The sequence below is a fragment of the Henckelia pumila genome, chromosome 4, assembly GCF_033568475.1.
Source record: "Henckelia pumila isolate YLH828 chromosome 4, ASM3356847v2, whole genome shotgun sequence".
In the NCBI taxonomy this organism is placed as follows: Eukaryota; Viridiplantae; Streptophyta; class Magnoliopsida; order Lamiales; family Gesneriaceae; genus Henckelia; species Henckelia pumila.
In genome coordinates, this window is record NC_133123.1 from 160960517 (window position 1) to 161032605 (window position 72089).

A 72089-nucleotide genomic window follows, 5' to 3' on the forward strand; every position below is an offset into this window, starting at 1 on the left:
CTCAAACTGTAAAGGTCTGCGCTTGACATTCGCATAACTAGCTTGTCGATCCTGCACAACCTTAATTCTCTTCTTGATCTGTCCAACAATATCAACAGCCTACTGGACTAACTCTGGTCCCTCAACCTGTCGCTCCCCCACTTTCTCCTAGAATAGTGGAGTACGACATCGTCGCCCGTACAACGCCTCAAACGGAGCCATCCCAATACTGCGATGGTAACTGTTGTTGTACGCGAACTCAATCAATGGCAACTGATCTTGCCATGCTAGACCAAAATCCATAGAACATGCTCGCAACATGTCTTCAAGAGTACGAATCGTGCGCTCTAACTGCCCGTCAGTCTTTGGGTGATATGCTGTACTCAAACTAAGAGTAGTACCCATAGCGCACTGAAGACTCCCCCATAACCTGAAAATAAACCTGGGATCTTGATCGCTGACGATGCTCACAGGCACTCCGTGCAATCGAACAATATCCTGGATGTACAATCATGCCATCCTATCAAAACTAAAGTCTCGGTTATAAGGAATGAAATGTGCTGACTTGGTGAGTCGGTGTAACGCCCCGTTTTTATCTTAAATGAGTTTATTTGAGTTAATCGGAGATTGCAGAGTTCACGAGCCGACTTTATTTTGATCAGGGTCCTTTTTGCAAATTTTGGAATTTCAGGGACTAAAACGCAAATTTTGAGTTTTATATATTATCTACACTTATATTTAAGTTGAGAAGTCTCCTCCATCTTCCTCCAAGACGTCTCCCTCCATTGTAGGCGCCCAAATGAGTTTCCAAGCTTTGTGATTTCATTCCAAGCTCGATCCGGCCGTTGGAATTTATTTCTGAAGGCAGATTATCGATCACAGCAGTGAGAGCTCTGTTATATCGTAAGTTTTTCTACGATCGGACGCATTCTAGTTTTTGGATGTTGTTAGAATCGAGTTAGATTCGAGTATGTTGTTCTCTACAGAGTTCTGATCGTTTATTATCTGTCAGTTTTGAAATAGAGCGACGTTTGGAATTGTTATGATTTTTGGAAGTATTATTCAAAAATCTAGCTTTTGAGATTTGTTGGGTTTGTCTTGTTGTTGTTGTATTAGCATTGAATTGAGTTGTTATCAGTATTGAACTGCTGTCTGCGTTGCCGGTTTGTTCAGTTATAGCCGTTATGCCGTCGGTTTGAGTTTTGGAGATTTGAACCGTTTTTGAAGTTGTTGAACTTGGCTTGTAAGTCGATCATGGTAATTGATCTTTGATTGTATCTGAACAGATTCGTTTGGAGTTGTCAAGCCCTGTGTTAGCAGCATTTGGTCGTCGAGAATTGGACGAAGAACGGTAAAGAGATTACCTTGAACCGTTGCCTTTGTTGTTGGATTGTTTAGTTGTTGATTAAACCTTTTGTTGTAGCTTATCCAGAGTTGGAACTACTGCATTGAAAGGTAAAAGCAGTCATCGTAGCGGGATAGCATACTCGGGACTGTTGGTTCTCGAGTTTCCCTTTTTAAATCACATATTGCATTGATACTTGTTCTAGCACGTGGAACTTGTAATTGTTGATTGATTGAGTTTTTGTTATGTGGCTTATGTTTATGTTTCTGTTATGCATTCATCTTGAGCCTACTTTGATTTCAGCGGGCAGAACTGCCCTTTTTGTTAGACGTTTGGGAACTATGATTGAGTGGCCTAGGTTGTAGTATTTCGCCTAGTGCTAGCATACTCATTATGGTTTCTCAAAGTCTAGAGGAGTGGGATACGTGGCACCACCTCGATTGGGAGAGTCGGTGAGTCGTTACGTGATCTCATCATCGGGATCCCAAAAGCAGAGCAATACTCCCGTGTTTATCAGAATCGATATCCTGGTTTTAAAGACATGCATATCATTAACTTCGACTTGAATATGTGGTTTGATAGCATGTTGTATATTCATTACTTGATATGTTGCTTTTACTGGGATTATCATTCTCACCGGTTATCCGGCTGTTGCTTTGTTTTGTATGTGTACTTGGCAACAGGTGGGGCAGGAACAATTCAGAAGAGGCATGGTTAGCTTCGAGGGCAAGTAGTAGAAGTGAGACTCGGTTTAGAAGTCGAATTAGCATGTTTATCTAGTTTAAGATTGAAGCATGTTAAAACTCGAACTTGATATGTTTTGTTATTCGAATTAGTTTGTATTCGGATTGTAATCTGAAATCGAAGTATGTTGTTGTTGTATCGATTTAGACTTCTGGTTGTTTTTAGGCCTTCTGAAAGCATGACTTGTTATGGCATGTTTCCCTACACCCTGTTATTGCATTTGTATTTGAAGGCATGTCGGACCAAGCGCGGAATCCTTTCTTTTTTTTTCTGCAGCCTGAGCAATTTCTGCCCAGGCCTTCCGCGCGCGGGCGAGGCGTTCCTCGCGCGCGCGCGAGGCCTCCGTTGGGCCTCGGAATTGTTTGCCCGCGCGCGCGCGAGCTTGGTTCCTCGCGCGGGCGCGCGGCGTTTTAAAAAAAAAAAAAAAACTTTGACTTGTTTTACTCTTGGATTCTTGTTCGCTTAATTGTTGTTTAATCCGAGATTAGTGGTTTATAATCGAGGTCTCACAGTCGGTCCACCACAACCCAGATAGCATCACAATTCCTCGAGCATACCGATAAATGGGTCACAAAGTCCATCATGATCAACTCCCATTTCCACTCAGGAATGGATAAACTGTGAAGCAATCCTCCAAGTTGTCAGTGTTCTGCCTTGACCTACTGATACACCAAACATATAGAAGCATACTAATACACATTTTTCTTCATTCCTTTCCACCAGAAAGAACCTCAGATGCAAATTTTTCTACACCGAAAGGATTCACATACTTTATGACTAACACTTATCATAACAACTGTGACAACGTCGTTGTCCACAATTCTTGATTTCTTGAACCTCTCAGGTTTTCTTCTTGGAAAACATCAATACAATTATTCTGTTGATTAACAAATCGATTAGTGCAATCTCTAGTGCCAATTTATATTGACACCCATCTCATAACTTCAGATAACACCTGAAAATGAGAATATTGCTTATCCTCTCACGGATAATCATTTCTTGTTGAATCCTGACTTGCACTACTGGATGAACAAAACCGTTTCATCCCTCTTAGGCAAAGTCCTAAAAACAATACAACCTAGCAAAAAACCCTTGAATCGATCTCATCGAATCAAACTTATCAATGCATCCATTAGACATCCTGAAAAATCAGTGACAACAATCTCGCTGGATCTGATAACCTTAGATCTCAGCTGCTGTCCTTTTCCCATGTCTAAACACTTGATGTTATCCTATTAGTATTCATTAAAATTCAAATGCTTGCTAGATCAATTTCTGTCACTGAATTCCGGGAATTACTTAAAATCATTCCTGAGAACTGAATATCTGAGTACTCTACTCATCTTTTCAGTCTATCAAAAAGTGAATAATTCTAATCATTCTTTATGCAAAAGAATATTTAGCTCCCCCATCACGGGTTATAACATCTGTATCAATCTCAGACAAATAATTGCAAATAGTCACTGGGCACCAAACTATATTTTTAACGTAACTGTTGCAATGATCTCTAGACTGAGTAAATTTTTCATCCTTTCCTGAAGTACAAAAGACTTCCAGAATATCAATGGAAATATACTCTCTCATGTCTATCGTTGATCACAGTTCACGTCTCCTAGTATAAGTCATCATAGTGCCCTGATAAAATTCTTCTTTGCTTGACAATCCATCGATTGAATTCCAATTCTTACAAATTTACCTAAGTAAACTCATCACTTAGAATTTCCTGTTCATCTCGTAATCAAGATCCTGATCACTAAAATACCTCTGATAGAATCAGACAATACTGGTAAAACCTCCTGGTTCTCCCCCAGTATCACGTGCGAGAACTACCCATCCAGAATATTCACTTGTCAAGGAATCCTTTCCAAGACTGTTCTGTCCACAGAAACGAAAGTCTGTATCTCTGATGAAGTCAGACGATAACTCAAATCCCTTGGAACTAATCCAGTACCAAGTATAACTCCAGAAGACTCAAATAAATCCTAAATATTCTCCTGATAATTATACATATTTCTATGACTATACAAACAACGAGACTGAGGTAAGTCTTCCTATAATGCCAAACTGGAACAAAAGAATCCTTCCAGAGTACACTGGCATAAAGTCGCACTTACTATACCATCTCGGAACCCGACAGTCAAGAGCACCCTGGCATAACTCATCCCTGAGTCTCTGATATTATGCAATCATTCCTTTCTGGACCAAAATCATTGGTCAAGGAAAATTCTCTGTAGAGGCACAACTCAAATCCCGAGTCTACAAGCATCTGATAATTAAATCCTATTGAATATCAATTCAACTAATCTCCTGGATTAAATCCCGATATCACAAATCAAGATCAAAAACTTATCTACTCAAAACAATTACTTGTCAAGGAAAAATCCATTCCAAGACTGTTCTGACAACGAAACATCTTTATCTCAAATAAACGATAACTAAACCTTGATACCACACCTGGTATCTGTCCTATCCAAATCATACCCTGTTGTGACTGTTGCCAAATTTCTAAACTGAGTAGCCTTCCCTATATAGTCCCTGGAGCACCAAGGCCTCCAAACAATCTCCGAAGTATAGAAACTTCTAGAGGAATAACCGACTAAGGGTGGCGCCCCCTCATGTCTAGTACTGGTCACAATCCACAACTCTTGGTATTAGTTAATCTGTCATCCTGATGAAAATCCATCATCACTAGGTAACAACCTAAAAGGATCAAAGCAGCCAACTGTTCTAAGAAAATACGTCTAGAACAAACATTCATGCGTCTTGATGAGTCACATCATCCCTGGCAAACACTTGGCTTAATAGAATATTCTAGGTAAAACATCTAGAACTATTCATTGAAAACATGCAAAATTCCCAAGTACTCATTTAAAACAATGATCAGTCTTTTATTCAAAATAACCAAGTTAATCTCAAAGATTACAATACTTGAACCACAAATCCAGGTTCTAATACAATCTTTATTACAATCCCATGTAATACATAACTTAATCAAAAGATTACACTGAAAGATGTACAATACAACAATAACTGAGTACATCAAATACTGAAATCTTTAATAAATCTGATTACAACTGAAATACTGTTTACAACCAAATACAGTATTTAAATTCATGCGGAAGTCTTTCAATCCGTCTACTGATCTTGAACGTGAAGTTTCCCGTCTGCTACTCATGTCAGCAGAACTTTTACCTCACAAGATCTCAAAGAATAAAATCTTGCTAATCTACCGGATCCTTTCAATATTGTTGGGTTCCTTATCTGGTAGATGAGACAAGATTTTCCCGTCAATCTCTCCAATTACTAGTGAAGAGTCTTCCGGGGTGGCTTCCTTGGTCGACTTAGAATGGATGACTACATGTCACACATTCCGTTCAACCTGGAGAAGTGCCTGGCGTTGAAAACTGGATCTTCTCTACCAGCTCCATCCTGCTGGGATCCACATAATACGAACTTCTGCTGCCAACCTTGGCAATGAAGATCTTGGAAAAGCCTAGACATCCTGCTATTCCAATTCCTGATACTGCTATCGTTATTGAATCCAACTTGTAATCCTACAAAGGATAACTCAAAATCAATACTATGTCCCAAAGAATCTTATTGCATGCTCTGATACCATAAATGTAGTGACCCGCACCGTGATCACCTACTAATCAGAACTTAAGCATGCAATTAATTAATAAAATAATCTTAATCAGAGAAACTGCAGAATTAAAGTAAGTCAAATACCAGGTAAGCAAAACCTAGTGGTCAACCCCGCTATCCAGCCTTGGTCACCACCTAACCCCCCTGTCTCCAGGAGAACTACCTGCATCTGCCCCATGGAATAGGGCATCCAGCCAACAGAAAATAACCGGAAGTGAGCCTAACATGCTCAGTACGAGAGTATGAGTATACGGTGTTATGTGTGCATGTATGCAAGTGAACCGGGTACCAAGACTCTCAGGTCAAGAAACAAGCTCATAGACCGGGCCCAGGTTATATAGCACGCTGTGCCGTCGCATCAGGAGGTGGCTCATATACCCAGTGGATAATGGTGACCTGATACTAGTACATGTGTCCAACAATAAAGGTGACCTGACACAATACTTACGTGTCCAACCATCCACAAACTCGTAAGGTGAGCGCCCTACTACAGGATACCTCTAAGGTAAAAGCTCAATATGCTCTTGTATGCAACATACAGTCATGACATGCTGTATATAAAGACATATAAAACATGCAATCACATAATCCATGCAAACACATAATACATGCATACTCAATCTGGATATCTCGAATAATACTTCCGTACCTTACTAAGGCAGAACCTAGAAGCTCCCCCTCTAGGTCCAAGCCTACCATGCAGCACTACATCATAAATAACCATGCATTACCTAGCATGCCAAACATCACCTACTAGGCTCTAAAAGCCTTAATTAAACTATAGCCTACTCCTTATTTACTATAGGGAACCAAAGCCATACCTTCGTCCGTGTCAGCCCACTGATGTCGCATGCCCCAGAGCCTGGGCATAGCCTAGCTAGGACTCCTAGATGCCTCGCCAGAGCTCCGCCGCCTGGCTGCTACTGCGGACACTGTCCGCTATAAATAAACTATTTCCTACTCCAACTCTTAAAGAAAGAGTCCCGAAGCCCTTAAATAGAGCGATTACTGGGAGAGGAGAGGGAAAATTGCACTTAAAATGAGAGATTCGGACCCCTATTTATAGGCCACGATCGGAAGCTCCGATCTCCTGATCGGAAGCTCCGATCGGTGCATGTTTGCCACGTTTTGGACGGCCGAGATCGGAAGCTCCGATTGCAGGATCGAAAGCTCCGATCTCCTGCATCTGGCCACGTGTTTCAATCTCCTTGACACCTATTTATGGTTGAGATCGGAAGCTCCGTTCTCGGATCGGAAGCTCCTATCTCGGATCGGAAGCTCCGATCTGCCCGGTAGCTCCGAACTGTTTTTCATGCTTCTGAACTGGTTTTGGTCCTCCGGGACCCCCGGGACCTATCCCACCATTTTCGGACGTTCCGGATCTGAGTTTCCACTTATTTTAACCAAATAAGGACTCCTTAAACATTTTTTGACACTTTTTAAAATTATATGTTATTTTCTAGCATGTTTAAAATCACTTAATCTTGTAAAATGAAATCGGGCTACTACAGTTGATCGCTAGGATAAACTTATTTACTTCGATGTTCAGGATGTGTATGATAATTTTTTTAAACAACCTAACTATGAATACAATGCTTATCTACATGATGTGAAGGGCAAAAATGGATGTCAAGTAGGTACCGTATTGAATTTTGCAATTGAATACGAATTCCTACCTAGCAGCAGCTGTTCGGCTCCTTTCGAGAGGAATCTTTTATCGAAGTTCAACAATAAGGTAAAAATCTCAACGACGAACTTTATTATTTTACATGCACCTAGCATATTTTTTCCATTCGTAGCCAACAAGATACATAATAGGTTATTACGACATCATATCACGAAAGCAAACATTCAAAACGGATGGAACTAATCCTATAGTTGCACAGATGAAATGGTCGCCTTCATTTAAAGAAAACAAAAAGATGTGTGCAGTACTGTTCTACTATACATATTAATTAACCTACATGTAAGATTGCATAACAGTTTTAGTTATTTTATTTTAAAATATTGTGATAATTTTTGTTTAGTAATAAATTTTGACATTTTGTGTGTTTCAATCAAGTATATGTGGTTGAGAATTGGTAAATCAGTTATCCTGTTAATTTATTTATATTGTTTCGGCCTTGGTTGTAGTGTAAAACTTCTGTAAATTTTTGTCAAATTATTTGATCACATTTTCAGATAACGGGTTAGTTCAGTTTATTTTTAAATGCATCATCTTGATTCAAATTAAAATCGGAGTTGATGGAATGCCACAATATCCCATTAAACTTGATGACAGTCTTATTTCTTGATTGCGACATTTTTAAATACATGTAGTACTACGTTGTAAAATTTGCAGTGAGCAGTTAATGTAGATTATTTTTTTGGGATGACTGTTTTTTGTCTTTGATAAATATTGACAACCTTATTTATTGATTGTGGCATGCTTCGTTCATAAATGAGAGATGGGGGAATAGAGCTCGAGCATAGACTCTCCCCTCCTCTCTGTCTTCACCATCATCCATTTCACGTCGCTTCTTATCCATCGCTCCATTTCATCATGAAGAACAAAGACCAATTACAATCTGAATTTCTGAGTGAATTCACTAAGTTTGGATTCACGGTGGCTCGAATTAATTTTCGTCTTTCGAAATATCTTTCTGAAACAACATACCAATGGTTCTTGTACGTTCGTTGCCTGTGTCACTGTCGTAGAGATGCTCTATCGGATGTTCAATAAGGAGGTTGATGACTGGGATAAAACTTTTCATTTCGATGTTCAGGATGTGTATGATAATTTTTTTAAACAACCTAACTATTAAGACAATGCTCATCTGCTTAATGTGAAGGGCAAAAATGGATGTCAAGTAGGTACGGTATTGGATTCTGCAATTGAATACGGATTCTTACCTAACAGCAGATGCTCGGCTCCTTTTCAAAGAAATCTTTTATCGCAGTTCAAAAATAAGGTAAAAATCTTAACTACAAACTTTATTATTTGACATGCGCCTAACACATTTTTTCCATTCGTAGACAACAAGATACATAATAGGTTATTACGACATCATATCACGAAAGCAAACATTCAAAACAGATGGAACTAATCCTATAGTTGCACAGATGAAATGGTCGCCTTCATTTAAAGAAAACAAAAAGATGTGTGCAGTACTGTTCTAATATACATATTAATTAACCTACATGTAAGATTGCATAACAGTTTTAGTTGTTTTATTTTAAAATATTGTGATAATTTTTGTTTAGTAATAAATTTTGACATTTTGTGCGTTTCAATCAAGTATATGTGGTTGAGAATTGGTAAATCAGTTATCCTGTTAATTTATTTATATTGTTTCGGCCTTGGTTGTAGTGTAAAACTTTTGTAAATTTTTGTCAAATTATTTGATCACATTTTCAGATAACGGGTTAGTTCAGTTTATTTTTAAATGCATCATCTTGATTCAAATTAAAATCGGAGTTGATGGAATGCCACAATATCCCATTAAACTTGATGACAGTCTTATTTCTTGATTGCGACATTTTTAAATACATGTAGTACTACGTTGTAAAATTTGCAGTGAGCAGTTAATGTAGATTATTTTTTTGGGATGACTGTTTTTTGTCTTTGATAAATATTGACAACCTTATTTATTGATTGTGGCATGCTTCGTTCATAAATGAGAGATGGGGGAATAGAGCTCGAGCATGGACTCTCCCCTCCTCTCTGTCTTCACCATCATCCATTTCACGTCGCTTCTTATCCATCGCTCCATTTTATCATGAAGAACAAAGACCAATTACAATCTGAATTTCTGAGTGAATTCACTAAGTTTGGATTCACGGTGGCTCGAATGAATTTTTGTCTTTCGAAATATCTTTCTGAAACAACATACCAATGGTTCTTGTACGTTCGTTGCCTATGTCACTGTCGTAGAGATGCTCTATCGGATGTTCAATAAGGAGGTTGATGACTGGGATAAAACTTTTCATTTCGATGTTCAGGATGTGTATGATAATTTTTTTAAACAACCTAACTATTAAGACAATGCTCATCTGCTTAATGTGAAGGGCAAAAATGGATGTCAAGTAGGTACGGTATTGGATTCTGCAATTGAATACGGATTCTTACCTAGCAGCAGATGCTCGGCTCCTTTTCAAAAAAATCTTTTATCGCAGTTCAACAATAAGGTAAAAATCTCAACTACAAACTTTATTATTTGACATGCGCCTAACACATTTTTTCCATTCGTAGACAACAAGATACATAATAGGTTATTACGACATCATATCACGAAAGCAAACATTCAAAACGGCAGGAACCAATCCTATAGTTGCACAGATGAAATGGTTTTCTTAGTTTGAAGAAAACAAAAAGGTGTGTGTAGTATTGTTCTAGTATACATACTAATTAACCTACCTGTAAGATCTCATAATAGTTTTAGTGATTTTATTTTAAAATAGTGTGATAATTTTTGTTTGACAAGAAATTTTGACATTTTGTGCGTTTCAATCAAGTAAATGTAGTTGAAAATTGGTAAATTGGAATTCTGTTAAATTATTTATATTTTTTCGGCCTTGGTTGTAATGTAAAACTTCTATAAATTTTTCTAAATTATTTGATCACATTTTCAGATATTGGGTTAGTTCAGTTTATTTTTAAATGCATGATCTTGATTCAAATTAAAATCGAAGTTGATGGAATGTCACAATATTCCATTAAACTTTATGACAACCTTATTTCTTGATTACGACATTTTTAAATACATGTAGTTCTACGTTGTAAAATTTGCAGTGAGCAGTTAATATAGATTATTTGTTTGGGGTGGCTGTTTTTTGTATTTGATAAACCTTGACAACCTTATTTCTTAATTGTGGCATGCTTCGTCCATAAATAAGAGATGGGGGAATAGAGCTCAATTATAGACTCTCCTCTCGTCTTTGTCTTCACAATCCTCCATTTCACGTCGCTTCTTATCCATCGCTACATTTCATCATGAAGAACAAAGACCAATTACAATCTGAATTTGTAAGTGAATTCTCTAAGCTTGGATTGACGGTGGCTCGAATGAATTTTTGTTTTTTGGAATATCTATCCGAAACAACAGACCAATGGTTCTTGTACGTTCGTTGCCTGTGTCACTGTTGTAGAGATGCTCTATCGGATTTTCAAAAAAGAGGTTGATCCAACTTTATGTTTTGAGTTTTGTCCAAATCATTATGAAAGAAAGTCCAAAATCATCCAGAAGTGTGTTGTGTGTAACGTATTTTTTTGCACTGACACATATTGGTAGAACGAGCATAATATTTCATTGAAATATCAAATTAGAGTGAGGCTAACACTTAATCTAATACATAGAGCTACAAGTCTACAACTTTCATGTTTACCAGTTTTCCTAATTTAGGACGCAAAATAACGTTTAAGGCAGAACAATCCATGTTCGTGCTCGTGCAACTACCACCCCGCGTCTCGGCTGCGCTCGAGCGAGAATTTATTTTCGCTCGAACCCAAATGTTTCTGTCCAAAAAAATTTCACGCATGTTTTTAAGTCCTGAATTTATGTTTATGATATTTTAAGTATTTTTAAGAGTTCATATACAAAAAGTTTCAAGTTTTGATGTCAAGAACGGATGGAACGATATACATAGATTTGTTTAGTTATGTAATGAATTATATGATAATATGTTCTCACGAAAATTATGTTCATTATGAAAGCATGAAATTTTATGAACATAAAGATGATGTGCTCATTTTTATTTAAATAGCACGCATGATTTTCAAGCATGAAAGGATTTTAAAAGCATGACATGTTAAGTTTCAAGTTATTTTCAAGGTTCATGATGACATGATGATTTTAAGATATTGTAAAATATGTTTCATGAACGATAAAAAGTTTTATGATATAAATGTTTTATGATGAGAAAATTTATGACGATTATGTTTATGATGAGAAAACATTATGAAGTTTACAAAGTTATAATGATTAATGATGTTATGTATGCATGAAAACTTTTGATGTCTTGTGTGGACTGTGGTGGCAGTACGAGATTGGTGCCTCGGGATGAGCTCCGAAGATGACCTTTTCAAAAGAATAAAAGTTAATGTGCATATATATCGACGACGATCGGTATGGGACGATACGCATATTGGCACAAGGCTGGTATTAACTGTACCACATTATGTGCTTGTTGTACAATGAACGTGATCACGAGACCCAAAAAATCTAATGATTGCCACATTTACACATAATTTATACCCCAAATGAAGAAGTTGATTTTTATGAGCTATTGCCTGATGTTTATGTTCATGTTTTTCACATCCAAAAACTTATGATTTATTATGTTTAAGTGATGATTTCATATTTTTTATGTTTAAGTTTTTCACATCCAAAGCATGATGATTTTTATTATGTAATTATGTTGTTTATGAGTAATGCTTGTTGAGTCTTTATTAACACTATATTTGATTGGTGCAGTTGGATTTGATACTTAATGAATTAAAATCTTGGTAGAATGGCTGAAGAATCCAAGAGACGAAGACATTGCATGATACGATTGTTCAAACCGCTGGCGTTTTAAAGCGAGAAACTTTGCATATTTATTTTTGTTGTTATATTATTTTTTGTATGACTTTTAAAAGTCAGTTTTGAGAAATGTTTAGATTTAGTATTTTATATGCCAGCCTCGGGGCGATGGATTTTATTACTTTTAAGTTTTTAACATTTATGTTGTTTAGTTCAGTACGATAGTTTTTGTTTTTGGTACCACGAATGCTTTAAAAAGTATTTTCGCATTAAGTTTATTTTATTAAAATTCGTGTTTCGTCTGTTTTTCTAAGATTTCAATTGCGGTTCAGGTTCGCTATATAGGTAGTAGTTTTGGAGTATCTGTATAAAAACTGGCCGTTGTCTGTAGGATTGTATCATTTGTTTCAAATATTTTTATGCATATTAGACTCATTAGATTTTAATTTCAATCTCGAGTCGTTGAACTTTCAAACGCGATGCATGACCTACACTTTATATTTGAAAAATATTCCCCACACTTTTCCGCATCTACGTTCTTGTAAAGATTTAAAAATATGGGACATCACATATTATGTAAAACATTATTTCTATAAATCTTTTAACTAGCTTTACAATCACATACTAATGTTTACTCTCATTATTATTATTATTATTATTATTATTATTATTGTTGTTATATATTTGAGTTTTCAAGTTAATGAGGTAGAACTCATTTTTTTTATCGTCCCGAGCCAAAGGACATGATCTAATTATTGTCTCGATTCCTTCAAACGACAAAAACAACAACAAAAAACATCATATTGCAAAACAAAACAAAAACAACCAATTCCAAGTTAAATAGCTGACATATAAGTGCAATAAATTGCACTAAATCCTCATCAAACATATGGTATGGAGATTTTATTTACTAACTCTAAAAATAAAGGCTAAAATAGGTATTTTGGGAGGATGGATCCCGCAATTAAAAATAATTTGGGAGATGTGGATTTTCTAAAAACCAATCCGATTGAATCGGATATTGGATTGGGTTCGAACTTCGGCTTTGGATAGACTCTTAATCAACCCGACCCATTTTCGACGCTGGATACGGACCATGCTAGATTAGATTCAGTCGTACTCGTACCCAAGGTCGGTTTTAGAATACCGTTGACTGTAATAAAACCATATTTTATTGCACCAAACTCCCAGCCGCCGCTGTTTCCGGCATGAGATCTGAAATTCCAATTATGCCCCCAAGAAACCCAACAATTCAGCGACAAGTCCCCGCAAATTGTAACGTGAACCCCGAAAGACTCTCTCTCTTTCTTCAGATCTCAGTATTCAAGCTCCAGTGTGGCTGTGTGTAACAGTCACAGTTCGCCACAGCAATCGGTGCCGACTTCTGAGTATCAGATTGAATGGCCAGTAGAGGAAAGTTAGTAACTTTACTGAATATTTGTTTGTTTCTTTCGGTTTCTTTTAGTTTTCCCCTGTTTTCTTGGTTAGTTCTTGCATCGGAGTTAGACCCATCTTCAGATTCATTCTCGGTAATCGAAACGGAGAGGGATGATTTAAATACATCGAGGAAAGGTTTTCTGGATCGCGGAAGCGACCCTGATGCTGTTGTGCTGAGAAAACAACAGCTTCAATTGGAAAAGCTCGAGGAATTAGTGAAAAACCTCACGGGGCTTGTTTCTAGATTAGAATCTCGATTGCCAGATGCTTCCGAAGGCGTAAAGGTTTCGCCTTTGTCATCATTACCTCAGGATGAATCAAGGGTTGTTGAAAAACTTGAAGAAGAAGTGGAATTCAAGAGTAAAGAAGGTGTTTTGCCTGAGGAAGTGGCTGGGGCAGGGTCTCGGGACCGGTTGGGGTCGGTGACGAAGTACAGTACATTTTGGTCCGAGAAGTTTCAGTTTGTTTCTGCTGTGAAGTTGGGTTCTAGCCCGACTTGTGTTGATGTGTTACCTTATAGGGATTTTGAGGGTATGAGTAAGTATTTTGCAGTTGGGGATGATAAGGGTAAGGTTTATGTGTTTTTGCGGAGTGGAGATGTGTCAGTGCAGTTTGATACGCACTCGGAGTTGGAGGAATCATCGCCTGTTTCTGCTATGGTGTCGTACTTGTCCGTTAGCAAGAATGAGAGCAAGATTGTTACAGGGCATGAGAATGGGGTCATTGTGATGCATCGTGTTTGGGAGGTGTTGAATAGTGAGGAATTGAGTTTTCTTCGGGTGGAGAGAGTGGGAAGATTCTTGATGCCGGAGGGAGGGGGCTTCCGGATTAATATATTGGAGATGCATCATTTTGGAAGAAATAGGTACATTTTGTCGACGGATGGTGGTGGGAAAATTACCGTGTTTAAGGAGAATGGGATGGTTGCTGGGACCGCTACTCCTAACAGGCGACCGGTTGTATTCTTGAAGCAAAGGCTGTTATTTCTCACTGAGACTGGGGCAGGGTCATTGGATTTGAGGACAATGAGAGTAAAGGAATCCGAGTGTGAAGGGATGAACAATTCTGTTGTGAAGAGGTATGTGTTTGATGCTACAGACAGGTCCAAGGCATATGGGATCACCTCAGAAGGAGAATTGATTAACACGTTGTTGTTGGGCGATACCGTGAACTTTAAGTGTCGAATTAGATCAAAACGAAAAGTGGATCTTGACGAGTCTGTCGCCTTGCAGGCAATCAAAGGTTATTTGTTGATTGCAAATAGGGAGAAGATTTTTGTGTACAATGTATCATCCCAGCATTATGTTAGGTCTGGTGGGCTGAGATTGCTGTTTTCCGCTGGATTTGATGAGATTATAACATCTTTTTTACATCAGCAAGTGGTCAATACAAATGATGATAAAGGAATGCAAATACCACTAATCACCAGTGACCACGAGAAGCTTGTTATACTCGGTCTTGGGAAAGGATACATGGCAATGTATCGTTCCAATCTTCCGGTGTTCAAAAACGAGTTTAATAGCATCTTGTGGTCTAGCCCGGTTTTGGTTTTCATTCTTTTCCTGTTTGGGGCATGGCAGTTTTTTGCCAATAAAAAGGAGGCACTCACTTCCTGGGGACCCGACGATCCATTCAGTTCCACACCCGTCACTGACGGAGCTCCATTGGGATCTGTTACAGGCGACAGGTCTTTTGCTGAATCCTCAAGAAATTCTGAAATCATGGATGTGAGAGGGGGTGGATTAAGAGGCCCTTCAAGAAGGTATGGGTCTCCATCGCGGTATCCAGGTGGAGCAGCTGGTCCTTACCGGCCTGGCACTGATGCAGATTCTAGGCCTGCTTCCGTCGAGCCCCGGTACAGAGCAGCTTCTGAGCTGAACTTTAGAGGCTCCGCTGTGGAAGCTACGGGTGCAGCAAAGCGAAGGGACGGTCTGTTTGTAAATAGTCAAGTTGCAGATGATAGCAATTGACTGTTTTGTTTCCAAGCCATATTCTAATAACATTATTTTCCTTTATGCCATTTGCATTATCAAAGTGAGCTATATATGATTTTGTACATGGGAACACATAATTGCGATGTCTAAATCTGCTTTTCCCAAACACTTTAAAGACTGATTTTACTATAAATTTCAATTTGACTCATGGAGTTGGCCACTTAAAACCAGTGCCGATTGAGGCGAAGTGGCAGCTAAAACTTTTCTTTGCATATCCTTCTTAAAAATTTTGATATCCCTTTTGTGTGGTACTTACAACCTCAACGTGTTTGGTTCATGTTGAAGTTGTGCAACCTTGATATTCCTCTGATGAGCAGATGTCGTTTCCCTAGCACGACATTCGTCATGCTTGTTAGTTTCCATACATCTTTTCTTGGCCATGGTAACTTCTGGCAATGGATCTTGCTAACATTTTTCGATCCGTACAAGTGTTTAAAACGATTTGAGAGTCGTCTAGAATCGTTCCTGGCTTTGTTTCATGGAACTTTAGGAGTGTGAAATTCTAATGCTCATTTGGCCTCAGGTCAACCAGACAACCACAATGTTGCTCCTTGATAAGGTGATTTCCTGTGATATGAATCATTCACTATTGTGTGAAGGATGAATTTTATTAGTGGGTGAGAAAAGTAATTCATTTTAATTTTTTTCAAAAAATAATAATAAAAGATTTTATAATTTGTTAGGATACTTCAGTAAGCATGTATAGAAAATATCTAAAACTATGGTAATTTGAATTTTATTCCCATGGTGCCAGTACTCTCGTAATTCCAGTCGTGTATTAGAAGAATTTGAACTAAAAGTCCGTTTTAATTTTATTGTAGGTAGTTTGTGAGACCAATGATATTTATTATTACAATAAATAGTTATGTTCTTATAGTTCAAATTAGTACTTTATCATGGATAATTAAATTAAAGAATCTATTTCACAAAATTTTCACGTGCACGAGACTGTTTCACAAAATTTTCACGATATATCTTGTCTGATTTTATAGATTACTTCGATTTGGGTGAACGTCCAATTTAGCTCGGCAGGAGCATTTGTCTAACTACATCGTTAAACAATTACCAAAAATAAAAAATAAAAAAAAAATGACACCTTATTCTACTTTTTTTAAAAAAATTTAATAAACACCTTATTCTACTTATAACACCAGTTTATAGTAATATAAATAAATAAATGTAACTCTCTAGTATCATACACGAGATTTTGGAAGCACGAGGCTAACTTTAAATATTTGGATATATATATATATATGGGCAAATTCTCATTAAATCCCCATTAACAAACTCAAATTGTTTCTCAGTCCCTGCGTCAGATTTTATATGTTTCCACTCCCTGACAAAAGCTTGACATGTGTTTGAACTCCCTAATTAAGGCTAAATTACAAAACTGTCCTCAACTTTAAATAAAACCCAATAATACCCATTTGAACAATAAATCTATATTTAATAATAGCTATTTTCTCTCTTCAATCCAACGTTTTCCCAATGTTCTTCCTCCTTGAACCCTTACGGATAAATCAACGACGATCTACACATTTCTGTCAACATTTAGTGCAATAAATTGAGGCGAAATGAGTTTAAAGCCAAGACCATTTCGAATTCTTTGCGAAAAAATAGAATCGAATCAACAAGTTTAAGGTATAATTTTTTTTTGAAAAATTAAGAAATTTTTATATCAAACTACGCCTTGATGATAGTGGTTTTTTTTTTTTTTTCCAATTGAATTATTCTTTGAGGATTGTCTACTTGTATATGTTGTTTTGTGGTTATGTTTAAGTTCCAACCATCGCATGAATTATACAGGTTTGATGGACAATATTTAAGTTTTATGTATATGAGTGAGTCTGTGTTCATTTCAACCAATTGTGGATTGATTATTTAAAATTCATAATTGTTCTCGATTATAACGATTTTATTGTCAATTTTTATATTTTAGAACTAGATTATAAATATTATATGAACGATCCTTATAGTATTCAAATCTGCTACCTAAAAGTGTGATTTTGTGATTTTTGTTATTGTTGTTGTGGAATATATTATGAATAAAGTCATGATCTTCGTTGTTTATCTTATTGTTGTTGTTTTTGTGAAATATGTTTGAGCGATTCTTTGAGATTTGTTATGGTATATGTGATTTTGTACATGGGAACACATAATTGCGATGTCTAAATCTGCTTTTCCCAAACACGTTAAAGACTGATTTTACTAAAAATTTCAATTTGACTCATGGAGTTGGCCACTTTGAACCAGTGCCGATTGAGGCGAAGTGGCAGCTAAAACTTTTCTTGCAGATCCTTCTGTAAAAATCTTGATATCCTTTTTGTGTGGTACTTACAACCTCAACATGTTTGGTTCCTGTTGAAGTTGTGCAACCTTGATATTCCTCTGATGAGCCGATGTCGTTTCCGTAGCACGCCATTCGTCATGCTTGTTAGTTTCCAGACATCTTTTGTTGGCCATGGTAACTTCTGGCATGGCAGTGGATCTTGCTAACATTTTTCGATTAGTATAAGTGTTTGAAACGATTTGAAAGTCGTCTAGAATCGATCCTGGCTTCGTTTCATGCAACTTTAGGAGTGTGAAATTCTAATGCTCACTTGGCCTCGGGTCAACCAGACAACAACAATGTAGCTCCAGTGATTTCCAGTGCGATGAGTCTATTGCGTGAATGATGAATTTTATTAGCGGGTGAGAAAAGTAATTCATTTTTATTTTTTTCAAAAAATAAAATAAAATATTTTAAAATTTGTTAGGATACTTCAGTAAGCATGTATAGAAGAATATCTAAAAATATGGTAATTTGAATTTCCCAAGGTGCCAATACTCTCGTAATTCCAGTCGTGTATTAGAAAAATTTGAACTAAAAGTCTGTTTTAATTTTAGAGTAGGTATTTTGTGCGACTAATGATATTTATATTTACAATAAATAGTTTTATTTTTATAGTTCAAATTAATACTTTATTAAATTAAAAAATATATCATACAAAATTTACACGTGCACGAACTGTTTCATGATATATCTTGTTTAATTTTATAGATTACTTCGATTGGGGTGAACGTGCAATTTAGCTCGGCAGAAGCATTTGTCTAAGGGTGAATTGCTCGAAAATGCCCAAACACAAACTGAATTTTGTGTTCAGTACCTGTGTAAGTAAATTTGTGTTTGAGATCCCTTGTTGAATTTGTAATCATGTGTCAGTCCCCATGAGCTAAAAATGACATCTATACCCATGGGCCCCTCAAGACAAACATCTAATTTTTTATTCCTGCACGAATTTATAGTTTGTTGCTTCTTTTTGTTCTTCGTTGATGAAAGGGCCCGTGTCCTGATTTAATATTTAATGATCAAACAACCAGGATTAACTAATGTAAACAGCGAAAACGAGTTAAAAATTTGCGTTTTGGGCCTACAGAAAATTCGGCATGACCTATTCGTAAATATGACATCCCAAAAACCTGTATAACACAACCAACAATATATAATCGAAAATAGAGTCACAACTCCAATTTACAAACCTATAGCCGCACTGGCCAGGAATAAACACATGCAGAGCCGGCAAGGCTCGATCACACAAATAACAATCCAAAACAAAGTCCAAAACTATCGATACAAATACACAGGGCATCACCCCGGCAAATATAAAACTCGCCAAACTGATATATACATATATCTGGGAACTCGACTCCACGCTCGACTCACTGGGTACCACTAGATGACGCTCCACCAGATGCGTCAAATCCCCCTGGATAACCTGCTATGGAATCACAAACAACCACAGCATAAAAAAAAAAAAACAGGGGTCGGACCCCAGTACGACGAACTAGAAAAATTACGAAAAATATAACTGACATGAATAAAATCAAGTACAATGCAATGAAATGCAATGTAATGCGTGACATGTATCAATGGAATAAGGGATACCAAATGGAGTCCAAATAATCGTATCACAATAATCTCAGTGGCCACCCGTGCTAGGAACGCAGCAGACCTCGAATCATCACTGCTAATCCACACACGTAGCATCGAGGGCGACAGGAGCTATCCGTCCGACCTCATGCTGTCATCAGGAGTGTCGTACGTAGCATCGAGAGCACGGTTGCTACCCGCTCGGTCTCGTGCTAACTCAGGAGTGCACTAAATAATGTCACTCGCTCCATCGATGACTCAATGCATCTCAAGAGATCAATATCAATAGCAATCAAAGGAGTCAAGGCTCAACGTGTTATGAAAAATTGTAAATGAGTGAATGCAATCATATAATCCACATAAGCACATAAAACACGTTATCACTCATTACAAAATACTTAATATCATTACATGCCATTATAGGCGTCGTAATTAAACGGCTCATACATACCTCAACCAACACTTAATTTACCACAGAAATATCTCAAGTATTATTCGAATACTCCAATCCTGTGAAAAACCATTTATGCATATTAATTCATAATCCCTAGTACAAATATGAGAATTATTGAAACTAAATCTAAAAATCAAACTAACATTTCCAAAATTTCATATTTCATTCAAAGCATTCTATCAATGTCCAAATATCGAATATACGACTCTTAAATGTCGAAAAACCAAAATTAGAACAATCTGATTTTTTCCAAAAATTCCTACAAATTTCAAAAATTCGCATTTATATTTTCTAGAGCATCTAAACACTCCATTAATGAATAATCAACACTAAAATTTGAAAATTCCCAATTATAATAATCTGAAAATTCAAAATATTGCCCCAATAATTTCTGAAAAATAGTCAATACCTTCAATCAACTCCGATATAATACCTACAACCAATAATAAATCAAATATCAATTATCAAAAGTCAATTGAATCAAAATTCCCAAAATTTGAAACTCTAATCTAGAAATCTACCTCAAAGCTAAGAAATAAAGCTCCAACTAGCCTGAATAACCTTCCTCTTGCAGCAAGCGGTGATCGGCGACGAAGCAGGCGGCGGCTGTCGGAATTCGAGCTTCGAGCGACGCGATAAAACCTTACAATATTGGTACCAAAAGAAAGCTTACGTCGCGAGGATTCCAGAACTATATTTATTTTCAAAAATCGATTACCGACGGCAAAGATACGGCGATTTGAAGCAACGAGAAAAGTTTGAAATGAAAAGGAAGAAGAAGACGCAGAAGCCGGTGGAAAAGACGAGGAGAGAGAGAGTCGTATATATGTATATCCATATTTAGTTTAATAGATATGTATTAGTTTAATGTGTATCTTGTTTTATTCATTCGGGGTTAGAATTTGACCCGGTTCGAGTTATTTCCACTCTTGTGTGCTCGATAAATAAAATATGCATTTTAATATCGTCTATAAACCGATATTTATTCATACATATTTTTAACACACAAATTAATTAACATAGTAAAATTGGGTCCTTACAGTTCTCCCCCTCTAAAAAGAAGATTTCGTCCTCGAAATTAACACACATCAAACTTATATACAAGTGGTCAAAGATCTACTACTGATAGTACATAGGGAAATCAGAGTACGTGAAATAAGTCACCACATAGTCAAACAAATGAGGTCATTCTTGACGCATTCTAGACTCCAATTCCCATGTAGCTTCTTCTCTCCCATGTCTACTCCATTCCACCATAACCAAAGGATTCGTCTTGTTCCTAAGTTGCTTTTCTTTACGATCAAGGATCTGCACTGGATACTTAACATAGCTAAGGGAACTATCCAACTCCACATCATCAGCCCTCAAGATATGAGAAGGATCTGGTTCATACTTCCGCAGCATAGATATGTGAAATACATCATGTATCGCAGCCAAACTCTGTGGCAAGTTCAAACGATACGCCAAAACCAATCTTCTCAACAATCTTGTACGGACCGATATAACGAGGAGCTAATTTACCTTTACGCCCAAATCTCATAGCACCACGAAATGGTGATACTTTCAAGAAAACAAAATCGCCAACCTGAAATTCTAAAGGTCTACGCCTGTTATTAGCATAGCTGGTGTGAGACCTCGATTCTAAACCACTAATCTCGGATTAAACAACAATTAAGCGAACAAGAATCCAAGAGTAAAACAAGTCAAATTTTTTTTTTTTTTTTTAAAAAAAACGCCGCGCGCCCGCGCGAGGAACCAAGCTCGCGCGCGCGGGGGCAAACAATTCCGAGGTCCAACGGAGGCCTCGCGCGCGCGCGAGGAACGCCTCGCCCGCGCGCGGAAGGCCTGGGCAGAAAATGCTCAGGCTGCAGAAAAAAAAAAGAAAGGATTCCGCGCTTGGTCCGACATGCCTTCAAATACAAATGCAATAACAGGGTGTAGGGAAACATACCATAACAAGTCATGCTTTCAGAAGGCCTAAAACAACCAGAAGTCTAAATCGATACAACAACAACATACTTCGATTTCAGATTACAATCCGAATACAAACTAATTCGAATAAAAAAACATATCAAGTTCGAGTTGTAACATGCTTCAATCTTAAACTAGATAAACATGCTAATTCGACTTCTAAACCGAGTCTCACTTCTACTACTTGCCCTCGAAGCTAACCATGCCTCTTCTGACTTGTTCCTGCCCCACCTGTTGCCAAGTACACATACAAAACAAAGCAACAGCCGGATAACCGGTGAGAATGATAATCCCAGTAAAAGCAACATATCAAGTAATGAATATACAACATGCTATCAAACCACATATTCAAGTCGAAGTTAATGATATGCATGTCTTTAAAACCAGGATATCGATTCTGATAAACACGGGAGTATTGCTCTGCTTTTGGGATCCCGAGGATGAGATCACGTAACGACTCACCGACTCTCCCAATCGAGGTGGTGCCACGTATCCCACTCCTCTAGACTTTGAGCAACCATAATGAGTATGCTAGCACTAGGCGAAATACTACAACCTAGGCCACTCAATCATAGTTCCCAAACGTCTAACAAAAAGGGCGGTTCTGCCCGCTGAAATCAAAGTAGGCTCAAGATGAATGCATAACAGAAACATAAACATAAGCCACATAACAAAAACTCAATCAATCAACAATTACAAGTTCCACGTGCTAGAACAAGTATCAATGCAATATGTGATTTAAAAAGGAAAACTCGAGAACCAACAGTCCCGAGTATGCTATCCCGCTACGATGACTGCTTTTACCTTGCAATGTAGTAGCTCCAACTCTGGATAAGCTACAAAAGAGATTGTATAAACAACTACACAATCTAACAACAACAAGGCAACGGTTCAAGGAAAACTCTTTATACCGTTCTTCGTCCAATTCTCTGAAACGATCAAACAGCTGCTAACTCTGGGCTTGACAACTCCGAACGAATCTGTTCAGATACAAGAGATGATTGATCAATGACCACGATCAACTTACAAGCCAAGTTCAAACTCAAAAACGGTTCAAAATCTCCAAAAACTCAAACCGACGGCATAACGGCTATAACTGAACAACCGGCAACGCAGACAGCAGTTCAATACTGATAATGACTCAATTCAATGCTAATAAAACAACAACAAGACAAACCCAACAAATCTCAAAACCATGATTTTCGAAAATGGCTTCCAAAAATTATAACAAATCCGAACGTCGCTCTATTTCAAAACTGACAGATAATAAACGATCAGAACTCTGAAGAGAACAACATACTCGAATCTAGAATGATTCTAACAACATCCAAAAACTAGAATGTATCGGATCGAAGAAGAACTTACGATATAACAGAGCTCTCACTGCAGTGATCACTAATCTGCCTTCAGAAATAAATTCCAACGGCCGGATCGAGCTCGGACTGAAATCAGAAAGCTTGAAAGCTCAATGAATCGACTTCAATGGAGGGAGGCGATGCAATGGAGGTGATGGAGAAGAGAATGGGTCCAAAAGCCTTATAAATATCTATAAAAACCGATAATTGCATTTTAGTCCCTGAAAAATCCAATTTTTGCAAAAAGGACCCTGATCAAAATCAAACCGGCTCGAGAACTCTGCAATCTCCGATTAAATCAAATAAATTCATTTAAGATAAAAACGGGGCGTCACAATTCTCCCCCACTAAGAAGAGATTTCGTCCTCGAAATCAACGAGAACCACAACTCAAAGATAGAATAAAGAACTAAAGACAGTAAGAAGAACTCACGTCATCCGAATAGCTCTGGAAAACGCTGTCTCATGTCAGATTCTGTCTCCCAAGTCACTTCCTCAACACCGTGACGGCTCCACTGCACCTTCACTAACGGAATCAACTTGGTCCTGAGTTGCTTTTCTTTCCGATCAAGGATCTGAATCGGTCGCTCAAAATAGCTCAGAGTCTCGTCTAACTCGGCTTCGTCAGGCTGAAGGATATGAGAAATATCTGGTTGATACTTTCGCAGCATAGAGACGTGAAAAACGTCGTGAATACCAGATAAAGACGGAGGAAGTGCAAGTCTGTAGGCAAGATCGCCTATCTTCTCGAGAATCTCGTACGGACCGATGAATCTCGGAGATAACTTTCCTCTCTTACCGAATCTGACGGTGCCTCTGAACGGAGAAATCTTAAGGAATACACGGTCTCCCTGTTCAAAACTCAGAGGTCGACGCCTGACATTCGCATACTTCGCCTGTCTATCTTGAGCTGACTTCATTCTGGTCTGAATGATCTTAACCTGCTCTGCCATATCTCTAAGCATCTCCGGTCCCAAATCTGGTGACTCGGACAATTCATCCCAAAAAAACGGAGATCGGCACTTTCTACCATACAAAGCCTCAAAAGGCGCCATACCGATACTCGCTTGGAAGCTGCTGTTGTAAGAAAACTCGACAAGAGGCAAAGAATTCTGCCAACTAGTGCCAAAGTCTAGCACCACCGCTCGCAGCATATCCTCCAACGTCTGGATAGTCCGCTCTGACTGTCCATCTGTCTGAGGATGATAAGCTGTACTCAGATGCAATCGAGTACCAAGTGCCCCCTGAAGACCGTGCCAGAAGTGAGAAGTGAATCTAGGATCTCTGTCTGAAACGATCGACTTCGGCACACCATGCAATCTCACAACATTGCTAACATACAACTCAGCCATCTGATCATGACGATACGTCATCCTGTACGGAATAAAACACGCAGACTTCGTCAATCGGTCGATCACTACCCAAATAGCATCGCATCCTCGAACGGATCGTGGTAGTTTCGTGACAAAATCCATAGAAATGTGATCCCATTTCCATTCAGGAACAGATAGGCTGTGCAAAAGACCACCTGGTCGCTTCCGCTCTGCTTTCACTTGCTGACAATTCAAACACCGAGATACAAATCTCGCAACATCGTCCTTCATTCTCTTCCACCAGAACTGACTCTTCAGATCGTTGTACATCTTACGACCTCCAGGATGAACGCTAAACCGACTGCAATGAGCCTCTCGGAGAATACGCTGTCTCAACTCCGAAATATCAGGCACAACAATACGGTTATTCACAAACAAAACGTCATCTCTAACCTGGAATTCTGACTGATGCCCAGTTCTGACTTTCTCTACCGAAACCTGAATGCTCGGCTCAGACTTCTGTGCTTCTCTGATTGCAACAAACAACTCCGGCTCGGCTTGAATAGCAAACACTCTGATAGTCTCCCTATCTGTTTCAAACTCTAAACCAGAAGTGCAACAATCATCGACCAACTGAGAAACACCGATAGTTGAAAGAGATAGAGAACAAAGCTTTCGGCTCAAGGCATCTGCAACTGCATTCGACTTCCCTGGATAATACTTGATCTCACAGTCGAAATCCTTCAACAGATCTAACCATCTTCTCTGTCTCATATTCAGCTCTGCCTGTGAAAACAAGTACTTAAGACTCTTATGATCAGAAAAGATCTCGAAAGACTCACCATAAAGATAGTGACGCCAGATCTTCAAAGCAAATACAATTGCTGCAAGTTCAAGATCATGAACAGGATAACGAGTCTCGTGCGGTTTTAGCTGCCTCGATGCATACGCTATCACATGCTTATGCTGCATAAGAACACAACCCAAACCTCGGTTAGAAGCATCACAATACACTGTGAAACCTCCAGTACCCTTCGGAATAGAAAGAATTGGAGCACTGGTCAGTCTCCTCTTCAGATCAACAAAGCTAGCCTCACAATCTGAAGTCCAGACAAAAGGCGCATTCTTCTGAGTCAGCTGGGTAATAGGCTTGGCAATAGACGAGAAACCCTCGATGAAACGACGGTAATAACCAGCTAAACCCATGAAGCTTCGGATCTCAGGTACTGATGTCGGTCTAGGCCAATTCATAACCGCTTCGATTTTGCTGGGATCGACAGAAATCCCATCTTTAGAAATAATATGACCGAGAAAGACAACTCGATCTAACCAGAATTCGCATTTCGATATCTTGGCAAACAACTGCTCAACTCGTAAAATCTGCAAGACGATTCTCAAGTGCTCTGCATGGTCAGTACGGTTCTTCGAGTAGATAAGAATATCATCGATGAAGATAATGACGAACTCATCTAAATAACGCTGAAAGATACGGTTCATCAAACCCATAAAAACAGCTGGAGCATTAGTCAAACCGAACGGCATGACTATAAACTCAAAGTGACCATACCTCGTTCTGAATGCGGTCTTAGGAACATCTTCCTCTCGCACTCTCAGCTGATGGTAGCCTGACCTCAGATCAATCTTAGAGTAGACAGAAGAACCCTGCAGTTGATCGAACAAGTCATCTATTCGGGGTAAAAGATACCTGTTCTTAACTGTAGCCTGATTCAATTGACGGTAGTCGATACAGAGCCGCATAGAACCATCCTTCTTCCGAACGAATAGAACAGGAGCACCCCAAGGTGATACACTAGGTCTGATGTATCCCTTGGCAATCAAATCCTCAAGCTGCTCCTTCAACTCTCTCAATTCAACAAGTGCCATACGATAAGGAGCTTTTGAAATAGGTTGAGTACCTGGTACTAAGTCAATGCTGAATTCAACCTCTCGAATGGGTGGCAATCCAGGAACATCTTCCGGAAACACATCAGCAAAATCTCTAACCACTGGTAAGTCAACCAAAGCTAGGCTAGATTTCAGTACATCAACCGCATAAACCAAAAATCCTTCTGCACCTCTCTGTAACAAACGAGTCATAGATAACACTGAAATCAAAGGAATTCTAGATCGAGAACCCTTACCAAAGAATTTCCACTCGTCTACCATTTCAGGTCTGAACCTGACAACTTTCAGAAAACAATCAACTGTTGCCCTGTACTTGGTCAAAGCATCTATACCGACAATACAATCAAAATCTGACAACCCAAGCACAATACAGTCGAATTCTAACAAATTCCCCTCGAAACAAAATTCACAGTTCCTGACTAGTCGGACAGAAACAATTCCTCCACCCAAAGGTGAAGTAACAGCTACTACTGTAGGCAACAATTCAGTTGGCAAAGCATGCAATAACACATATTTCTCAGAGATAAAGGAATGAGAAGCACCTGTATCTATCAAGACATGAGCAGAATGACCGAAAATCGAACAGTTACCTGCTATGACATCGTCAGGTGCTGCCTGAGCCTGATCCTCTGTCAATGCAAAGACTCGTGCTTGCTGTCTCGAAGGCTGATTTGCACTAGAGCTACCTCCCTGTCTGTTCTGCTGTTGCTGGGGTTGGAAAGAGTGCACTGCAGATGACTGCCTCTCTGGCTGAGCTGCAGGTCTAGAAGAACTCCCACTCTGAGCTCTATCTCTATTACGTTGAGGGCACACTTTAGAGAAGTGTCCCGGTTGCTGACATGTGTTACAATTGCCGAAGACTCCCACACACTGATCCGGTGAGTGTCTTCCTCCACACTTGCTGCAGTACAAGGATGATGACCCAGAACTCGGTCCTGAACCGAATTGCTTCAAACCACTGGAACTGGACGAACTGTTCCCCTGTCTCTTGAACTGTTTACCTCTTGCCTTGTACTGATCCTTTCTGTTTCCCCCACTGTTTCCACCTTCATACCTCTGCTGCTGGTTCTGATGTTGAGGTGGCTGATTCTGGTACTGAGATGGTTGGTTCTGATACTGCCTCTGCTGCTGAGGTGCCCCCTGATTACCTCTTTGCCTCCACAAGCCTGCTTCTGCTCCCTTTGCGTAATTCATGGCATCCGCAAAGTTGCTAGGCCTGTTGGTGTTAACCAACGTGAAGACATCGGGGTTCAACCCGTTGATGAACTGATCTGCCTTAGCTTCTTCATCTCCGGCAATTAGCGGTGCAAAACGCAACAGACTATCGAACTTAGCCACGTACTCTTCAATGTTCAGATTCCCTTGCCTCAGATTTGCAAACTCTGCTCCCTTATCCTTACGATACGAGATAGGGAAAAACCGCTTATAAAACTCAGATTTAAAAAGAGTCCAAGTAACCTCTGTACCTCTACTCTCAAATGCTTTCTTTGTCATGATCCACCAGCTCTTAGCACCACCACGCAGCTGATGAATTACTAACCTGATTCGGCGGTCATCTGTGTAGTCAATGGAATCAAACAACTGATCCATATCATCCAACCAACTCTCACAGTCAACTGGATTTTCTGAACCCATCAACAATGGCGGATTGAACGACTGAAACCTCTTCAGCAAGGTTTCCCTAGGAGTCGCTGAAGCATCTAACTGATCAACCTCAGTGCTAGCTTGCTCAGTCGCAGGGATAACTGGTGGTGTGTTTCTGTTTATCACTCGACGAGGACCCATCTGATAATCAAAGGTTAGGACACGAGATATCTCAATCGCTACCATCAGTGCCCTTACAACCGCTTGGAATACCGAATACCAGTCGAGAACAGAAACAGTTATATCTCAAGTAGATCATGCTTTATTAATTTAAATCACACAACCATGTAATTCAAATAATGCTCAAACAATAAAGCATGCTCGCATGGAATTAAGTACACAATTAAATAATTCAAACACATGCGAGGAGTCATTGCACACAGACTCGATCTACCCCGCTCACTCTAGTTCGACCAAGAATCTTAACGCTTTGATACCACTTAATGTGAGACCTCGATTCTAAACCACTAATCTCGGATTAAACAACAATTAAGCGAACAAGAATCCAAGAGTAAAACATGTCAAATTTTTTTTTTTTTTTTTTTTAAAAAACGCCGCGCGCCCGCGAGAGGAACCAAGCTCGCGCGCGCGCAGGCAAACAATTCCGAGGCCCAACGGAGGCCTCGCGCGCGCGCGAGGAACGCCTCGCCCGCGCGCGGAAGGCCTGGGCAGAAAATGCTCAGGCTGCAGAAAAAAAAAAGAAAGGATTCCGCGCTTGGTCCGACATGCCTTCAAATACAAATGCAATAACAGGGTGTAGGGAAACATGCCATAACAAGTCATGCTTTCAGAAGGCCTAAAACAACCAGAAGTCTAAATCGATACAACAACAACATACTTCGATTTCAGATTACAATCCGAATACAAACTAATTCGAATAACAAAACATATCAAGTTCGAGTTGTAACATGCTTCAATCTTAAACTAGATAAACATGCTAATTCGACTTCTAAACCGAGTCTCACTTCTACTACTTGCCCTCGAAGCTAACCATGCCTCTTCTGACTTGTTCCTGCCCCACCTGTTGCCAAGTACACATACAAAACAAAGCAACAGCCGGATAACCGGTGAGAATGATAATCCCAGTAAAAGCAACATATCAAGTAATGAATATACAACATGCTATCAAACCACATATTCAAGTCGAAGTTAATGATATGCATGTCTTTAAAACCAGGATATCGATTCTGATAAACACGGGAGTATTGCTCTGCTTTTGGGATCCCGAGGATGAGATCACGTAACGACTCACCGACTCTCCCAATCGAGGTGGTGCCACGTATCCCACTCCTCTAGACTTTGAGCAACCATAATGAGTATGCTAGCACTAGGCGAAATACTACAACCTAGGCCACTCAATCATAGTTCCCAAACGTCTAACAAAAAGGGCGGTTCTGCCCGCTGAAATCAAAGTAGGCTCAAGATGAATGCATAACAGAAACATAAACATAAGCCACATAACAAAAACTCAATCAATCAACAATTACAAGTTCCACGTGCTAGAACAAGTATCAATGCAATATGTGATTTAAAAAGGGAAACTCGAGAACCAACAGTCCCGAGTATGCTATCCCGCTACGATGACTGCTTTTACCTTGCAATGTAGTAGCTCCAACTCTGGATAAGCTACAAAAGAGATTGTATAAACAACTACACAATCTAACAACAACAAGGCAACGGTTCAAGGAAAACTCTTTATACCGTTCTTCGTCCAATTCTCTGAAACGATCAAACAGCTGCTAACTCTGGGCTTGACAACTCCGAACGAATCTGTTCAGATACAAGAGATGATTGATCAATGACCACGATCAACTTACAAGCCAAGTTCAAACTCAAAAATGGTTCAAAATCTCCAAAAACTCAAACCGACGGCATAACGGCTATAACTGAACAACCGGCAACGCAGACATCAGTTCAATACTGATAACGACTCAATTCAATGCTAATACAACAACAACAAGACAAACCCAACAAATCTCAAAACCATGATTTTCGAAAATGGCTTCCAAAAATCATAACAAATCCGAACGTCGCTCTATTTCAAAACTGACAGATAATAAACGATCAGAACTCTAAAGAGAACAACATACTCGAATCTAGAACGATTCTAACAACATCCAAAAACTAGAATGTATCGGATCGAAGAAGAACTTACGATATAACAGAGCTCTCACTGCAGTGATCACTAATCTGCCTTCAGAAATAAATTCCAACGGCCGGATCGAGCTCGGACTGAAATCAGAAAGCTTGAAAGCTCAATGAATCGACTTCAATGGAGGGAGGCGATGCAATGGAGGTGATGGAGAAGAGAATGGGTCCAAAAGCCTTATAAATATCTATAAAAACCAATAATTGCATTTTAGTCCCTGAAAAATCCAATTTTTGCAAAAAGGACCCTGATCAAAATCAAACCGGCTCGAGAACTCTGCAATCTCCGATTAACTCAAATAAATTCATTTAAGATAAAAACGGGGCGTCACAGCTGGCTTGACGATCCTGGGCTGCTTTCATTCTTTTCCTGATCAGTTCAATTTTTTCTTTCATCTCTTGAATAAACTCTGGTCCCGACAACTGTCGTTTTCCTACTTCTTCCCAACATATCGGAGATCTACATTTTCTGTCATACAAGGCTTCAAATGGTGCCATCCCGATAGATACTTGATAACTATTATTGTAAGAGAATTCCACCAAAGCTAAAGATTCTTGCCAACCACCACTGAAATCCATCACAACAGCTCGTAATAAATCTTCGAGTGTCTGAATAGTTTTTTCAGATTGACCATCTGTCTGCGGATGATAGGCAGTACTCATGGCCAATTTAGAACCCAAAGCTGATTGCAAACTAGACCAAAACTTAGAAGTAAATCTGGGATCACGGTCTGATACTATAGTAACTGGCACACCATGCAATCGCACTCTCTGATCAATGTACATTTTCGCCATTTTCGTATATGTCCAAGTACGATCATATGGAATAAAATGGGCAGATTTAGACAATCTATCCACAATAACCCAAATGGCATCACAACCACGATTAGATCGAGGTAGGTGTGTCATGAAATCCATAGTAATGTGTTCCCAATTCCACTGTGGTACTTCAAGACTAAGTAACATACCACCTGGTCTAATTCTTTCAGCCTTAACTTGTTGACATGTCAAACACTTAGCCACAAAGTCAGAAATATCTTTCTTCATACCTTCCCACCAGTAATGGGCTTTCAAGATATGATACATCTTTCGAATTTCAGGATGTATACTATGTCGACTACAATGAGCTTCTCGTAGTATATCTTCTTTCAAATCTATCAAATTCGGAACCACAAGTCTACCATTATAACGCAAACATCCATCAGAAGCAACAAGGAATTTCCCTGACTGACCAGCTAGAGTTAATTCTTTCAAGTGATGGATATATGGATCAGTCTTTTGTGCTGCTTTGATTTTCGAAATTATTCGTGGTTCAACTTGAATAGATGAAACTATGAAATGATTACCTTTAGCTCGATAAGTCCATCCTGAAATTCCCAAATGCTCATGAACTTTAGAAATAGTTAAAGATGCTAACATCTTAGTATGAACTTTTTTGCTCAAAGCATCTGCAACTTGATTCACATTTCCTGGCTGGTATTGAATATCACAGTCAAAATCCTTAAGTAATTCCAACCATCGACATTGTCTCATATTCAAATCAGACTGTGTGAATAAATATTTCAGACTCTTATGATCGGAATAAATCACAAACTGTTCACCGTACAGATAATGACGCCATATTTTCAATGCATGCACAATGGCAGCCAATCATGAACTGGATAACAAGTCTCATGTGGTTTCAATTGACGAGATGCATACGCAATCACGCGTCCATTTTGCATCAAAACACAACTCAGTCCATTCAAAGAAGCATCTGTACAAACAACAAAGCCACCTGAGCCTGAAGGTAATGCTAGTACTGGAGCCGTAGTTAGTTTTTCTTTCAAAGTATGGAAACTAGCTTCACATTCCTCAGTCCACACAAAACGTCGATCTTTTTGAGTCAATATAGTCATAGGCCTAGCTATTTCGAAAAATCCCTTGATGAAACGCCTGTAATAGCCAGCCAAACCCAAAAAGCTACGAATCTTAGAGACATTGGTTGGTCGAGACCAATTAAGAACAGATTCAATTTTACTAGGATCGACAGATACCCCTTGAGCTGATATCACATGTCCTAGAAATAATACTCTGTCCAACCAAAATTCACACTTCGAAAACTTAGCATATAATTGTGATGTTCTGAGTTTCTGAAGTACTAATGTCAAATGTTCTTTATGCTCCTTCCTTGACTTAGAATAAATCAAAATGTCATCAATAAACACGATAACAAATCGATCTATGAATTCTCGAAACACACGATTCATTAAATCCATGAAAATCGCTGGAGTATTAGTCAACCCGAAAGGCACAACTAAAAATTCATAATGTCCGTAACGTGTTCGAAATGCTGTCTTGGAAACATCTTCCTCTCGAACTCGAAGTTGATAATATCCGAAACGAAGATCAATTTTAGAATATACAGATGTACCCTGCAACTGATCAAACAAGTCATCAATTCGTGGCAAAAGATATTTATTCTTCATAGTAGCCTGATTCAATTGCCGATAATCGATGCACATTCTCATCGTTTCATCTTTCTTCTTCACAAACAAGACTGGAGCACCCCAAGGCGACACACTTGGTCTAATATAACCTTTTTCCAGCAAATCTTGCAATTGTGCCTTGAGTTCTTTCAATTCTGCTGGAGCTAATCGATATGGAGCTCGAAAAATCGGACTTGTCCCTGGCATCAACTCAATGCTAAGATCTATTTCCCTCTGAGGCGGAAAACCCGGAATCTCATCAGGAAATACATCAGGAAAATCCTTGACGACAGGAATATCTGAAACTTTCAATTTCTCCTCCTTCGTCACATCAAGAGCATAAATCATAAATCCTTCATTTCCTATCGACAATAATCTAAACATTTCCATTGCCGATACTAATGGAATGCGAGATTGTGAATCAGTACCATAAAAATTCTATTTATTGCCATAATACGGTCTAAATCTCACAATTCCATGGAAACAATCAACAGTAGCTCTATAATTCATCAGTGTATCCATACCCAAGATACAGTCAAAATCAGACATAGCTAGTTTGATTAGATTGGTTATCATGATCTTATCCTCAAATCTAATCACACAATTCAAAACTATCTCATCAGACATCAAGAAAACACCAGCAGGAGTAGCAACAGACACAGTATCCAATAACGGAGTAAAAGCAATCTCATGCTCATCAGCAAATGTAACAGATAAAAATGAATGAGATGCTCCTGTGTCTATCAAGATACGTGCAGGATAATCAAAAATATAACAAATTGTTACTCCTTAAATGCATACAAATCTCGTGTTATGAGATTAATGTTCTTAATGCATTAACAAGTCTCATAATATTATGTTTTGATGATTACAAAACTTGGTTAATTGTTACTAACCATTTAAAGTGAGATTTTACAAATTAGATTTATTGAAAAATAAATTATTGGAAGTTATTTTGAAGCTATACATGTATTTATAAAGTCTTGTATTGCTCATTGAATGGATGGAACATTGTTAAGAGATATGAAGAAAAAGACAAGAAGAAGCCAAAGTATGGAGCAGCAACTTCCGAAAATTACTGGAAATTTTCTATGACTCAAAATCGGATCTCCACCGGTCATAATCTAGATAAAGAAGTGTTACAAGTACTGTCCAACTATGAGAGCAATCCAACCGCTAGAATGAGAGATATGAATTTTTCCATATATGCTGCACAGTACCCACTTCTGCAAGGAACGAAACCATGAAGATTCGACTTCAGAAAATAACTGGGAATTTTTGAGAAATCCAAATCAAATCTCCACCATTCAGATTCAGTATTATGATGTTATAAAGCTTCTGTCCAAATTTCAGGTCAATCCAACGGATGGATTAAGCGATATGAATTTTTCAAATTTGTTGCACAGAACAGGTTCGAAAACATGATGATGCGACTTCAGAAAATTACTGGAAATGTTTAAATCGTTAAAATCAAATCTCTACCGTTCAGAATGAATATCTGGATGTTTTAAAGCTTTATTTTAAATTTCAGATCAATCCAACAGTTAGATAGGACGATATGATTTTTCCACAAAATCTGCTCAGTGCTGGGAAAAATAAGGCAGCAGTGCCGAACACTTTTTGTCTCTCCTTGACTTCTTAACACACACTCCAAGTACTCAAATCAGATTCAAATCTTTGCCAACTATAAATAGAGGTCATCCAAGTTCATTTGGAGACATCCCAACTCATCTCTTCTCTCCTTTGCAAGCAATTTCTCACTATCAAAGTGTTTAGGTGATATATTTGAGAGTGTTTGTAAAAATAGTTTGTGAGTTGGTTGTGCTATTGTTGTAAACACTTGAGTGTGAAGCCAAGTGTATTGTGCTATTGTTGTAAGCACTTGAGTGTGAAGCCAAGTGGTGTTGAGGCTATCCTTGGAGCCCTTAAGGCCAAGTGTTCGAGTTGTATCGGCGCGGTGATCGTGTTGAGTTGTACGGCTATCCTTGGAGCCATCAAGGCCAAGAGTTGAAGTGCTAGTGGATCTTTGGTTAATCAATCTTAACCAAGAAGGGGAGACGTAGACGATTTATCGTCGAACTTCCATAAACATATCATATCTCATTTATCGCTTTATTTCTTTTACGCATTTATTTACCGCATTTATTTTTGATTGCTTTAAGTCTTCCGCTTTCATACTTGCATAATCGCTTTAAATTGCTAAAGTTGCCAATAGAACCTAAATCCCCCCCCCCCCCAATTAGGTTCTAACACAAATACCTGCAATAACTCCCCCAGGTGCATCTTGTGCCTGATCCTGAGTCATAGCATGGACTTGAGCCTGCTGTGGCCCTGGAAAACGTTGCTGACTCTGAGGAGATGAGTACCTAGGCTGCTGAGGTGGTTGTACCGGAACATAAGGCTGTGTAGGAGAAAATTGCGGTACAGGAGCATATGGCTTGAACGATGGTCTACCAGGAAACTGACCAAACTGTTGTGGTTGAGACTGTTGTCTTCTCGCATTTGGACACGCTCTGGCCAAATGTATAACCTGAACACAGATAAAACAATTCCTTGAAAATCCTGTACAATGTGCACTCAAATGGTTACCACCACATCTTTCACAGTACACTCTACTAGTCGATCCAACTGAACTTCCACCACGACTACCACTGGAACTCGATGAACTGGACTGCTGTTTCTTTTTAAATTGTTTTCCTCGCAGTTTAAACCAAGGCTTCTTCGCTTGCTGAGAAGACTGAGTAGGCTGGTATGGAAGTAAACCCATTGGTGTCTGTGAACTGCTTCCAGCTCCTTGAGGAACAGATGCTGGAATTGATTGTGGTTCACCCCTGAGTAGACTTGCTTCAATTTTTTTTGCCTTTTCTACGGCTTTCATATAAGTGGATGGAGTTTCAGTAGTTACCAACGTGTGGATCGTTCGTGTCAGCCCCTTCAGAAAATGTGAAAGCTTTGACCGATCATTCTTTACAACGTGTGGGACATAAGGCAAAAGAGCCAAAAACTGAGAAGCATATTCAGCAACAGATTTATTGCCTTGAACCAACAGATTAAATTCATCTTCTTTAGCAGAATAATAGGATGGTGGTGCATATTCTTGTGCAAATTGAATACGAAATACTTCCCATGTAATCTTTTCACTAGAAGCAGAAAGTGTTTTTGCTGTCGTTTCTCACCAAAGTTGCGCTCGGTCTTTAAGTTGAAAAGGAACTAACTTCAATCGAATTTCATCAGGATACTCTAGTCCATTAAACTTATTATTGAGACTTTTCAACCAACTAGCAGCTTTCTCACTTCTTTCATTGCCAAAGAACTTTTGAGGACGCAACTCCTGAAATTGAGAAATTATTAATCGTATTCCTCCCATTTTCTCAGTCAATTGGGCTACTGGATCAGCCTCAGCCTGGACAGCTTTTCCCTTGTCAGGATTTACCCGTGGCTGTTGTTCCACCTCTAATTCCAAATCTTTCGGAGGCTGAACAGCTGGTCGACCACGTCTTCTCCTGACAATATCATCAAGATTTCTAACATTCTCTGCTGCAGACTCTTCTACAACTTCCTTTCCTTTTCTACCTATTCCTCCCGGTGCCATTCTACAAGACACAAGGATTTAAATATAGGCAGAAAGATCTTAACGAATACAGAACTATTATACGAACTCAGAGTTCTAATAAAAATTCATAAACTAAGTTCTAAAGCCAAGAACTACTGGTTCTATCAGATAAATTCAAATAATAAACACAACAAGCAAGTCACGTAAGAACAAGTAATCACACACATACGCAACCATTTTGTTAGTGTCTAAACTGTGTCCTAGACTCTAATTCGAGCATATCCCAGTTTATGCTCTGATACCAAATTAAAGGGCCCGTGTCCTGATTTAATATTTAATGATAAAACAACTAGGATTAACTAATGTAAACAGCGAAAACGAGTTAAAAATTTGCGTTTTGGGCCTACAGAAAATTCGGCATGACCTATTCGTAAATAGGACATCCCAAAAACCTATATAACACAACCAACAATATATACTCGAAAATAGAGTCACAACTCCAATTTACAAACCTATAGCCGCATTGGCCAGGACTAAACACATGCAGAGCCGGCAAGGCTCGATCACACAAATAACAATCCAAAACAAAGTCCAAAACTATCGATACAAATACACAGGGCATCACCCCGGCAAATATAAAACTCGCCAAACTGATATATACATATATCTGGGAACTCGACTCCACGCTCGACTCACTGGGTACCACTAGATGACGCTCCACCAGATGCGTCAAATCCCCCTGGATAACCTGCTATGGAATCACAAACAACCACAACATAAAAAGAAAACAGGGGTCGGACCCCAGTACGACGAACTAGAAAAATTACGACAAATATAACTGACATGAATAAAATCAAGTACAATGCAATGAAATGCAATGTAATGCGTGACATGTATCAATGGAATAAGGGATACCAAATGGAGTCCAAATAATCATATCACAATAATCTCAGTGGCCACCCATGCTAGGAACGCAACAGACCTTGAATCATCACTGCTAATCCACACACGTAGCATCGAGGGCGACAGGAGCTACCCGTCCGGCCTCATGCTGTCATCAGGAATGTCGTACGTAGCATCGAGAGCACAGTTGCTACCCGCTCGGTCTCGTGCTAACTCAGGAGTGCACTAAATAATGTCACTCGCTCCATCGATGACTCAATACATCTCAAGATATCAATATCAATAGCAATCAAAGGAGTCAAGGCTCAACGTGCTATGAAAAATTGTAAATGAGTGAATGCAATCATATAATCCACATAAGCACATAAAACACGTTATCACTCATTACAAAATACTTAATATCATTACATGCCATTATAGGCGTCGTAATTAAACGGCTCATACGTACCTCAACCAACACTTAATTTACCACAGAAATATCTCAAGTATTATTCGAATACTCCAATCCTGTGAAAAACTATTTATGCATATTAATTCCTAATCCCTAGTACAAATCTGAGAATTATTGAAACTAAATCTAAAAATCAAACTAACATTTCCAAAATTTCATATTTCATTCAAAGCATTCTATCAATGTCCAAATATCGAATATACGACTCTTAAACGTCGAAATACCGAAATTAGAACAATCTGAATTTTTCCAAAAATTCCTACAAATTTCGAAAATTCGCATTTATATTTTATAGAGCATCTAAACACTCCATTAATGAATAATCAACACTAAAATTCAAAAATCCCCAATTATAATAATCTAAAAATTCGAAATATTGCCCCAATAATTTCTGAAAAATAGTCAATACCTTCAATCAACTCCGATATAATACCTACAACCAATAATAAATCAAATATCAATTATCGAAATTCAATTGAATCAAAATTCCCAAAATTTGAAACTCTAATCTCGAAATCTACCGTAAAGCTAAGAAATAAAGCTCCAACTAGCCTGAATAACCTTCCTCCTGCAGCAAGCGGCGATCGGCGGCGGCTGTCGGAATTCCAGCTTCGAGCGACACGATAAAACCTTAAAATATTGGTACCAAAAGAAAGCTTACGTCGCGAGGATTCCAGAACTATATTTATTTTCAAAAATCGATTACCGACGGCAAAGATACGGCGATTTGAAGCAACGAGAAAAGTTTGAAATGAAAAGGAAGAAGAAGACGCAGAAGCCGGTGGAAAAGACGAGAAGAGAGAGAGTCGTATATATGTATATCCACTTTTTATTTTATGAATGTAAAATAAATTCATTCAATATTGAGTATCATATTTACTTTTTGACAAAAAAATAATCGAAAGTGAGTAATTTGGAAATCAAATAAAGTACTATATGTATAAGACTTAGAAAAATAACTTCATATCATTATTTGTATATTTAGGAACAAAATACTACCAACTTAATTATTGTCACAAAATTGTTTATTTCAGGTACTAATTAATCTGAAATTCGGTATAAATAGCACTTAATTAAGTACAAAACACAGGGAAACAGACATATAATCTTTTGAAAACGTTTTCTTCTTTTGAAATATTTAACTAATTAATGCATAAAACTTAGAAAACAGCACATCGGGTGACCACTTTAAATAGAAATCAACAATATTCCAGCCATGAGTGGTGCATGTTGATATGTGTTTGATAAGTCAACAATAAATATCTCCAATAGTTTTTTTTGTACTCAATCATATTCAAGTTCGGTAGGGACCACGATCTTTCAATCGAATACTCAAATTTGATAACAATGTACTCTGTTAACTTCTATATATGCCCTATTTTTATTTGGATGTACTTGATTTACCTGCATATGTAACTTATTTAGCTATTGGATTATATGTTTGTCAAATAAATTAATATAAGTTTTTTGTATAAATACTGAAATGTGATAAATATGTGTCATATTAACCTCTTTATGTACTTTATTTTAAAATTATTGTACCTTATTTACTTAAATATGTACTTTCTTAGAGTAAGTAATTAAATCTTACATTATACTTGTCAATTGTTATAAGTCAAAATTGTTTGAGTAATTATTTCATGGTTTTAGTATCTCAAACATATATTAACATGCACCCAATAATAGTTGGAATATTGGTGATCTCTATTTAAAGTCATCTTATGTAAATATTTCATGGACATTCATGAATTACTTACAAAGAAGTTGATCACATGTTTGCTAACTTGAATCTATGTGTCAGTGCAAACATCTCACTAGTAATTCAATATTTAAAATAACTATCTTCAATGGTTTTTTTTGTACTCAATCACATTCATGTTCGGCAAGGACCACAATCTTCCCACCGAATACTCAAATAATAATGTGCCCTGTTGACTCCTATCTATGCTCTATTTTTATTTGAATGTATCTGGTTTACTTATATGTGTACCTTATTTAACTATTTCATTATCTACTTGTTAGATGACATTAGTATAGTTTTTTTTGTATAAATACTAAAATGTGATAAATATGTGCCATATTAACCTCTTTATGTACCTTATTTGAAAATTATTGTACTTTGTTTACTTAAATATGTACCTTCTTTAAGTTAGTAATTAAATATTAAATTGTACTTGTCAAATGATATAAATCAAACTTGTTTGAGTAACTATTCCACGGTTTTAGTATCTTAAACATATATTATCATGCACCCCTAATGATTGTGATATTGATGATCTCTATTTGATGTCATATCATGCAAACATTCCATAGACATTCATGAACTACGTACTTTTAAGAAAGTTGATCACATGTTTGCTAATATAAATCAACGTGTGAGTGACTACTTCCTATTATAATATATTTTTTACTTGGATGTACCTTATTTAATTACATATGTACCTTGTTTAACTATTTTATTATTTACTTATCAATTGACATTAGTGTACTTTGTTTGTGTAAATACTCAAATTGGAGAAATATGTGCTATATTGACCTCGTTCTATACCTTATTTTAATACTATTATACCTTATTTACTTGGATCCGTACTTGATTTCAGCGTTCTAGAAAACATACACGCACATCCACGTCCGCGTGGGTTGGAAAGAAAAATTCTTAAAACTCACATGTGACCCACGTAATACCACGTCCACGCGGGTTGAGCAAAAAGTTCGCGGAACTCGTATTTGTTACGCGTGTACTTTATTGTCCCAAACATATACCTTATTTTAACATGTTTGTATATAATATACTTAAATTTGCACGTGATTTCAAGTAATTGATTTATTTCTCAATTTCTCAATTAGAATTAGTATAGATCGTGTGAGTGAGTCTACTCCTCATTATAATATATTTTTTTACTTGGATGTACCTTGTTTAATTATATATGTACCTTGTTTAACTATTTTATTATTTAATTATCAATTGACATTAGTGTACTTTGTTTGTGTAAATACTCAAATTGGAGAAATATGTGCTATATTGACCTCGTTACATACCTTATTTTAATACTATTGTACCTTATTTACTTGGATCCGTACTTGATTTCAGCGTGCTAAAAAACATACACGCTGATCCACGTCTGCGTAGATTGGGAATAAAATTTCTTAAAACTCACATGTGATCCACATACATACCATGTCCGCGTGGCTTGAGCAAAAAAATTGCTGAACTCATATTTGTTACACATGTACTTTATTGTCCCTAAGATATATCTTATTTTAACATGTTTTTACCTTATATCTACAATTCATCCTTTATGCTACATACATATACGTATTTTAAACATTCAATAATTTATAGAAACAAATGTTATTGCTTAAATTACAATTTATGAAAAAATTTCCGAAATTAGGAGCCGTAATCTTACCATCGCCCGCACACATTACTCTTAACATACACGATATTACTTCCATGAAGTAAAATGTACAAATGCTCTAAAAACATCACTAATACATGCTCAAAATGATCCCTGAATTTTATTTTTTTCCAATAAATATAATATGCACAATGGAAATTTTCACGATGCCATGATACTTGAACAAACATTGCCTTCTCCAAGACCTATTCAACAATCAATCAAATGTTTATACTAGTAGCTGACAAAAGATCAAACATATTGTGATCATCATCATCAATAAAAATAAGAGATCAGTAAATTAATTATTTATATATTCCAAATAGAATGGAACCAATTAAAAACGTTACAATAGGGAGAGGAAGTATTATTTATGTTAATCTTTCTTTAATAATCAAATAAGATATGAAAATTAGTGATACAACCAGGTGCTTCCCAATGCTTTGATCCACAACTGTCGTAAAAATTATCGTAATACCTTCGCTATCAGTGAAGGTGACACAGAAAAAAAAAGATGAAAGCGACAAGAATTTGGTGAATTGGCCGACACATGTATATACTTCGATTTGGGTATTTCTCTTTAGCAACGACACCTAGATCCATCATTCTTTTCTCCTTTACAAATCAGCGAAGAACTTACGTCCATGAAAATTTCTTGGACTTTATCATTGAAAGATTTCCTAGCCTTTACACCAAAATTTTGGTAGGTTTTTTGTTTCCGAGACTTGGACTCTATTTTTTGATGGTTTTTTTCCCCTAATATATTGTTGAGAACGAAATGCGAGGAAGAAAGGAAAATTAAACTACAATTGGGTCATTTTTAAATTTACATATTATAGCAAGGGCATTTGGGTACATTTAATGGGTTTGGGGACTGAGACCACATGAATCTTTTTGTCAGGGAGCCCTAACATATTTGATCTGACATGGGGATTGATGGAAGAATTAAGTTTGTATTTGGGGATTTTTGAGGAATTTGACGTTTGTCTAATTATATATATATTTTTTTAAAGAAGCATTTGTTTAATTACATAGTTAAACAATTACCACAATTTTTTTTTTAAAAAATTGACAGCTTATTCTACCTTTTTTTTTTTTTTTTTTTTTTGGAATAAACACCTTATTCTACTTATAACACCAGTTTATAGTAATATAAATAAATGTAATTGAAAGATCTCACTCCATGTCTAAATATGCAATATGTTTAAAATATATATATATATAATAAAAAATATTATAATGATCATATGTTTAAATAAAATTAATTATTTAAATAATATGATATATTATATGATTATTAATTATCTAATTAATTAAATTTTAATAAAAAAATTAAAAATAATTATTTGACCACTTGACATAATATTTAATATTTGGTTCTCCCAACTATAAATAACCACAAAATTCATCACACATTATTCACAAAAAATAAAAATAAAAAAAGAGAGAAAAAAGGGGAGAAAATGAGAAAAAAATGAAAAAAAAATGAAGGAAAAATAACAAGAGTGATTTAAAAACCGACAAATAAATATCAAACTCGCTCACAACCTAGTCTAAACGTTTGAAATCAATCACCAAAAGTTATTCAAAAAAATCAAAAACCCAGCAAGAAACATGCTTTTGAAAGAAAAAAAAATTCAGTATCAGGTACTGAGGTTAGATATTTTAGTCCTATTTTTTATGCTATTTGATCTTTTTTTTAACTCAGATATAGTGTAAAAGATGTTTATCTAGTTACAACGATCATGTACATGTTGACCATCGGTCAGAAACAAGGCCGAAAGAACCTTTTTTAGCATTCAAAATCCACCGATTATCATATCACTAAATTCAAATATGGTATTAATCGGTTCAAAATATGAAAAAATGTTCAACATAAAAGCTGTAAATCTTCAAAAGTTATATATATTAGAAAAAGTTCGGCCGCGTCTTGCCATTTTGTAGTGACGCAACTCAGATCAACTACTAATCAAAAATTGATTAATTTAACTTAAACAAACCATAATCAGAAATTAACAGTGGAACATAAAATCCAAAATATGCAACAGTTAGCGGAATACAACCAAATATCTTATTTAGATGATCATGGGATTCGAATCTTATGACCATCGGAATCCAAAGCTATAAATAACTCATGCAGATCAATTGAGAAAAAATGATGATTATTGAAAAACTTTCTTATACTCTGAAACACTCATAAAATACAACCGTCGCGTTTTCATTTTTGGAGATGGTGGAGACCGATACTGCTATTGAGAAATCTCCCAAGTTAAACGTTAATTATTGATATGTTGATTTAATTGTTAAGTTTGTGAGTAAAATATTTTTAAAAATTTATTTATTAAATGATATTTTTGTAATTTAGCATATGAAGGTTATTTTTTAAAAATGGTAGTGTGGCAAAGTTATATTTCTAAATTTCAGAATATATATAAAACTAGACTTTGAAACATAAGTAACATGCAATCGATTAAAATTCATTTTAATCCTAACTTTTGAATCATACATATACGATACAAATATACAATGAGTTTAGGGTTATGATCAGTTAAGTTAATGCGCTGGGTTGGGCCCTTTTTCTTATTTGGGCTATAAATTTTTTATACTCAAAGATCCCTTAAGACTTTTGGACTCGGACCCTACACTTGGACCAAAAAGCATTGTTTCCAGTATCCATTAATGGAACAGGCCCGGCCCGCCTTTCAATTGTATTAAATGTTGAAAACCTAAAACTTTTTTCTCGAGAACGCCGCCACCTCTTTCCTTTCTCCCGCACAAGGAAAATGAACTAGTAACTTCTCCCTTATTCGTTTACTTAATTGATTTTTTTGCTTCTTATTTTGTTTGGAATTCACCGATTTGGGCATACGCTAACTGAAGTTTTTGAATTTAGAAAGGATTTCTTTATTGTGTGTGATTCGTTTTGTCTTAAAGCATTGGTTTAGGATTTGGTTTGTTAGCTTTTTCTTTGATGTGTTGGATTTTTTTTTTCTGCAGTTCTCATGCTCGGTACCGTGAGGTATGTGATATGTTCCTTACTTATTGTGTCATTATAGATTAACATTGGACTGGTGAATCGGATCTTAAACTTGTTTACAGATGTGTGATAAATGTCAGGATCCGAAACCAGTCGAACCAGGTCAACCTCTCCGCGGTGGAGGAATGAGAACGATTGGGACTTCCTTGTTGCCTAGTTTCAAACCTCAGGCCAAACGAGCCTTGAAAGTTTACAACAAGTCCAATGTTAGACAAGTTATATATATCTGACTGCTCTTATTATTTAATGTTCATAATTTTTTTCCCCTGGTTTAACCAGTCAAAGAGGTTCAAGGTAAAGAAGATTTACAAGATCAATGTTCACGGATCTGGATATCAATGTATGACTTTTAGCGCAAAGGAAGATGGAAGCGAGGGACGAACACTTTTTCGGGCTGTTGTTCGCCTTAAAGATATGGTGTTGTTTTGTGAGGTCAAGGTACCGATTTCTTCTACTAATTTTTATTTTTATTATTATTATTTATGATCGTTGTCCCGAATTCGGACTAGATTCTTAATGTCTCATGGATCACCAAGTGGTCTCTGTTCTTATTTTTTAGAAGGACGATGATGGTCCCCCGCCTCCGCGCACGGTATGAATAATTTTCTGTTTTTAAGTTTACTCCCTAATTGTGTGTGCTTCGAAATTGTCTTAGTTGTAAATAAAATGGGCTACCGTCTTATGTGATTATTGGAGTTCAGCAGGAGGATGCTGCTTGTTATGTACTTATGTTAGTTAGTATGTACTTTAGTGATCCCTTACTTCAATAACACAAGGTTATAGATGGTTCATTAAGCATCTCTTTCTATCATGTATTCCATTCATCCTTTGTTATTTTCGCAAAGTCCACGTATATCGATTTGTTGAACTCCCTGTTTTCTCCGAGATGGAAATTTTTTTTTTGAGAGTGCTTCATGTTTGAGAATAATTTTTCTCAATGGATCTTTATTTCTTAACGCATGTGAATGCAGTAAAAAACTGTTTTGGAGATGGCTACAAGGCAGATTTTGATGTTCCATAGTGGAAGTTTGTGCAAATTCATCTGCCATTCATGTTTGATGATATGCTATTAATGTTAAGTTTGACCTTATTAAGGTATTGTTTGGAAGAGCTATTAGAAAACACTTGTCATCTTTTTCTTAACAAAAATTCACATGCGTCGTCTCATTTTGATGTTATGACTTTTAGGTTCCTTATGTGTTGGGCAGTTATGTTATGATAGATGTCACTATAAGTTTCTTATGTGTTGGCAGTTATGTTATGATCCATCCACTTTGCACAAATATGATGCTTGCTTGGTTTCATATTTTTTTAATTTTGGGCTTTATTTACTCCCGACACCAAGATATGTAAAAGAACCACATAACAATGGCACATTATCACAATTAGAAATCTTGAGAAAAACCTGTCACCAGTATCACGTTTAGAAATCTTGAGGAATTTATTTTGATATCGAGCAGGTGCATTAGTTTGTAAATACTATCAGTATGTATGAATTCCTAAAAAAAAATGGAATTAGATTTGAATTTTAAATTAATGGAACTCAAATTTCATTTTGGTATTTGGAAAAAAATTAAAGTATATATTGAAATTTAATAGTATAAATTTAAGAAAAGTGATATTTTGTATACAAAAAAATGTTAGGCTTTTAAATGAAATTTCTTGAAATGCGATCAATTTTTATAAGGATTTTTATTGAAATTTTATCAAATACCAATTTTATTTTGTAGAACACTAAAGTATTATTTGCAAATCTGCTTCAAATTCGATGCACCAAACGCAGTATAAAGAAGTCATTGCTGCACCGTGAAATACAAAATCGTAAAGAAAAAAGTCACATGTTAATTTGTCACCTGATATGCAAGGGAATTTAATGTTTTTATTATTTTATACATTAATATTAATAATACATATTTTTTTTTAAGGGAGTGACATTACAAAAAGTTCGAAAAACTGCAGCGATTTAACCCGAATCCACCATCTAATCTGAGTTTAAAACATAATTAAACATGCAATTGAAAATACTTTGCGAAAAATTTAAATAAATGCTGACCGACAGAATACAACCAGTTAAATAAATTCAATATACAACTCAATCGAAATAATAATCCTCAAGACAATAAAACCTACCGCTAAGTCTGTTGTCTTCACTGGTTGCTGGCTTTTCCAATCTACTGGGCGCACTACCTGCACATATCCCTATCTCGTCGAATGGGGTATCCAGACATAAAAAAAACACTGGACGTGAGCGACTACGCTCAAAACGGAAACAATGATATATAAACAAATATGAGCATGCAAATGACTTTAAAATCTCGGGTAAAACAGTCTGCTCAGGACGCCGTAAATACACAACACCGTGTTAAGAGAGCGACTCCGTGGGGTACTCGTATATTCACCTATCAACTATAGCGTTTATTTCACCGCCGTGGTCGCTCCTAGTGATAGCAAAACCGGGGGCTGAGCCTCCCCAAACACGAATCCATAAGGAGTAACTCATCACCGATGGAAACTGTCATGACTCACATCGGACTGGATGCAGTCTCATATAAAATCATGCATGTGCTAAAGCGATAAAATACGGAATATATAGCACACACAAATGCAATATATTAGCATATATATCATGCCGCTTATCTCGGTCAGTACTTACGTACCTCACTAAAGGCAGTCCTAGCAGCCTCACACCAAGTTTCAAGCCTATCATCCGCTCTACAATGCAAATACACATGCATCATTATTAAAGCTTTAAAAGCCTTAACTAAGATATTGCATACTCCCAAATAATTTTAGGAAGCCAAAGCTATAGCTGCATCCATCGTTAGCCCGCTGATGGTGTGTAATGCCCCGATTTTATTATAATTGAGTTTAATCGAGATAATCAGAGTTTTTAGTAATTGAGGATCGTGTTGATATTCGCAGGGGGGTCATTTTGCAAACTTTGAAAAAATAAAAGACTGAAATGCAAAATTGGATTTTATATATTATCCCATGCAAGTTGCCTTAATCAACCCATCACTTCATCATTCCCTCTCCCCTTACCTCCTCCATTCGTACGTACTGAGCGAGAAGCCATGGAAGGCGTTTCTCCAAGCTTTTCTTCCACATGATTCGCTCGATCCGACCGTTAGAATTTCATTCCGAGTTGAGATTCACGATCACCGCAACGAAGGCTTCGTTTTGACGTAAGTTTTGCTACGATCCTCGAACTTTAAAAATGTTGTTGGGTTGTCAGAATTCGATAATCTTGGAGCATATTGTTCTTGAGCTAGCTTAGATCGTGTATTCGAAATCGGTTTGAAAATAGAACGAAGTTTGGATTTTATATGAATTTTGGAGCCTATTTTCGAAAATGGGGTTGTTGGATTTTGTTGAAATTTGGTTGATTTTGGATTGTTTTGTTGATTGAGAAGTTGATATGGATGGTTTGGGATTGTTTGTTGTTATTGGAGATTTTTGGTTTGACCGGTTATAGCCGTTATGCCGTCGAAATCGAGTTTTGGATTATCGTTTGTTGTTCGGTTCATTTCCGGGTTTGTTTGAGTTGTTGGATTGACACCGAATCCGTATATTCTTCATTTTCAGATTTGGATTGGAGTTTCGGGTTTGGATCGAACTTGGAAGTTGAATCGAATCGAGAGTTGAAGACGGTATATGGATTGAGTTTCTTTGTTTTGAATTGTTGTGATTCGATTGATTATTTATTTGAGTTTGTTGTTATTTTCAGATTTGAATCCTCGACGGACTCGAAAGGTAAAAGATGATATTGATTCGAATGGGGTTGAATTCTCGAGTTCGATTGATTCTCGAGCCCCGAAAATCACATACTGCATGTTTATTTTCTTGTGTGAATTTGATTGATATTTCATTTACACTTGCATTTATATTGAGCCGATTATTCGATTCGTTTTGATTTTAGACGATTTAGGGAGCTATATTGAAGTGGTCTTGGATTGCGAGATTTTTCAAGTGCCAGAATACTTCTTATAGTTGCTCTGAAGTCTAGGGGTTGAGTTGAGCGACATCCACCTCAAATGGGTGTGTCGGTGAGTTGTCGTGAAGACTTGGCCCCGGGATCCCAACCGAGTATCGACTGATATTTCGATTATCTGATTTGATAGTCCCGAGTTTTGAAGTCATGTATACATCCTTTCTCTTTGGAATTATTGATGTTTGTTGCATTTCGATATGAGATGCTTATTTGATTTGTATGCCTGTCTCTTTTACTTAGAAATTATATTTCTAACCGGTTTATCCGGCTGTTGTCTTTGTTTGTATGTGTACTTGGCAACAAGAGGATCAGGAGTTGAACCAAGTCGTCTGGGTTAGCTCGGGGTGAGAAATGATAGTAGTGAGACTCCGCGTAGTAGGGTCGAGTCTATTGAAATTGTATTAGTTTTGTTGAGTCGTTTGAACTCTACTTTAGAACTCGACTTGTTATTGTTTTCTGGGCAGGACTTAGAACTTGTTGTATGTTCTAATTATTGTGTTGTATGTATGTTGGAGCTTGGAATTGATTTGATTTGTGTTTGGATTGAATTTCCAGGTTCCTCCAGCTTTCTGCCCGTTTGGCCTGCGCGCGGGCGAGGCATAACCCCGCGCGCGCGCAAGCTTTCCAGGAGGCTCGGGAATTTTGGCCCGCGAGGGCGTGAGCGTTTCCGCGAGCCTCTGCTCGCGTAGCCTGCGCGCGCGTGAGGTGATGACCTTGCGCGGGCGCGAGGCTCTTTTATAAAAAAAAAATTTGATTCGTTTTCGCGGCTTATCGTGTTCGATTATGATTAATTATTCGAGTTTAGAGGATTAGAAACGGGGTCTCACATTAAGTGGTATCAAAGCGATAAGATTCTTGGAGTTGAACTAGAGTGAGCGGGGTAGATCGAGTCCACATGAATTGAATTCTCGCATGTGATTGATTTATTTAATTGATTATTTTTAAATACGTGCGAGCATGCTTTATTGATTCTTGAATTAATTAAATTACATGAGTTGTGATTTAATTTATAAAGCATGAATTACGTGATATATATATTTGTCCTTTTGCTATTATCTGTTCTCGTATATCATTGAGATTCATGAGTACTCAGAGCAGAGTTTTGGACACCGAGGTTATGAGATTGAGATTATGATTGAGATATTGTGTCCTAACCCTTGATATCAGATGGCACCTCGACGATCTTTGAGAAGGAATCAACCACCTTTGACTCCTCCTTCTATTGAGAATCCGCCGCCAGTGATAACTCCTCAGAATGATCAGGGTAGTACTGGAGTGGATCATTTTGATGCAACCGCGACCCCGATGGAGACTCTATTGAAGAGATTTCAATCTTTTCGACCGCCTAATTTGACGGATACTGAGAACTCCGTTGATTGTGAAAGTCGGCTAGATGACATTGATGAACTCTTCGATTCCCTCGACTATACCGATGACCGCATAATCAGGCTAGTCAGTCATCAGTTGCAGGGCGTTGCTAAGAATTGGTGGACCACAACCAGAAGAAAGAATGAGAATCGAGGCACCGCTATCACTTGGAGTTTGTTTAAGACTGAGTTCTTCAAGTGTTTCTTTCCTGTCGCGTACCAAAAGGAAAAGGGTGCCGAATTTGCAAATTTGAAGCAAGAGAACTTGAGCATTGAGGATTATATGAGCAAGTTCGACAGTCTCTTGAGGTTCGCACCTCACGTCGCAGACAACGAAGAAGCCAAGGCCGACCATTTCATCAATGGCTTGAACCCGAAGATTTTCACCTTGGTCAATACCGGGAGACCCAACAACTTCGCAGATGTCATGGATCAGGCAAAAGGAGCCGAAGATGGGATTTTGATGCAACGAGGAAATCAGATAGCTCCTCAGCAGCAGCAGAGATCTTTTCAGAACAAGCCTGTTCAGTTTCAGCCTCAACAGTCTCAGTATCAATACCAACCTTCTCAGCAGTCGAGTCAGTTTCAGAGGGTTGAGGGAGGCAACAGTGGCAGAAACAGGCGAGATCAATATAGGCCGAAGGGGAAGCAATTCAAGAAGTCTGGGAACAATTCATCGAGTTTCAGTGGATCTAGACAGTTCAGCTCTGGACAGAATTCTGGATTTTCTGGAGCTTCGTGCAGCAAATGTAGAGGCCGTCACCCAAGTGATCAGTGTCGAGGCGTGTTTGGTAGTTGCAACATCTGCCATCAGCCGGGTCACTTTGCTAGAGTCTATCCTCAGCGAGGATCCGATAGAGCTCAGAGCGGCAGTTCTTCTCGACCACCAGCTCAGTCCGAGAGATCAGCTTCTGCAGTTCATTCCTTTCAGCCCCAGCAGCAGACTCGTCAGGGAGGTAATCAGAATCAGAACCAACCTCCTCGACAGCAGACGAGGGTGTTTGCCTTAACAGAGGATCAAGCTAATGCAGCCCCGAATGACGTGATAGCAGGTAACTGTTCGATCTTTGGTTATCCTGCGTATGTGTTGATTGATACGGGTGCTTCTCACTGTTTTATTTCTGAGAGATTTGTCGTGATGCATGATTTAATTGCTGAGCCTTTATCTGATGTTGTTTCGATTACTTCACCGTTGGGTGGGGAAACTGTTTCGGTGAGATTGGTCCGTAACTGTGTATTAGAATCCGAGGGGAATTCGATTGAGATTGACTGCATTGTACTTGGATTATCTGATTTTGACTGTATTGTCGGGATTGATGCTCTGACCAAGTATAGGGCGACAGTAGATTGCTTTCAGAAAGTGGTTCGATTCAGACCGGATATGGCAGACGATTGGAAGTTTTTCGGTAAGGGTTCTCGATCTAGAATTCCTTTGATCTCTGTGTTATCCATGTCTCGTTTGCTACAGAGAGGAGCAGAAGGATTCTTGATTTATGCAATGGATGTTCAGAGGTCTAGCCCTGAGTTGACTGAGATACCTGTGGTTAGCAAGTTTCCTGATGTTTTTCCAGACGAGATACCTGGTTTTCCGCCTATTCGAGACATCGAATTTAGCATTGAGCTAGCATCAGGTACTCAGCCTATTTTCAAAGCGCCTTACCGGATGGCTCCATTAGAATTGAAGGAATTGAAGGGGCAGTTAGAAGATTTGATTGCCAAGGGATAAATCCGACCTAGCGTATCGCTTTGGGGTGCTCCAGTGCTTTTCGTGAGGAAGAAAGACGGTTCTATGCAACTTTGCATCGACTACCGCCAGTTGAATCAAGCGACGATCAAGAACAAGTATTCTCTACCGAGAATTGATGACCTTTTTGATCAACTGCAAGGTTCTTCAGTGTATTCGAAGATAGATTTGCGATCAAGGTATCATCAGCTGAGAGTTTGCGATGAGGATGTGCCTAAGACAACTTTCAGAACAAGATATGGGCATTTCGAGTTCATAGTCATGCCGTTTGGTTTGACCAATGCTCCAGCAGTTTTTATGGATCTGATGAATCGTATCTTTCAGCGGTATCTAGATGAGTTCGTCATCATCTTCATTGACAACATTCTGATCTATTCGAAGAACCGTTCTGACCATGCCGAGCATTTGAGGATTGTGTTATAGACTTTGCGAGCCGAACAGTTGTATGCTAAGCTATCGAAGTGCGAGTTCTGGTTGGACCGAGTTGTTTTTCTAGGCCACATTGTATCAGAAGATAGAATATCTGTGGACCCCAATAAGATCGAGGTAGTTATGAATTGGCCGAGACCGACATCAGTACCAGAAATCCGAAGCTTCATGGGTTTAGCGGGGTATTATCGCCGATTTATAGAGGGCTTCTCTTCCATTGCAAAACCGATTACTCAGTTGACCCAGAAGAATGCACCGTTTGTTTGGTCCGAGGAGTGTGAGGCCAGTTTCTTTGAGCTGAAGAAGAGATTTACCAGCGCTCCGATCTTGTCTATTCCATCAGGTACGGGAGGTTTCTCCGTGTACTGCGATGCTTCTCATCGTGGGCTTGGATGCATTCTCATGCAGAGGAATCACATCATAGCTTATGCTTCGAGGCAGCTGAAGCCGCACGAGACTCGTTATCCGATCCATGATCACGAGCTAGCTGCAATCGTTTTTGCTTTGAAGGCTTGGCGCCATTACCTGTATGGTGAGTCGTTTGAGATATTTTCTGACCACAAGAGCCTGAAATACTTGTTTTCCCAGTCCGAGTTGAACATGAGACAGAGGAGATGGATGGATTTGCTTAAGGACTTCGACTGTGAGATCAAGTATTATCCTGGAAAGTCAAATGCAGCTGCAGACGCTCTTAGTCGGAAGCTTTGTTCATTGTCTCTTACTACGAGGGGTGTCTCTTATTTTATTGAAGACTGTTATACTTATGGTTTGGAGTTTGAGACCGATAGGAGATCCATCAGAGTTTTTGCGATTCAGGTCGAGCCGGAGTTGTTTCAGTTGATCAGATTGGCACAGAGATCAGATCCGAGCATTCAGAGTTCGATATAGAGAGTCCGATCAGGTCACCAGTCAGAGTTTCAAGTCAGGGATGACGTTTTGTTCGTGAATAGCCGTATTGTTGTGCCCGATGTTTCTGAGTTGAGATAGCATATTCTATGAGAGGCGCATTTCAGTGTTCATCCTAGAGGCCGGAAGATGTATAATGACTTAAAGACTCAGTTCTGGTGGAAGCAGCTGAAGGGAGATGTCGCGAGGTTTGTGTCCCATTTTTTGAATTGTCAACAGGTGAAAGCCGAGAGGAAGAAGCCCGGTGGTTTATTGCACAGTTTACCTGTTCCAGAATGGAAGTGGGATCATATCTATATGGACTTCGTCACCAAACTACCGCGTTCAGTCAGAGGTTGTGATGCGATTTGGGTAGTGATTGACCGGTTGAAGAAATCTTCTTGTTTCATTCCTTACCATATGACATACCGTCACGATCAGATGACTGAGTTGTATGTTAGAGAGGTTGTGAGATTGCACGGCGTGCCGAAGTCGATAGTATCAGACAGAGATCCGAGATTCACTTCTCAATTTGGCACAGTTTACAGGAGGCATTAGGTACTCGTTTGGACTTGAGCACAGCATATCACCCTCAGACCGATGGTCAGTCCGAGCGTACGATCCAGACTTTGGAGGATATGCTTCGGGCTGTAGTGCTTGACTTTGGCTCAGGTTGGCAAGATTCTTTCCCTCTAGTGGAATTTTCGTACAATAACAGCTTCCAGGCGAGTATTGGAATGGCACCTTTCGAAGCTTTGTACGTGAAGAAGTGCAGATCTCCGTTGTTTTGGGATGAGATTTCAGAATCACCTGAGTTGGGTCCAAATATGATTCGTGATATGGCAGAGCAGGTGAAGTTGATTAGAGTCAGAATGAAGACCGCCCAGGATCGACAGGACAAGTATGCGAATATCATACGCAGACCACTGTGTTTTGATGAGGGAGATCGAGTTTTTCTGAAGATTTCTCCGTTTAGAGATACTGTCAGATTCGAGAAAAGAGGAAATTGTCTCCAAGGTTCATTGGTCCGTATGAAATTTTGGAAAAGATAGGCGATCTTGCCTATAGGATTGCTCTTCCTCTGTCCCTTTCAGGCATCCACGACGTGTTTCATGTTTTGATGCTACGAAAATACCATCCGAATCCGTCCCACGTTCTTCAGCCAGACGAGGCCGAACTCGATGAGACTTTGAGTTACTTCGAACGACCGATTCAGATTCTCGATATGAAAGAGAAGAAGCTCAGAAACAAGTCTATTCCGTTGGTGAAGATTCAGTGGAGTCATCACGGAGTTGAAGAAGCAACCTGGGAGACCGAATCCGATATGAGGCAGCGATTTCTAGAGTTGTTCGATTGAGATGAGTCCGTCTTCAGTATGATTCTTTCTCGTTTAGTCTGTGATCTGTCAGATTTCGAGGACAAAATCGAATCTTAGAGGGGGAGAATTGTAATGCCCAGATTTTATTATAATTGAGTTTAATCGAGATAATCAGAGTTTTCAGTAATTGAGGATCGTGTTGATATTCGCAGGGGGTCATTTTGCAAATTTTGAAGAAATAAAGGACTGAAATGCAAAATTGGATTTTATATATTATCCCATGAAATTTGCCTTAATCAACCCATAACTTCATCATTCCCTCTCCCCTTACCTCCTCCATTCATACGTACTGAGCGAGAAGCCATGGAAGGCATTTCTCCAAGCTTTTCTTCCACCTGATTCGCTCGATCCGACCGTTAGAATTTTATTCCGAGTTGAGATTCACAATCACCGCAACGAAGGCTTCGTTTTGACGTAATTTTTGCTACGATCCTCGAACTTTGAATTTTTTTGGGTTGTCAGAATTCGATAATCTTGGAGTATATTGTTCTTGAGCTAGCTTAGATCGTGTATTCGAAGTCGGTTTGGAAAAAGAACGATGTTTGGATTTTATATGAATTTTGGAGCCTATTTTCGAAAATGGGGTTGTTGGATTTTGTTGAAGTTTGGTTGATTTTGGATTGTTTTTTTGATTGATAAGTTGATATGGATGGTTTGGGATTGTTTGTTGTTATTGGAGATTTTTGGTTTGACCGGTTATAGCCGTTATGCCGTTGAAATCGAGTTTTGGATTATCGTTTGTTGTTCGGTTCATTTCCGGGTTTGTTTGAGTTGTTGGATTGACACCGAATCCGTATATTATTCATTTTCAGATTTGGATTGGAGTTTCAGGTTTGGATCGAACTTGGAAGTTGAATCGAATCGAGAGTTGAAGACGGTATATGGATTGAGTTTCTTTGTTTTGAATTGTTGTGATTCGATTGATTATTTATTTGAGTTTGTTGTTATTTTCAGATTTGAATCCTCGACGGACTCGAAAGGTAAAAGATGATATTGATTCGAATGTGGTTGAATTCTCGAGTTCGATTGATTCTCGAGCCCCGAAAATCACATACTGCATGTTTATTTGCTTGTGTGAATTTGATTGATATTTCATTTACACTTGCATTCATATTGAGCCGATTATTCGATTCGTTTTGAATTTAGACGATTTAGGGAGCTATATTGAAGTGGTCTTGGATTGCGAGATTTTTCAAATGCCAGAATACTTCTTATAGTTGCTTTGAAGTCTAGGGGTTGAGTTGAGCGACATCCACCTCGAATGGGTGTGTCGGTCAGTTCTCGTGAAGACTTGGCCCCGGGATCCCAACCGAGTACCGACTGATATTTCGATTATCTGATTTGATAGTCCCGAGTTTTGAAGTCATGCATACATCTTTTCTCTTTGGAATTATTGATGTTTGTTGCATTTCGATATGAGATGCTTATTTGATTTGTATGTCTGTCTCTTTTACTTAGAAATTATATTTCTAACTGGTTTATTCGGCTGTTGTCTTTGTTTATATGTGTACTTGGCAACAGGAGGATCAGGAGCTGGACCAAGTCGTCTGGGTTAGCTCGGGGTGAGAAATGATAGTAGTGAGAATTCGCGTAGTAGGGTCGAGTCTATTGAACTTGTATTAGTTTTGTTGAGTCGTTGGAACTCTATTTTAGAACTCGACTTGTTATTGTTTTCTGGGCAGGACTTAGAACTTGTTGTATGTTCTAATTATTGTGTTGTATATATGTTGGAGCTTGGAATTGATTTGATTTGTGTTTGGATTGAATTTCTAGGTTCCTCCAGCTTTCTGCCCGTTTGGCCTGCGCGCGGGCAAGGCATAACCCCGCGCGTGTGCGAGCTTTCCAGGAGGCTAGGGAATTTTGGCCCGCGCGCGCGAGCCTTTCACTCGCGCGGGCGCGAGCGTTTCCGCGAGCCTCTGCTCGCGCGCGCGAGGTTTTTATATATAAAAAAAAAAATTTTGATTCGTTTTCGCGGCTTATCGTGTTCGATTATGATTAATTATTCGATTTTAGAGGATTAGAAACAGGGTCTCACATGGTGAGAGTTCCAAAACTTAGGCACAGCTCCGCTACTAGCTCTGTAGCACCTAAACATTTTCGGCTCGCCAATAGAACGCCTAGAAAATCTAAAACTAACTAGAAAAAGAGAGGAGAAGGGAACTTGGTGCACTTTGAAATGAGCCTCGGCACCCCCTTATATAAGATGACGATCGGAAGCTCCGATCGTTTGATCGGACGCTCCGATCCTTGATCCTTGATCGGTGGTTCCGATCTTTTGCATGCACGACACGTGTCCTGCCAGCGCATCGGAAGCTCGATCCGGCCTTCGGAAGTTCCGATGTCCCATCACCATCGTCATTCTTTACATCATCACGCTGACGTCACTCGGACAACTGGCTGGAGCAGATCGAAAGCTCCGATCCCAGATCGGACGTTTCGATCATCCTACTTCCGAACCCAAACGTTGCTTCCGATTCTGCACTAATCGGATGCTCCAATCCTTGTTCGGAAGTTCCGATCTCACTCGGGACTCAGGACTCTCCAGACGATTTTCGAGTGTTTTGGATTCATTTTTGAACTCCTTAGATCTTTTTGGAAATATTTTAATCATGTTTATTTAATTTAAACATGATCACTCCATTAATTATCAATTAATCCTTAATTCCGAATACGGAACACTCCATCTCATATATAATCAATTGTTAGGAAAACCTATCTTTGTATATATATATTTTTAAAATTATGAAATCTTCATTATCTAAAAAATCTAAATATAAAATATTTATATATTAACAACTAAAAAATTTATTTAAAAACTAAACTTTAATATTCTAAGAAATTTCCATATTATTTTATAACATACAAATAATACATTTTTATTATATAAAAAAATTATACCGATATACATGAAATTTTAATTACTTTTTTATTTAAAATATATAAAATTATGAGAGCAAGGTTTAAAATTTTGATCTATCAAAAGTTTACTAATCTAATATGACAATAAAATATATATTTACATCATATTATTTTAAATCCTAGAATTCATTTTGAAAATATAAAATATGGGTTGTTTTTCACCTAAAAATAATTTATTCATGTTCAAACAACTTTGTAGAATAATTGTTGCAAAATATTCCAATAATTAAAATAGGAAAATTGAATATTTAAAACATTGATGTTGGAGATGGGTGCATAAGAGGGGAGGGGTGGTGTATACATTTTAAAAATATTTTGAGTTATAATAGATAGTTTTTGAAATATTCAAAAATCAATGTAACACCGAAAAATTATATCAAGTTTAGTTAGAAAATAAAGCAAAAATACTCGAATAATACATCTAACAACTAATTAAGTATTTTGGAAATCACTTGAACAAATTTTATGTTGAGATGATAAAAATATTTTGGTTGAAGCATGTTATTTTGTATGCAAGATTTTGATATTTTTATAGAATATATATAATACTTCAACAAATCATCCAAAATAATAACGATAAGTAAATGTAATAAAGTAAAGAGATATCAATTTGTTTATGCATGTTTGGAGATTCAACTTGAAACGATCCTGACTTACTACTATTTTTTTTTTCAATAAGATATTTCTTTAAAATACATTTTATTTAAAGATATTGATTATACATAAATATATATTACAATTTAAAATAATCTTCCATGAAATATTACTCTTAATAATGTAATTGCAGGCACATAACCTAAAAACTCAACAACACTTAAAACTTCATGTATGCAAGCTTCATTACGTAAATCATATTCAAAATCCTGCAAATCATGTAAAACAATGAAAATCTTCTAAACATATGCGAAAAATAAAAATGTTTATAAATTCTATAAATAAATAGGCTCATAAATTTTACGGAAAAGAATAATAATTTTGATTGTAAATATGAGAATGTTGATCCATAATTTCATATCCCAAATATCATCTCACAAAACTCCATGTCTTTATTTTAATGATAGTTTTTATTTCGAATAAATGACGAATGAAAAGTTTAAATATTCTCAATCTCTCTTACAATATTAATCGATACAAAAAATATCCCAAAACTTTGGGTCGAGAAGATGTCAGATCAAAATTTTTTCGTGACAAAAATGAAATAGAATTCCAATGTTAATTAATATCGTAGTATGAAAATCAATATTTTAATATTTGCTGGTTATTAGGTGATAGAAAATGCTAAAGATGCAAGAGAATTTAGACTCCCAAAAAAGGTCTGTAAAATGGGCTCTTTCTATTTTAACAAATGGTCACTGTCTTTATGTTGCATCCAATGGTCCATGTTTTTTTGCGGTTATAAGATTATCTCAAATGCAAAAAAATAAAATAAAATTAAATATCAAATGTAAAAAAACATGGGTCATTGGATCCCCATTCGAGCAATACCCGAATGAGATAGAATAGACAAAACCTATAAAATGAATTCCATGTATATCAAAGAAATTGACATAGATAGGGGTGGGCAGATCAAAAGCAGCCACCCCAAACAAATCTCCTATGTTAATTACACACTACAAATTGTACAACAGTCAACAGTATGTAGTACTCCATGCATTTAAGCATATCACAGTCAAGAAATAAGGCAGTCAAGTTTTATCGAATATTGTGACATTCGATCAACGCCGATTCTTGAATCAATATGAAGGATTAAAACATAAAACTGAATTAACCCAATATCTGAAAATGTGATCAAATAATGAGGCAAAGTTTATAGAAGCTTTACATCACAACTCCGATCCGTGACTACAACACAAGGCCGAATCGATGATTTCGAATTAGAATGAGTGAGTAGAGCTGATATTAGATAATATTTAAATCTGTTTGAATAACATCATTTTTTAGAGTACGTATATATATTATATATTCACTTATCTCAAGAAGATATCTTTCCACATATCAACTATCTCTTTGTTGATATTCTAACATAGAACTTTGGTTGAATACTCAACAAAATATTTTAATCATGTAACTTGTAAAAGTTTGTTATTAATCTATAAACTTCAAATAATTTTTTGCGGTCTTGTTTTGTCCTAAACCATCGATTCATCGAATATTGCTTAGCTGATATTGATCGATGCTATCCTATGTGACTGATGTGACAAAAATTGAGTCTATATAAAACACATTACAATTATACCTAAACAAATTAAAATAAATGAGAAAACGCCTTATTCTTTACACTACAAGAAAATCATCAATCCACAACAGGCAATAGACAACATTTTTAATGCAAAATTGTTGTCTTCTACCTTTCGACAACAGTTTTATTAAAAAATATTGTTGTTAAGCGTTTTTCATTTTCAAAGACAACAATTTTTTAAAAAATGATGCTTTTTTACCTTTTTTAAGCTACAACAACAGTTTTTTTTACAACCGACAATAGTTTTTATATATTGTTGTTAATGAGAGTGTTTTTTTTGGAATCAAAGAGTACAACATTTTTTAAAAATTGTTGTATATAATTGATGTCTTTTAATTAAATTTTTTTTATTAAAAAAATTCAATAATAAATTTTTTTTGAGCCAAAATAATAATTCTTTTAAATAAACTACGATAAGGGATCCCAACACGACATATATTTTGCAAGTATTGACCTAATCCCCAATTTCTTGGCTCTCTTCCACGTTATTCTTAATTCGTTTCCATTGCACGTACGTCATCGGAGAGGTCCGACGACCTTCTTCCAGCCCGCCCAAGAAGATTTCTCTGTCCTAAATTGCAAGAAAAAAGCTATTTATTAACCCCTCTTTTGCGAATGAAGCTCTGGATCTTCTTCCTCACGATTTCGTCCACTTGTTTGTTGTTTTTGGTCGATTGAAGGTTTTATTTTAACCCTAGACTATTTCGAACCTAGCCTAGCTGTAAGGCTCGAAAAATATTTAATTTGAGAATTTACGGATATTGAGATTTAAATTCCGGGATTCTTAAATTAAAAGATTAAAATATTCGTATTTAATATTTATGGAATTTGAGATTTAAATTCCGAATTTGAGAAAATATTAATTTGAGTATTTTTGGAGTTTTAGATTTAAATTCCAATATAAATATAAAGCCGGGATTATTTAATTTTAATCCGAGAATATTTAATTTGGGAATATTTAAAATTTAGAATTAAATTCTAATGTTATTAAAGATTGAAATTGAATTAAAAAGATTGGCCGAGGGCTAATTTCCAAATAGCACATGGACTGATTTGCAATTAAGACAAAGTTCAGGGACTAAACTGCAAATAGGCCAATATATATGTAATTACACAATTCCCTACCTCTTATTCACGTGCAATCAGTAGCAAAACCGTGAGAGAAGGTAGAAGAAGCTGAAAATCATTCCAAGCCATTTTTTATCCTTTCAAGCTCCGGTAAAAATTGATCCGCCCGGTAGAATTCAAATGGAATTTAATTATGATTGGATATATATGTGCTTGAGCTAGCATAGATTACATATCCAAGACAGATCGGAAAAAAGAACGGCGTTTAGAATTTTTAGGAATTGTTAAAGCATTTTTCAAAAATCTGAATTTTAAGGCTTCCATTTTCGTGAATGAGTTGCTGAATGGTTGCTATTATAGTGTTGAGATGATTGATAATATGATGTTTATGCTTTTGGAATTACCAGTTTCGATCCGTTACGCCACCGGTTTGAGATTTTGAATTGATATTACTTCTCCATGTGTAGAGTTGATCTTGACATGTATTGATGAAGAATTTAATATGAGATTGAGTTTTAAATGTAGAAATGATAATGTTCGAATTGTTAGATTTATCGGACTCGAATAGTTGCGACCTCGGTTTAAATTCCGATTGTATTATCAAGATATGAATTGTATTAGCATTAAAGAGACATCGATTCAGATTGGAAATGGATGTTTAGATATGTTAGAACATATTGCAGATTTGAAGTAAAAGAGATCGAATTCGAATTGATGAGTCCGAGTTCGAATGAATTGAAGTGTTTGAACCTTCAATGTGCAACAATGGATCAAGTAGAATTTGATGACAGATTTGACTAGCCTTGTGTTGATCAGCATTTGCAAGAGTTTGCAAAAAATTCAAGATGTTTGAATCAAGATCAAACGTATGAATAGACATTAAATAAGATGGGAAGAACAACTCGAGATCGTTTTGATTATTGAGTTTCCTAAAATCACATACTTATCTGTTTAAGTGCTCTTATGTGATTTACTTGTTATTGTTGCCTTGATTGATTATTGATTTATGTGTTCAAGATGTTTTACAGTATTTGTATGATTTAATGCATCAAGATTATGTTGCATTCATCTTGAACCCTACTTCGAAAAGCATAGAGGGCTGATTGGCCTAGATTGCAAAATGACGTTTGGAGGACTATAGGTGAGTGGCACGAAATGTAGATTTACTTTCAGAGCTAGAAGACTTACTATAGTTGCACCAAAGCCAAAGGAATTGAGATATTTAACGCCACCTCGATTGGGTAAGTTGGTGGTCGGTTAAAGATTTTATTTCCCGGGATCCCAAGAACTAAGATTTATTGATATTAGATTTGATAGCCTATTCTTTGAAACATGCATTGCATTTATGCATTAACCTAGAGATTTCTATGGTTTAAAATATGTATTTATAAATGCTAGCATGTGATTATATGTCATTCAAGATATGAATGTATTTATACGAGTGATTTGATATTGCTGTAAATGAATAGTTATGTTATACGAATGAAAATGCGATTATGCTTCTATGATTGACATGTTCTTACATGTTTGAGATTTAAGATTATTATAGCATATATATTTATTATGCTTATATTATGTATATGCATGTCGTTCATACTGAGATTTATTCTCACCAGAGTTATCCGGCTGTTGCTTTGTTTGTATGTATGCATTGCATCAGGTTGGGGTATGATCAAGTTAAACATGACTTGAATAACACGAGATTGAAAGATTAGAAGTTGTGACTCGGGTTTTAAGCAGATGACATGTAGTCTATAATTTGATAAACATGTTAGAACAATATGCACCTTTGTATATGTTGTTGTCAAGTATTGATTTATACTTGAGAAGTCATGTAATATAGATATGTAGATTGATGTATGTCAAGTATATAGAATCATGTTGAGAAGCTTAGATGATAGATTGTATCATTTTTCAGATTTGAAAGCTTCATTGTTGAATTTTAGTACAGGGCACGGACCCCGTGCCATGGTCCGTGCAAGGTCCAGACCAAGGTTTGTGTGTGAGCGATCTATTCATTCTATTAAAAAAAGGACAAATTATTTAAAACTCCCCATTACCAAACTTCTCTTTAACTTAACTCCCTACCCACCATTTTCTTTGTTTCCACTCCCTAATGGTCCCCATTTTTGAATATTTTTGAATTAACAATTAATTAAAACTAATCCTTTGTACGTGGCTTTGTTATACCTATCAAACCAGTCCCGGCCATGCAAAACTATCGGTTATGCAAGGTTTCCAGCCGATATAATCTAGATTAGGGTCCAACATGCTTCCGTAAGATAAATTAAATTCAAATACCTCTTTGACCATAATGTCGTCGGGTCATACCTGCCGAGTTTTACGAAGTGCTCCTCACACTCCAATCACGCAGTCGCAACAGATGGTTTCTGCACAAGCTCCTTCAATGACACCCAGCACAGCCTTAATTCATTTTCTACCTTAAGGCGTATGATATATAAATTTAATTATAAAATATGAGCATGAAAGAACAAGAGGCTTTAAAGAAATTATTCAGACATAATATTATTACATAAATCAACTCCTTTGAAGAGGAGAAGACAACTTGTTTAGCTACTCATAGTAGCCTTGTTCTTGAAATACATAAAGAAAACTTAATACAATAGAAAGAGAAATATTACAACAATTTATTTGTAAGAAAACTGAAGGGAATGATCGATGTCTTCAGCTTCCTCAAATGCCTGTATTTATAGCTGTAGTTCCACTCGTTTCACCGAGAAACTTCAGGGAATCTTACAGCTATCTTGTATTTCTTTATGCCATTATTGATGGCATCTTTTACTAGTGGAGGAGGCAGCTGTCTTGAATTTTTTATGCCATTATTGATGACATCTTTTACTTGTGGAGGAATCACATGCCTGCCACTTTCTTTTGGCTTTATTCTCCTCACATGCCTGCTTTATTGTTGTCGGGGCATCTTTTGCTTTTGAAGTAGACCCCTGTGAAAACGCATCTTTGGTGGTCCTTGTCCACCTTTGCTTGTCTCGGAAAAATCCTTTCGATCCGTTCGGGGTCTAAAGGTTTTTTCAAATTCTGGCTCCTTCTGATTTGGGCATTCTGGGCAGATATTCTCTGACCATCGTCCAATATGAGCCATGTTACAAAATTTTCGGCGAGTTTCTTTACTCCCCGGCAGCTTGTTGTTCCACAAAAGATTTCTCTTCTTTTCGAAGAGTTCTTCCGCAAATGCTGTAGTTTTTTCTGTCATTGTGTTCAACAGGAACGATCCGTTCACAGAATTCTGATAAAATTTGAATGGAAACTTGACTTTGTCCATCTCAGTAAGACAGACCCAAATACCCCATGCCCTTCTGGTTGAGATCTCATTTTCCCCGAAAGTGGACACCAAGGGTATTTCTTCAGTTTTATGATCCTTGATAAATTTATGACTGTTTATATCAGGTCTCCTCAGCTTGATAAAATGAAAGGGTTCGTGTGATCCTTTCACTGTTGGTTCTGGAGCTGCACTGAAAAAATATAACTCAAGCACATCTCCTATGGACAAATGATCATTATTTGCCCATGTTTCTTGGACTGCTTCCTGAATCCATTTTGGTAACTGTGATATCTCCAGAAATCTTGGTGACATTGTATAAACTGAGGCCAAAACCCCAAATTCATACCAGAGTTTTACATCTTTAGGATTGACATTGTTTTTTAGCCAAACCCTTGGATATATTCCTGCAACATCAACCCTGCAAGTGTTCGGGTTGATTTCATTCCTTGTATTCAATTTCTCCCACTTCTGTTGATAAACTTGGAATGGAGAAATAATAGATGGATTAGTATCAATCTTAGATTTGCCCTTGTCAGTGTTGGGCCTAAGATTGATCTCTTCCTCTTTTACCCCAGAGGCGGAGGGTTGACTTGATGAGTTATCCTCATCAATTGTTGCTTCATCTAGATCATCAAAGGCTGATGATAGATTAGCGCTTGTTTCTTGAGTTTTAGATTCCTCAACATCTTGTTTCACAACCGGTGGTTGTATTTCTTGTTCTTGTAAAACCAATGGTTTTAGTATATCTTGTTTATGAGAAACCAATGGTTTCTCTATAGCCTTCACAATTGGCCCTTGAATAGCAGCTCATAGTTGTGTTTGAGCTTGCATACATCCTGTAATTCGATTAGATACTTTGATCTGATCAGCTTGTTGTAACCTGCCGGCCTTTTCAGCATTAATGGCTAACTGGTTGAACTCGTTTTGAAGCAACCCAAGGTGTTCCCTGAGATGCCTCTGCATTTTCAGGATGGAATCCACGTCACTGACTTCCATCTCTTTTTAAAAAATCTGCAAGAATATTTTCATGAGATTTAATAATAACAATATCAAAAATATAATTTTGACATAATGTTTGCCATCTTAATAACCTAGCTTTCTCAGGTTTAGATTCAATCTTATTCTTTAGGAAAACTTTTACCTGGGTGTTATCAACCTTCAGAGTGAATTTTTTAGCAAGTAAAAATAATGGCAATTTTTCAAAAGCCATTTTAACCGCATAAAATTCCTTCTCGTTGATATGCCATCTAATGGCCTCAGATTCTGAAAAAAGACCGCTACAGTATCTGCATAGTATTTCCCCATCTGGAGTGATTTTGGTAAGGACTGCCGCCCACCAATCGTCGCTGGCATCCGTAAATAATACCAGATCATCTTCATCTACGGGTATAGCCATTTTTGGGAGATTCTTACATATCTCTTTTAATTGGTTTACCCCTTTAGTATGGTCATCGGTCCATATAAACCTAGCATCCTTTTTTAACAAAGGACTGAACACCTTTCTGTACATTGCTAGATTGTTAATAAACATCCCTGCAAAATTAACTACTCCAAAAAAACTCTGGAGTTGTTTTACATCTTTGAGTTTATCTGGAAAATTATTTACCTTTTTCACAATATGGGGTTGTAGAATTATTCCAGTTTCATCAATCTCAATACCGAGGAATTCAATTTTCCTTGTTGCTATGACTGCTTTCTTTTCAGATAACACCAGTCCTTCTTGTTTACAAATTTTAGAAAAAATCTCTAAGTGTTTAACGTGTTCGTCTATATTTTTTGATGCTATAAGAATATCATCAATATAAACAAACATAAAGTTGAAATAATCTTTAAAAAGATTATCCATCTTTCTTTGAAATATCTGGGGTGCATTAGCCAATCCCATAGGCATAACTTCCCAAATATAGTGTCCTTGTGGAGTAGAAAAGGCTGTGAATTTTTTACTTTCTTCTTTCATTCGAATCTGGTAAAATCCAGAATTACAATCAAATTTTGAGATTACTTTAGCATTTCGTACACAACTAATTAGGTGTTCTCTACTTGGTATGAAGTACCCATCAAACTCCAAGATTTTATTAATACCTTGGTAGTTGATAACTAACCTGGGTTTCCCTCTTTTTATTTCACCATGATTTCTGACCAGAAATCCTGGGCTGCTATTTGGTAAAACTCCTTCTTTGATTAGACCAAGGTCCAAATGTTCCTTGATAATTATTCTCATATCCCTTTGATCTGTTATGTTCATCGGGATAGGCTTATATCTGACGAATTCATACTCTTTGCCTTCCTTTAGAGTAAGGCTGACTTTGAGTTGATTTCTATCCCACCATGCCAAAAGGATGCTCATTGTAACTTTCCTTGAGCCTCTTTTTGACATCTTCAAGGGATACCTTATTCTCTAACTCTATATCTCTGTGATTTAGAGTTACCTTAAGAAGCTCCATATCATCCGTTTGGAGTTCTTGTTCTGTTGTTATTTTCAACATGGTTTCTCCAAACCTTCTTGGATCTTTCATTTTTTGGTGAAAAAGTTGTCCTTTATCACCATGCTTGCTGCGAAATATTATCGGTAATTGTCGATAAAAAGCAACCTTGAGTCTTTGAATGATAATTTTATGATCACAAATTGTAGTGAACATAAGTCTTCTTGACTCATTGTCTTGTGTGTACTTCTTAAACATTTGTAAGAAGTTATTTTCTAACAGGATATCAGCTCCTGTATCATGGAAATAAATTGGTGGTGTCTTTACCTTGTACCAATGTGTCTGACCTGCTCCTCCCATAAGGATCTCTGCTTGTTTTATTCCTTTGCAAAGAATTAAAATTCTTCGAGAGAAATCTCGTCCAGCAATTTTTGGCAATTCTTCTTCACATTCTTCAGGGAAGACTCCTCTTTTTGCTGTACAAATTCCTGCTCCTGAATCAATATAAGCTGCAAAGTATTTAGCCTTATATTGTTCATACAACATTCCTATCGGAATGTATATGGAGAAAGGACTTGTTGTCATTTTTTAAAGGGATTACTAAATGGCCCTGCCATTTTTAACAGACTGTGTTGTAACTCAGTAATCCGATTAAGACTATTTACCTTTAGTCTTTCTAAAGCTTCAGAAGGTAGAGTATGGTTAATCCTTTCTACCTCTTCAATGCGTTCTAGTAAATCATGTTCATGACTTACTAATTTCAACAGTTTCTTCTTCCTCTGTTTATAAACAGAGTTTTCGAATCTGATTAAGGGATTGTCCCTTATCCAATTCTCTTGGTTTTCCATCTTGCAGAATTTTTATTGAATCCTCCAAGTCTTCTCTTTTGCCATGAACTCTATTCTTTTTTCAAGGCGTTTCCATGGTTTATGGTTCTCCAGAAATTCTAGGCCAAGAATGAGCTGATACATTTCTTTTCCTGGAATTCCACAGATTTGAACTTCCAATTCTCCAATATTTATCACTCCTTGGTAAGTTTTTTTTTCTTGTTGTTCCAAATAGTAAATCGAGTTACAAGGGAACTGATTCCGATGGCTTGTAATTTCGAATACTATTTTCACTTCTTTCCATCCTTCTGGAGATCTAAGTTTTCCTATTATAGAAAACTCCTTTTCTTCTGATGGAATTTCTTGAATAGGAGATTTGTCCCATCTCCTACTTGTCATTCGGTCTCCTTGGAACGATAACCTTCGGGGTTCTATTTTAAGATCTCTGTATAGAACATGTTTGTCTTGAATTTGAATGTCTGTTTCCTGAATTAAAGGAAACTCAATTCTTTCCGGGTATATTGCATGAGCAACTTTCCCAAATATCTTTGGAATTTCAATGAACTCATTTCTAATAAATAATTCAGAATGATGAGTATTAGAAAGAGCATATGAAATTTGATATGTAATAGAATATGGTCTATTACCTCCTTCATTAGTCTTTTTTCCTTGAAGTTTTGATGTAACGTCAAGGCTCGACTAAAATATCTATCAGCTAAATTGTAGGCTATTCTTGGATAAATAACTCCCACAATTTTTCCTGCGCACAAATTTCCCGAGATAGTTCCTAGAACCGCATCTTGTATATTCCCCATCCTTTTATCGCATACTACGATGTCTATGGGTGAATCTATTCCTTCTTTAAAAGTAGCTTTGATCATAATCTGGATTGCTCCAATATGAATCCAAGACATTGTCTTTGCTACTTCTGCTTTTAATTTCTGTAATTCCTCTCGAATTTCTTCAAAGGGAATTAACTGCATCTCAATTTGATTACTGGTTAATTCCATAGGAATCGCCATTTCCCTTCTGGATACCTTATAAATCAAATTATGTCTTCTTTGTCTTAGCCCTAGGTTTCCTAAGACTCTTTCAACTTGTCCTGCCGAAAATCCTTGGTACTTTTGTAATGTTGAATTTTCTCTCATAATCCTTTGAACCATATTATGAGATATCGTGGTTTGAATAAAGAACCCAGCCAAACTTTCATGTGTTTCATGTCGAAACACCTCCTATTTACTCTGATTCTGATTCTGATTCATCCTCAGAAACTTCTTGACTAAATAATATCTCTTCTTCGTATATGCTTTCATCTGAGGAGATGTCCTCAAATTGATATACTTGGACTAGATCTTGAAAGAAAACCGCATCATCCATATCTGGTGTTGCTTCAAAGAGTTTGACTCCTTTTTTCTCATTTTTTGGACAATTTGTAGATATATGTCCTCTTGCTTCACATGTCCAGCAGTTGCAATCCTTGAAACTTTCACTTGCTCTTGTATGAGTTCTTCTGAAAGTTCTTCTTGATGGTGTTCTTTCCCTTCTTTGTGATGAGCTTGTTACTGGGGATGTTCTTGTGGGTCCACTTCTTCTTCCTGATCTATAAGATCTGGCCTTTTGTTTGGACCAAAATGTTCTTGGTTTCCAAGAACTTCTCATTCTTTTATTATAGGGATTATTTATGAATTTCTTCCTTTTAAATCCCTGTGATCTGTTTTCAATGATCGTTGGAAGATCATTTTCTCTACAACATAAAGGTGTACATTTGTCTATACCTCTTATTTTCTTATAGTTCTTCCGTAATGCTGCCATATGACACCATTCTGCCAATTTTTCTTTCAAAAAGGATGCGCGTCTTGCCAATGTATCAAGATGACCTGGAACGTATTCTTTAATCAGCATTTCTCTCCAGGGACTTGGCATTTTTGCGAAAATAGCTGAATAGCTACATTTTCCTCGACTCCTGAATTTCATCTGTATTTAGTGAATAACATAATGTATTCATCAACTAAACAGATATCATGTAACTCGAGGCTATACAGAGCTTGAGTATATCTTCTCTTTTTCTCTGTATCTTGATTATTGAAATAGTCTACCCCTATGAATTGAGCTTTAAATAGGGTGGTCATTCTTTCTTCAATCTCGCTGAGGGATTCTCCTGCTAAGATTGATTCCTTCGTATCTGGAATAGTCATCTCCCATGCAATCTTGACTGATCCCATTAGACTCATTTCTAGAAGTTTAATGAATCCTTCTTTATTGAGATCTAATGTTCCTGCTGCAATTCTCATAGCTGACGTCCAATCATCTATAAGATCTTTTCTGTTTTTGAAGTCCAAAACATCAAGGTTTAACATAACCTCGTAAGGATGTATTGGATCTAAAACAATTTTTCCGTAATGAGTTTGATGGAGTGGGATTTTACTCCTTCTTGATCTGGTTCCTGCTGGATGTGAATTTTCTCCAACCTAGAACTCACTATGTGGTTCTTCTGTTTTAACCACATATCTTGGGGGATTCCCTATGGGTTGTTCACCCTCAGGGAAATTCATTTTTAGATCTACTACTTTGAGATTATCTTGTAGATCCTCGAGATTTAATCTTTCTAAAGTAGTCATCAGATAGTGGTTTTCTCTGATACTGATTTTATAAGATTAATAATCCTTTCATCATCAGTTAAAGGTTTTTGAATCATTTTGGTTTTACCTTTCTGATGTAACAAAGGTTCGGTACCAAACGAGAGTGGTAACCTTCCTCCTGTATTACCTTTTCTAGGACCAGAAGTGTGTTCTAGATTTATGATTTTATTTTGAAGATCCTTTAGAGTCCCAAGAATTTCTTCTTGTTTCTTAAGGATTTCTTCAATTTGCCGAGGTATTTCATACAGCTGATTGTTGTAATATTGTACCGTCTTTTGAATTTCTCTAAGATCTCCGGAGAGTTTAGAGGAATCTGGGGTAATCTCTAAAAATTTAGAGTTAGAAATCATCTTTCTTTATCTCTTCAAAATTGAGAGTATTAATCACAACCTGTCGTAAGTAATCTATTGTGAACAGATTAACTTATTTATAGGATTTCATATAAATAAAATCCTCTTGATTCAAACCTTTGTTTGAAGTCATATTTTGTAAAAATCTTCTCCTCAACAAAGAAAAGCATGAATTAACGAATAATATTACGTCTGAATAATTAACCTAAAGCTTTGATACTATTTTTGACACAAATTCTTTGTACCATTCTTAAGCACGAAATCTACAGATTTTAGCATAAAGTCTTTAGATTTTGAGCATAAAAAAGCATAAATCCAGTACAAGAATTAAACAATTTAAATATTCAAGTTTGGTGGTCCTAGGGAGCTATTGTAAAGAATCTTATGGGTAGGGAGCTAGGGTAAAGTCAAGTTTAGGTTTGGGGATTTATCACCAATTTGCTCTTAAAAAAAAATAATTGGTTCTTTTTGCGATGTGATTTTGCGTCGCCAAATGTATAGTTTTGCGTCGCCAAATGTTCTGGTTAACTTTATTCCGATTGAATTATTATTGTCTAATTAATGATGCTTATTATTCATTGTCTCTTAAGATGAGATTAGCACCCGAGGTCCCCACATTAGCTGTTTACCTCTTTAACTTATTATTTAAGGTTACGGAAAAAAATTAGTAGTTTCGAAAAAAAAAATCCAATTATACTTGGTGAAAATGGAACTAACTTTGTCGTGTTACAACTTAAATGAATAAAATTGCATTTTCTCCTTTGATCCATATGACACTTTTCAATCCCTTTTTGAATGATTTTGATATAATTATGACTACTCTATCAAATCAGAAAATATTTTTTTTAAAAAAACAAATAGCAATGATAGAAGAAAATAATATAAATAAATTAACGGAATAACTGATTTACCAATTTTCAACCACAATTTACTTAAATGAAATTATGAAACACACAAAATAACAAACAAGTGTCAAAATATCTTGCTTAGCAAAAGGTGTATTAAAATAAAACCATTAAAATTGTTATTGGATGAAATATTATGCATTCTTACATGGGAAATCGAGTTGATGTACTTTTCAAGTGTCAACAAGTGGTCCTCCAGTTTGTCTGTATGTAAGATAAAGTTAAAAGAATGAGATCAACTTTGATCCAAACATTAGATTTGGTATGTACTTCTTAAGATTTGTTTCCAAGTTCCAACTCAAAATTTCACATCATAAAAAATGAAATCAAATAGTAGCTTCTAGTAAAAACGTAATCCCAATGTAAATATTGATCGGGTTTTTTTTAATAAACTATTATAAAAAATAATTTTTATAATCAAACTATAACAAAATGTGGCACTTTAAAAATCTATAATAAACCGAGATCAGAGGAATTGTTCCTCATATAAATATTTACTATTTTTTTAAAAAAAAATTAAATGATCAAAATTATGGACAAAAACTTTTAAAAAAGAATTGTGGATTTTTTTATTTAAAAAAATTGAGATAATAATTTTTTTCTTTATTTTAATTGTCTTTCAGATGATCAGATCAATATATAATAATAAATGACGATATCTTTTTAATAAATAAGATGATATTTATATTTTATAAAATTTTCAATTCCATATATTATTGAATTTTTGTATCAAAAAACCATAAAAGAACCTTCATGTTCTTTCTTAATTTCACCATAAAAACTAACGCTTTCAGAGTATATTTTACAGCTGTTTATTTTAAATTTTATACAATAATCACAATTATTTGTTTGTTTGGTACGTAGAAAATCATTTCACTATTGGATATATATCTTTAAAAACTGAATATTTATCTGAGAGTAAAAATTAAATAGCTATAAAAAATAATTTCAAAAAATAAAATAAAATTGCTTTAATTAAGGACATATGTGAGAGTTAATTTGCCTTTAGATGTTCTCGGCCACGTGATTAAGAAAATTTGATAAAAGCACTGGGAAATTCAATTCTTAATTGGAAAATATCAAAATACAGAAAGTACACACCCTTATTTCTTGAAATCATTTTTTAGATGAAAACCAGTTACTTATTATTTTGAATGAACCAATATTTAAAGTGACACGTCTCCGAAATATAATGTAGGAGACCGTAGATTACATTTTTTTTTAAATACAAACTGGTCTGAATAATTAGCTAAAAATACTTTTTAGGGTAATCGACAAATACTCCTGTCAAGCTAAATTGCACATTCACCCAAATGGAAGTAATCTATTTAAGACTAAAACAGATTATATATATATATATATATATATAAGTTCAAATTCTTCTAATTCACAAGTGGAATTATGAGAGTAGTATTCGTATGCATAGGAAGAAAATTAAAATTACTATATTTTTAGATATTATTTTATATATATA

At 36.8% G+C, this 72089-nt stretch overlaps 3 protein-coding genes across 8 annotated transcripts; 2 read left to right on the forward strand and 1 right to left on the reverse strand.

Moving 5' to 3' along the window:
* The first annotated feature begins 13483 nt into the window (after positions 1–13483).
* On the forward strand, positions 13484–15665 carry LOC140864459 (uncharacterized membrane protein At1g75140-like). The gene has a single exon (XM_073268652.1). It carries the CDS (start codon positions 13614–13616, stop codon positions 15618–15620), a length of 2007 nt encoding a protein of 668 aa, XP_073124753.1. The 5' UTR covers positions 13484–13613; the 3' UTR covers positions 15621–15665.
* A 17135-nt stretch (positions 15666–32800) lies between these two features.
* LOC140862234 (uncharacterized) lies at positions 32801–36403 on the reverse strand. The gene is made up of 6 exons (XM_073265242.1): positions 36027–36403; positions 35523–35951; positions 35278–35341; positions 35071–35212; positions 32922–33164; positions 32801–32817 (listed from the first exon to the last, which is right to left on the reverse strand). Exons 1-6 carry the CDS (start codon positions 36401–36403, stop codon positions 32801–32803), a joined length of 1272 nt encoding a protein of 423 aa, XP_073121343.1.
* Positions 36404–43855: 7452 nt separating this feature from the next.
* LOC140865865 (uncharacterized) lies at positions 43856–45527 on the forward strand. 6 transcript variants are annotated; one of them, XM_073270692.1, is made up of 5 exons: positions 43856–43907; positions 44114–44135; positions 44216–44359; positions 44433–44591; positions 44713–44951. In XM_073270692.1, the coding sequence occupies exons 1-5, from the start codon at positions 43900–43902 to the stop codon at positions 44749–44751; spliced, it is 372 nt and encodes a 123-aa protein (XP_073126793.1). In that variant the 5' UTR covers positions 43856–43899; the 3' UTR covers positions 44752–44951. The 6 variants fall into 6 exon arrangements, with proteins under 6 accessions (XP_073126793.1, XP_073126796.1, XP_073126794.1 ...); XM_073270695.1 differs by having other exon boundaries at positions 43870–43907; positions 44234–44359; XM_073270691.1 differs by lacking the exon at positions 43856–43907 and adding an exon at positions 45125–45527 and having other exon boundaries at positions 43917–44135; positions 44713–44745.
* Positions 45528–72089: the final 26562 nt, after the last annotated feature.

Bases quoted from the DNA above. Each gene is read 5' to 3' on its own strand.
- LOC140864459 (XM_073268652.1), top strand. From the start codon at position 13,614: ATGGCCAGTAGAGGAAAGTTAGTAACTTTACTGAATATTTGTTTGTTT.
- LOC140862234 (XM_073265242.1), bottom strand. From the start codon at position 36,403: ATGGCACCGGGAGGAATAGGTAGAAAAGGAAAGGAAGTTGTAGAAGAG. The intron at 35,952-36,026 runs GTTAGTTCCTTT...TTCTGCTTCTAG, and splicing joins CCTGATGAAATTCGATTGAA to TGAAAAGATTACATGGGAAG. The intron at 35,342-35,522 runs GTTTAAACTGCG...ATCTGTGTTCAG, and splicing joins CAGCAAGCGAAGAAGCCTTG to GTTATACATTTGGCCAGAGC.
- LOC140865865 (XM_073270690.1), top strand. From the start codon at position 44,088: ATGTGTTGGATTTTTTTTTTCTGCAGTTCTCATGCTCGGTACCGTGAG. The intron at 44,360-44,432 runs GTTAGACAAGTT...TGGTTTAACCAG, and splicing joins AAGTTTACAACAAGTCCAAT to TCAAAGAGGTTCAAGGTAAA. The intron at 44,592-44,712 runs GTACCGATTTCT...CTTATTTTTTAG, and splicing joins TGTTGTTTTGTGAGGTCAAG to AAGGACGATGATGGTCCCCC.